The 72,089-nt window shown below is 43.8% G+C and overlaps 5 protein-coding genes across 5 annotated transcripts in view; all 5 read right to left on the bottom strand.

Annotated features, from left to right (window-relative positions):
- The window catches only part of kdm4b (lysine (K)-specific demethylase 4B), a gene marked incomplete at both ends in the record, with an annotated part of 78,885 nt that extends 77,334 nt beyond the window's left edge, over positions 1-1,551 (bottom strand). The window contains one exon of the mRNA XM_080530281.1: positions 1,240-1,551. Within this exon, the coding sequence (XP_080386407.1) occupies positions 1,240-1,551 (312 nt within the window). The remainder of the gene's footprint in view (positions 1-1,239) is intronic.
- A 10,316-nt stretch (positions 1,552-11,867) lies between these two features.
- On the bottom strand, positions 11,868-38,366 carry uhrf1 (ubiquitin-like with PHD and ring finger domains 1; the record flags this gene model as incomplete). Its single annotated transcript, XM_080550218.1, has 17 exons — positions 38,302-38,366; positions 36,001-36,163; positions 34,709-34,990; positions 33,850-33,995; positions 33,103-33,318; positions 32,394-32,509; positions 26,228-26,414; positions 25,437-25,560; positions 25,124-25,231; positions 24,683-24,787; positions 23,602-23,708; positions 22,494-22,656; positions 17,645-17,782; positions 16,186-16,303; positions 13,459-13,616; positions 13,066-13,164; positions 11,868-12,014 (listed from the first exon to the last, which is right to left on the bottom strand). The coding sequence occupies exons 2-17, from the start codon at positions 36,151-36,153 to the stop codon at positions 11,868-11,870; spliced, it is 2,367 nt and encodes a 788-aa protein (XP_080406344.1). The 5' UTR covers positions 36,154-36,163; positions 38,302-38,366.
- A 2,354-nt stretch (positions 38,367-40,720) lies between these two features.
- Positions 40,721-48,148, bottom strand: kcnn1b (potassium intermediate/small conductance calcium-activated channel, subfamily N, member 1b; the record flags this gene model as incomplete). Its single annotated transcript, XM_080530292.1, has 11 exons — positions 40,721-40,740; positions 40,837-41,176; positions 41,496-41,565; positions 42,809-42,936; positions 43,266-43,376; positions 44,248-44,389; positions 44,924-45,342; positions 45,648-45,743; positions 46,119-46,359; positions 46,825-47,006; positions 47,948-48,148. The coding sequence occupies 11 exons, from the start codon at positions 48,146-48,148 to the stop codon at positions 40,721-40,723; spliced, it is 1,950 nt and encodes a 649-aa protein (XP_080386418.1).
- Positions 48,149-54,845: 6,697 nt separating this feature from the next.
- Positions 54,846-63,169, bottom strand: ccdc124 (coiled-coil domain containing 124). The gene is made up of 5 exons (XM_080542289.1): positions 63,087-63,169; positions 61,128-61,313; positions 60,122-60,320; positions 56,396-56,501; positions 54,846-55,329 (listed from the first exon to the last, which is right to left on the bottom strand). The coding sequence occupies exons 2-5, from the start codon at positions 61,284-61,286 to the stop codon at positions 55,122-55,124; spliced, it is 672 nt and encodes a 223-aa protein (XP_080398415.1). The 5' UTR covers positions 61,287-61,313; positions 63,087-63,169; the 3' UTR covers positions 54,846-55,121.
- An 8,439-nt stretch (positions 63,170-71,608) lies between these two features.
- Positions 71,609-72,089, bottom strand: part of slc5a5 (solute carrier family 5 member 5) — a gene marked incomplete at both ends in the record, with an annotated part of 11,678 nt that continues 11,197 nt past the window's right edge. Inside the window, 2 exons of the mRNA XM_080530303.1 lie at positions 71,609-71,734; positions 71,962-72,047. Of these exons, the coding sequence (XP_080386429.1) occupies positions 71,609-71,734; positions 71,962-72,047 (212 nt within the window). The remainder of the gene's footprint in view (positions 71,735-71,961; positions 72,048-72,089) is intronic.

Genomic DNA, 72,089 nt, shown 5'->3' on the forward strand with positions numbered 1-72,089 from the left:
GAAAAAAAGGCTAGGTTTAGAAGAAGGTGATAGAAGAAGTAAAGGCTTTCCAGTGTTTCCTCTACATGCATTTCATCGTGGCGCACCGCCACGATGGAATTTCCTCCGCCACCATGCAGATTTCTCAACCCAAAAAAATAAATAAAAATAGGCCGCTTTTCAGACCTTCACAGCGCTAGACACACCCACAAGCGCTGAAACTGGACCAGTCCGTGTGTGTCGCGAGTATTGAACTTGAGGCTGCGTTCGTAAATTCGCTCTGAGAGCCCCGGAGCGCACACTGGGTTCAACGTCATAAAGGGACCAAGTCATTTGATTGGACAAGAGGCATTCCGTGAGTGCTGATCAGATTTCCAGAGCGTATTTACGAACGCGCCCTGGCTGTCACCCGAACACCGCGAGCTAGCGTAGTGTAGTGTAGTATAGGATGCGTAGTGTAGTGTAGTGTAGGATGGAGAGAGAGAGGAGAAGCCTCTCTATGTGTTACCTATGTCCAGTGTACTAGAACCACTCTAACAGGAGTGTTTGTCCGTGAATAACACCGGCTATGCCCGGGGTAGAAACACAAGACTATAGCTGGATAAGGTCTACTCATTTTAAGCCGTCGACCAGCCCTCTACGACCACGGGAAGTCATGTTAAAAGTGAAGATACTTCTGTTAAACTAAGCTAAGCTAAACATCGCTAATCGCTAACTCCCTCCTGGGCTTAAAGTGACAAGTAATAACGTTGTGAAAAAAAACGTCAGATCAGTGTTTTTGTTTTTATTGACAACGGAATTACATGCTGGAAAAACATGCAGACACAGATAATAAGAGACACACGGGAGAAGTACAGGAAAACATTTTATTTTTTTGGGCCATCCTCGAGTTTTGAGCGCGCGTGCGCGTTTCATGCGCGTGCACGCGAAAAAATCGCGGGTGCGCGCTGCGCGCGCGCGGTCAGCACTACCCGCCACCATTGTAAAAATTCCTGGAGGAAACACTGCTTTCCTTCCATCAATGGCCCCTGGCCTGAGCTGGATTACTCTTCCTGCTACGACTGGTGGATTGATGATTCACTTGCTTAGTCTAATGTATTGGTTGTAAGTCGCTTTGGAATACGGCGTCTGCTAAATGCCAAAATGTAAAATGTAAACAACAGAAGAGAACGATGGTACTGTTAAGCAGTACTTGGGCTTAGGTCAGTTCTAAAACAACAAACAACAACAATACGTTCATCAACATGCCATGGAACGTACCTTCGCCAGGCCTGCGCGGTGACCTCCCTGGGTCTCGATGTACGCCACGTACTTGGCAAAGTCCTTGAACTCCTCCATGGTGGGTCGGAAGGTCATGATCTTACAGCTCGGGTTCATGACTGGAGTGGGGGCGGGGGGAGGGGCGGGGGCGGGGGCAGGGGAGGGAGGAGTGGGGTCAGGGGAAGGGTCCAGAGCTGGGTCCAGGGTGGGATCCAGAGTGGGATCATCCAGGGCAGGAGCTGGGGGGTTCAGATCTGGGTCGAGGTCTGGAACAGGAGGTAGGGCCTGGTCAGGGGGGGTGTCCAGCGACATGGTGGCAGGTAGGGCTGGGGAGAGAGGGAGGGAGAGAGAGAGAGGGAGGGAGGGGGTAGAGGGAGAGGGAGAGAGAGAGCAAGAAATGTAAGATAAGCCTGCAGCTCATTCAGTATCTCACACAGGGTTAGGGTTTGGCTCACAGGAGTCAAAACAGTTCAGCTACACCAGAATATTGGCATACATATGAATATTTTGGGGGGGGGGGTGATTCGGCTTTGCTATGGCGATGCGTTTTGTGATTTAGTTCTCTTGGTGACTTTTGAATGCAAAATAACAGGAGAGCGCTTGGAAAGGTAGCCCTGCAGCAGAGATAGTGTGCAGCTAGTCTAGTTATTAGATTAGGAGATTAAGATTAAAGGTTCAACTTTATTGTCATTGAAAAAGAAACACAAACAACTGAGACAACGAGATGTAGTTGGTGCAGAACAGGGAGAACAGAGCTCTAGGCTCTGGGCACAGGGGTCAGCCATCTTCAGCACCCCTGGAGCAGTTAGGGGTTAAATGCCTTGCTCAAGGGCACAACGGCAGTGGTGGTAGGCACCTTAGATATGATGCCAGCGACCCTCCAGCTCACCAGCTCACACCCGGCTCCCTTCCTGGGGTTGGGGGATCGAAACAACAACAACCTATCGATCGCTGGCCGGCCTCTCGAACCCTTAAAGGGCTCTGCACACAGCGTGCGATTTCTGTTGCGGGTAGGGTTGGGTACCGAAAATCGGTACCGGTAGGTACCGGTTACTTTACATTCGGTATGTACCCGTACCGAATCGCAAAGGAGATTTCGGTACCTCATTTCGGTACTTTACTGGTGACTCGTGACGTCACATCGCCTGTTAAATTTCCACTCAGTGAAAGCAGCGAGTACGGAAGGATAACGAGAAGGTTGCTAATAGCAACTTCCGCTAGCGGGTTGGCATAACGCGACGCTCGACTTATGGGTGCGTTCCGTAAACTTGTTCTGGAATTCTGATCACCACTCGTGGAATGCCTTCTGTCCAATCAAATGACTTGCTCCCCTTATGACGTCGGGCCCAGTGTGCGCTGCGACGCTCTCAGAGCGAGTTTACGAACGCAAGCCTTTGATTGGACAGTGCACTCCAGGATTCGACGCGTCTGTTGATGACGTAGTGCGGATGTGTGGCTGCGTCTCTGCCAGGTGGACAACATGATCGGGGATCTCCTGATATTCGGGTACTGTGTCAGATCATGTATATATCATGTAGATATGTCCTTATCCTACTACTGTGTCTGAAAAATCAATCGTCGTGTCTAGGGATGCACGATATTATCGGCACCGATATTTATCGGCCCGATATTGAGGAATTAATGTTTATCGGTATCGGTATTTATTATAAAATTAGCCGATATTTAAACCGATAATATGAAGCCGGAAATATTTCTGCTTCCGGTTTCCGCACTCTGCTTCCGGGTTCCGCGCTCAGGCACGCAGTTTGTATAGACGAGACGCGAGCGAAACATGCCTTCCCCTGTGTGGACATTCTTCACAATTTCTAAGGCAGATGTTGCGTTTGCAATTTGCAATACATGTTCAACAAAAGTTCGGAGAGGAGGGCAAAGGGCAAAGAGTTACAACACAACGAATCTAATAAGTCACCTGAAGAATCACCATTGCAAGCACGCTGTATGGAAGGAATATCAAGCACTCGTAGCAGAACACGTTAGCCCAGCCACGGAAAAAAAATCCGCGGTGCCTATTGAAAACGCATTTGAAAACAGCAGGAAGTTCACTCGAGACAGCTCAAAGGCTCAAGCCATCAATGAAAAAATAATGGAGTTGATGGCCCTCGACGACCAGCCTTTCTCTGTAGTAGAAGATAAAGGATTTCGCCAGCTAATTTCACATTTAGAGCCCCGGTATGTACTCCCAAGTCGCCGCTATTTTGCAGACGTGTGCCTGCCGGCTCTGTATGATACAGTCGCCACACACATCCATAGTCTGATCGATACTAGCGTAAGCCAGATAAGTTTTACCACGGACATATGGACTTCTGACGTTAGTCCAGTCAGTATGCTTAGTTTAACGGCCCAGTGGCTGGATGAGGACTTCAATATGAAGAAGACACTGCTGCATGCGCAGGAGTTCTCCGGTTCGCATACTGCGACAGCCATCCGCGGCGCTTTTGAAACCATGTTTGGACAGTGGAATATACCTAAGGAGCGGGTGCACGTTGTGCTGAGGGACAATGCGCGCAATATGGTCAGGGCTTGTGATGAATGTGAAGTTGCAAGCTTGGGCTGTATGCGGATGCGAGAGAGCAGAGATGCTTCTTTTTATGAAGAAAAATATTCACCTGATGCCCTCAAAGTAGGCTAGCATAGTGTAAAGTAGCCTCAGAGTGGTAGGCCTACATTGCAACGGTTCTATGAGGTAGGAATTGTATTCAGTTTGTATATTAGGGAACACCAATGGAAAACGTGTCTATTATTTAGGTGAGAATGTGAATGTAGGCTATACAAGACAAGTTGTTTACAAGGAAAACATTCACTTTTAGTTTTTCCATGTCAGTGCAATTTATTTTGAATTCTTATGCAAAACGTTTGATGGGCTTTATCACAACCTACCTCATCCTCATGCACTAAAAGTAGCATAGCCCAGCCCTTTTCAGTTGCTTTATTAAGCATACTAGTGTAGCCTACTATGTGCCTTGTATCATTCTGTTTATCTGCAGACTAAGCAGCCATTTGGCACTAGTTTCTGTACAAGTTCTATACAACTTTTGGTTCTTTAAAAGTCTTTATTTTTGTATTGACTGATGCACAAGGTGCACTTTATTTTTGTATTGACTGATGCACAAGGTGCACTTTATTTTTGACACTTTTTTTGATCTAATTACTCTTAGGTGAGCCTTTTTTGTTTTCATAAAAGGAGGCCAGATCTTGGCTAAAAAAAGCATTGTGCACTGTATAACAGATTCTGTTTGTTAGAGGAAATAATAAATGAACATTTGAAGACTCAGAAGTGTTCTCTTTGTTGTGTTAACAATAGTGATGTAAGTTAGATTTGGTGAGATCACTATGGAATATTAAATCATCAATCTTTGCTCACTACATAGCCTTTCTTACCTTCAGGTGTGCATGAACTACAGGTTATCAACTGTGAAATGATATCTGAATGGTCTTTATTGTCATTGATATAGTACAGGTACCAAACAACGAAATTTGGGAGGGGGAGCTCCCCTGGTGCTAGGAAAGAAAAAAATAAATAATAATAATAATATCGGTATCGGTATCGGTATCGGCCACGAGAAGCGGGTAAATATCGGTATCGGTATCGGTTGGGAAAAATGCATATCGTGCATCCCTAGTCGTGTCATCATGGACCAGAGAGGGGGAGGGGAGTAGTAGTAGCTGAGCGGCAACAGAGTTTGGATTTTGACGAGGTGGAGGGCTCCAGTTCATCAGAGTTATATTTCCTCTTGGTCTTCTTGGTTCCGGGGGCTATGCAGGCCTCTTCACTAGATCCCTTTTCTAAGAATATTCTGATGTCCTTGAGGGGCCGCGGAACAAGTGTGTACTCGTATTCGACATCAGTACCAACGATAGGCACCCCCAGCTTAATGGAGTCCCCAAGGCTCAGGAGTTTTATTTTCATTTATTTTAATTTGAGTGTATATTTAACTAATATATATTGTGCCTCAGCAATAAAAAAGTGAAAAGCTGTTTAATGTTGTCGACCGTGTTATTATATATATATATATATATGTCATTTTTAAAAATCAAAAGTACCGAATTAAGTACCGTTTTGGTACCGGTACCGTTTTGAAAGTATCGGTTAGGTACCGGTACCGGATAAAACCCAAACGGTACCCAACCCTAGTTGCGGGTCAACGTTCCATTTTGAAGTTTGAATGGAAGTCTATGAGAACATCGCATCGCAATGCACACGGCCCCGCACGGCGAAAATTCGATTCCATTCATAACAACAATGGAAATTATGGAACGTTGACGCGCAACAGAAATCGCACGCTGTGTGCAGAGCCCTTTAGGCTACGAATAATCTTGGCTAAGACTGAAGATCGTGATGATTACCATACCAGTAGAACTACATGTAGCAGGTTGTTTCAGAGAGATGACTTACTGCTGGACTGAAGTAGGCTAAGTAAGCAAGTAAAGCTTTATTTATATAGCGCCTTTGGTACATGAAATGCAACTCAAAGGGCCAATCCCAATTCCCTTTTCTACCCCTATGGCTCGTTTTCGAGTGTCACTCGATTCGAAGGCCTTGCCTTCGAATACGTCACAAGCCCTACCCCTTCAAATCTCAGCCCTTTGAATTGGGACAGCCCTTCACGGCGCCTACGTCATCAACAGTGGTTTAGACGCGGTACGGGTGACGCGTTGTGTTGCCGGCGAATTCTCACATCTCGCAATGCCTTCAGCTGTGTTTATTTCTGTTGCGTGTGCTATAAGGATCTTTTTTCGTTTGTTATCAACACACTGTAGTTAGACGTTCCTTTTTTAGTCTCTTCCGTCAGCGATGTATTTTTTGTGGACATCGCAATAATGACAATGAATGACTCCAACCAAAACACAGAGTATTAACCATCTGTCAGCGCACAATGTTCCTCCAAAGATACCTGTGACTCAATCCTCAGCCACCACATACACACGAGTCCATTAGTAGTCATAAAGCGTTGTCCAAAAATCACGTTACCAAGCGCCTTTCTCAGAACAATTCGTCGTCTAGAATCCAAAAATCAATCCATCATAGTGGTGGTCAAAAACGTAGAAAGAGGATCTCTTGGGGACACGGACACATTTGCCCGTGAAGGAGAGATGACAAATAAGCGGAAACATTTCTCAGTAGAGTCGAACGGTGATAGATCATCATCCTTTACGCGTATCCTTAACTGTTACATTTCGCGTGTCATATGCCATCAGACATGGAAATATGTCAATGCGCGGCTGTCATGCACAAATCAGCTTGTAACGTTAGACACACTTATATCGGCATGATAACGTTTTGTTGTTGCTGTGCTTGTTATAAAGAAAAGGTCTATAATGCATTGAAATGAATGATACAACCCATTAATAATATTACATAATAACAACTGCTCGGATTAGATTGCGGGTGGAAATAGGTCAAAATGCGCATCATGTACAAGTCAGCCGAACGTTTGATAGATAACTTTACATATGTACCATCATCCACTGTCAAACGCCACAGGTAATAATTGATTTATGATTGTACATCTCTGAAATGCTCGACTGTCATGCAGCGTTGCGTTACTGTAACGTTAGACACAGCACCGACATAAAAGCGATTTTTGGGTTATGCGTGTTATAAATAAAAGGTCTATAATGCATTGTAATGACATTAAACTAAGACAATAAGATGGTTATCATAATTTTTCAAATCTTTATTAATAAGTAATTACAGAGAAAGTAAAATGACATTTCCGCATTGAATAGAGCGACATAAGATTTCTGTAGATGATTCGCAATGCATCCTGGTATCAAGGGGTAGCGTACCGTTAGCCCTTCGAAGCTAGTCTGGTCCTGAAATCCCTCGAAACGAAGTAATAGTTAGCCCTCCCCCTTACCCCTAGCCCTCGATGAAATATGAATTGGGACAGCCCTCGCCCTAAACGTGAACGCGCAAATCGAGCCATAGGGGTGAAAACGAAGGGCTAGGGGTGAATTGGGATTGGGCCAAAGCCTCTGAAACTACCTGCGTCCACAGCACTCAAATAATTGATATTCCAATAACAGAAACAAACACTCAAGTTCGAGGTGATTTGTCAATAATTAGTTATAATTAATTATTGACCTCGACAGAAATTATGATAGGGGTCTCTCTGAGATTATATCCAAAATACAGTAAATAGTTTAGAAAGTCGATGCATGTGGTGTAAGATTAGAAGAGTTGAATGGAGCATTTATAGGATAATGACAAAGTCATAATGATACACCGGTGGTGGGCACTTTCTTTAATGAACCAGGAAGGGATGCATGCCCACTCACAGTGGGTAGTCGCAGCTTTCCACCAAAAACAAAGACAGAGAGCTTAGCTAGATTGATTCTACCAGCATGCATTAGTACACAACCTGCGTTTACCAGCCTCCTGAGAGGTTAGTTAGCCGGGATGAACCCAGCATGAGGAGGGTCACCACCATGCATGCTACTACAGCCTACAGGGCTCGCGGCCAGAGCTGCCAAGTCTCACGCAGGGCTCGCGGCCCATCTCGCTACTACATTAGGGTAACTTAACTTAGCTGATGAAATATCTACGCAACGATTTCGGAGGTTACAGGAGGTTACAGTTACACAAACAGCGTTTGCATCCCCCACAACGATGGGAACCATTGATTATGTTAAGTACATGCATCTGTGTGGTTCCCAGCTAAGGTTCTATCTCCATAGACGTTACAATTATAAGGTTCTATCTCCATTAGGTACAAATGTTTTTGAACATTTCGAATTTTGTTTTTGTTTTTGAACATTTAAGGGTTCATGTTTTTGTCAACATTGAGTTTTGTTGTTAATCCATTAGGTAGGAAAAAGTCAACAAAACACCCGTCGACGTCCCCCATAGCTTAGCCTCGTTAGCTAACCCTAACCCTGACCATAAAGGATATATCTAAGGATATAGTTTAACTCCTGGGGCCGTAGAGGCCAACATATAACGCTTAACGTTACCTCGTTAGGTGCAGAGTTGTGTTTCTGGTTTGTTTTGGGATGTAAAAGAGAGAAACTGAGTCAAATCCACACGGTCGGTTTGTGTTTGGATGCTAGGCTGTTTGCTAGGCTGCAGAATGGAGGAGCACGGCACCGCCCACTTTACACAATCCCGGCTTGGCGATTGGACGTGCGAGATATTTGGTTCGTCCCGGTGACAGACGGGGGGATGAGCCAATCAGGAGAAGCGGAGGGAGAGCACGTAGACACTACTACGGCGTTCTTATGGAAGCATATAGCTGACTCAATTCAATATAGACAAATATACCGATTCAACGTGAAGACAAGCAACGCGTGTCTTATTCATCATGACTTGAAGATAGAACGTATGGAAGCATATAGCTGACTAAATTCAAATGCTAATGCAATATGAGATTGCAATTGCATGTTCCACTTTTGCATGCATTCTTTCAGACAATATTCAAATTCAAATGCAATTCTAATGATTTGCATTTTCATTTTCATGTACCCGATGTGCACATTCGCTGTCAATATTAAAATGATAATGCAAAGCCATTAGACATTTAATTTCCAAAGTCATGCGCTGCTTTTGTAGCTGACAAAATTCAAAAGTTCATTCTAATGTGAAAATGACTATGCAATCCCAAAATAGCATATTCATTTGCCACTTTTGCCTGCGTTATTTGAGTCAATATTCAAATTGTAATGCAATAATGTGATACGCAATTGCATTTACATGTTCTAGGAAACACATCCGCTTTACAGCTGACAAAATTCAAACTCTCTATGCAATTCAGTGATACGCAATTGCATTTACATGTTCTAGGAAACACATCCGCTTGTGGAAAAGTGGAACATGCAATTGCAATCTCATATTGCATTAGCATTTGAATTTAGTCAGCTATATGCTTCCATACGTTCTATCTTCAAGTCATGATGAATAAGACACGCGTTGCTTGTGTCTTCACGTTGAATCTGTATATTTGTATATATTGTGTATATTTGTATGTGTTTAAAGTATGCGTTTACTTGTTTAAATCTTATAGTAATTCTTATATTATTTAGTTGTTTTGTTTGTTTGTTCTATGCCCCTTGGATTGTATGGTTTATTCTTGTTTTATGATGTCGTTTATATTATTGCTATTGTGTTTTACCATGACCATATACACACTTCAAAAGTACTCACCATGTGTAAGACCAACAGCCTTTAAACGACTTTAATGTGTAAAAAAAACAAAGGCTTTCAAATGGGAAGACAAAATACATTTGCTTTTATTTATAGTTAACAGATGAGAATTGTCACAGCGAAATGGAAACAATACATTCTGCATTTTGTTTGCCTCATATCATTTTTATTTCAAATCCAAATATCTGCAGAGCAAACGTGTTCGTTGTCTACCTCAGGCCTCAGAGCTTGTGCCACTGTGACACTTTGAAAAAGATAAACACAAATATGTAAAATACTTTATATACTTTGAATAACCATTTAAGCGCTGGTTCCCCTGAGGAAACAGCACACACATGCTCAAAATATATATATGCCCAAATAAGCCCCAGAAAAAAGTGCATAAATAAAATGCAAATAGTATACATTTTGAATTTTTTTATTTTATAAAACGTTGAAGATTTACTGGAAAAATGTTGCACTTAAAAACATGTGCAAGCAAGAAGTAATAGTTCTAAAAACTACATATCAAACAACTAAAAACAAAGTACTAAAAATATACAATTTCAGAAAATATACATTTCCAGTCTATGCAAATCTTGTAAATATTTCAGGGATTACTAAACATCCGCAACCACTGGCAATCATTTAACAACACAGCTATGAAACTGAGGAAGCGGGAACAACTGGATTGGGAAAAATTATAAATATGTTGTGTTGATCTATGTTCAGGTCTGCCATTGCATTGTCTAGAATAAAAACAAACTTTAACGGAACTGCCAAAACTGTAAATACCTTTAAAGGGCTGCATCTTAACTTGAAATCCACACAGTTAACTCAATTTCTCACAAAATATAAATGACCAATCACAAGGCATCTTTAGATGTATTCAGACCAATCAGAGGGAACCCCTATGAGTCTATAGCAGTGTGACTTAAGCCTGGTACACAAGGATTTTCTAAATCTTAACAGATTTTTTTATCTGAGAGACCCCACAGATGAAGATAAAAAATCATGGATTGAACGGTTTTGATCATTTTGTGTGTGGTTTGCTCTGATATTCCCAATACAGCACATCACATATAAAGATCTGTCCTACGAGTCTCGTCTTCATGTGTGGGGTCTCTCTCAAATAAAACATCTGTTCAGATTTAGAAAATCTTTTTGTGTGTACCAGGCTTTATGGTGAACACAGGAATAATTAATTCTACACAAATTGGAACAATATCAAAAAACACAAATTTTTCGAGATTAATTCAAAGGTGAAACTTTTACTCCTATCATATTCACGAAAAGTATTTTTAATCAAACGTTCAGGACACCATAAGATTAAATTTTTACGTCGTAAAATCAAATATAAAAAAAAAAGTGGAGAAAAAAAACAAAAACATTGAAAGAGCGTTACTGGAATGTTAATTCAAAACCACTAAAAACACTCTGACCACACCCACCATCCCTAGGCACTTCCTATACAAATATCTTAAAATAAAACGGTGCTTTGCGGAGGTCAACATCCAATTTATAACTCCTCCCCAACGATGGCAAACTCCCGCCATTTAACTCCAGATCTGTGTGCCATTGTGTGTATGTAGCAACATGCTTGAAACTGCTTCACTCAAGCAGGACCCACATGTAAAGTAGCATTCAAGTTATGGCAGGTAAAACTAACCTCTCAACACACACCTGACCACGCCCTGAACTCTACATGAGAACCAGAATCACCTGTAGTAGTTAACTCACTGGTGCCGAGTATCTCAGACAAACACGACAACATTACAAACACCCTGATAAAGGTCTGCAGACCCAAACGTTGGTATCTTTCCTCACAAACGTGAAGTAGCGAGGATGCCAATGTGCTTTGAGAGTATTCTCCTATTTCCTAACGTGTATTCGTTCACTCTGAACACCTGACTGCAGCAGGTTCTCTAAAACAATAGTGACCCCTGCAACGGAAATACATTAGCTACACTATCGTATGTAAAGGAATACAGAAAATAACCGTAAAAATGGACTGGACAGTGCGGGCACTTACCAACTCTATCTGGGAGTGTCCTTTTTTTTCTTTCTTGTGCAATTAAACAATAAACCCCTTTTCCTGCTCTAACGTAGGACGCTGCAATGCTTGCATGTCAGTCGCCGTGAGCAGTATCGAGTGCTTCAAAAGGATTAGACGAACGTATCGATTCAAGTAAAAAAAAAAAAAAAAGGAAGACTGTTGCGGCGGTTACAGACATTTTGATCAAGGCAGTTTCAACTACATCAACTAACAGCTCGTGACAAACGGGACCAGAGAGAGTTGCGCACGGTGGCCATTTCAGTCACCGAACAGACAATTTTTTTAAGTTTTACATTTGTTAAATATATTAAGAAATTGATTCTTTTTTTTTTGCCTCTGTACTGAAGTTATAAATCGCCCCTCCTCATAGTCCATGTCGCGCGCCCCCCCCCCCCCCCCCCTCGCGGGTCGAGCAGCCTGGAGGACGCGGGATCACCGTCCGCTGTGGTACCCGGGGAAGAACTGGTTGAGCAGCGCCTGGAGGGGCTTGTTGACCGTCATGGCGTAGCTCTTGCCCAGGTCGTGTCTGCAGGCCGGGCAGGTGTAGACCTCTGCCTTGAACGACCGCTGCAGGCATTCCTGGAACACACAAAGCAACAGTTCACCTTTCAGTACCTATATATATATATATATATACACACTTCTACAACAGCATGTTTGATACTGGATTCTGATTGGCTAGCAACAGTTCACCTTTCAGTAACACTTTCACATTTACATTTACATGTACATGTTTGGCATCTAGCAGACACCTTATTCCAAAGCAATCAATACATCAATACATTTGACTTAAGCAAGTGAATCATCAGTTCACCAGTTGCAGCAGGAAGAGTAATCTAGCTCAGGCCCGGGGCCACTGATGGAAGGAAAAGCCTTCTCCTATCACCTTCTTCTAAAACCTAGTTGTTGTGGGGGGGTTTTTGTTTGTTTTTTACACTGGAGAAACAGAGAAACAGTACAAGGGGGGCAATAGAAGTTCTTAGGGACACAGTGGAGGGGAAAGCGGGTGTCTTTAGGAGACATAGTGGTGAGGGTCAGAAGATGTCTCAGGAGGAGTTCACCTTTCAGTACCGATATTTCTACAACAGCATGTTTGGATACTGGATTCTGATTGGCTAGCAACAGTGGTAAATACCCCAACAACCTTCAGTTCAATGCGCCTCCCAATCTGATTAAGAACACCTGTGCTGACAATGCAATGGTTGATCTTGTTTATGGGACTATATTCTGTGGCGGAAGGATACATGTATTCTGAAACGAAAAAGTTGAAAAGTTACAACTGTGTATTTATTTTTGATATTATGTGGTGGCTGTTGTAGAAAAGCAATTTACCATTGGAGGGCTTGGCCTCGTGCCACAGCCCTGTACCAGTGGTAAATGAGTCCACAACCCCCTTCCTCTCATGGTAAATTGCTTCCATATACATATTCTTTTTATAGACACTGAAGAACAGGGAGACAGTACAAGGGGGGCAGTAGAAGTCTTAGGGGACACAGCAAACAGGAAAAGCGGGTGTCTCAGGAGACGCAGTGCTGGGAGGTAGTAGATGTCTACCCCTTTCTGTTTTGTCTAACTAAGAGAAGTCCAAATCTGAAAACCGCAAAGAGCAGCAAAAAGATGTTCAACTCACCCTGCAGACGTTGTGTTGGCACTCCGTGGTGAGGGGCTGGTAGGCCACTTCCTGGCAGCAGATACACAGGAACACCTCCTCAACTTTGTTCAAGAATCTCTGTAGAAAACAGAAGAAGTCACTGTTAAGTTCCGCAAACACAAAACGAGTGAGCAGTACTCGCTAAAAATCACTAAAACAGATCAAAACAAATATGGCGTCTCCCAACATTCAAGCAGCCCATCAATTGCTAGGAACCCTAACCCTAGGATCATAGATTAAAAGGATCTGACTTGTATAGCGCCTTATTCCAAAGCTCTTTACAACGGCCTCTCATTCACCCATTCACACACACATTCACACACCAATGGCGGCAAGCTACCATTTAATTGCACAAGGGTTTGTGTGTCTTACCGGTCCGAGGGTCAGGCTCTCCAGGGCTTCGTCCCAGACCTTCTTGTTGGCCTCGTCGCTCTTGATGAGAGCTTTCTGCTCGCGGGTCAGCTTGTACGCCTCCACCTTGCTCTTCTTAGGGGTTCCCTTGGCGGGCGAGGCCTTGTCCTCCGCCTCTGCTGCAACACACACACAGGTGGACCAGGTGTTACAACACACACACAGGTGGACCAGGTGTTACAACAGACACACAGGTGGACCAGGTGTTACAACAGACACACAGGTGGACCAGGTGTTACAACAGACACACAGGTGGACCAGGTGTTACAACAGACACACAGGTGGACCAGGTGTTACAACAGACACACAGGTGGACCAGGTGTTATAGAGGTGTTATAGAGGTGTTATAACAGACACACAGGTGGACCAGGTGTTATAGAGGTGTTACAACAGACACACAGGTGGACCAGGTGTTATAGGCACAGAGGTGGACCAGGTGTTAGAGGCACAGCAACATGAACTGCATCACCCTAACCCAGCCACTCCTCAGAGGAGAATAAGAGGCATCATCCCCAGGGGGGTATTCCATCAACGTCACTAAAGGAAAATCCAGGCTTATTTTGATAAATCCCACGAGATTTCCCCCCCCAAAAAACAGTCTCACGAGACTAGCCTGGATTTTCCTTAAGCCACAGTGAAGGGATACCCCCCAGGTTGTGAAGACATTGTAGTTTGTAGACATTGAAACTTTAAGATTTTGCCATTCAACGAGTGCTTCAAAACAGTAATCTCTGCAACAGAAATACATTAGCTACACTATATGTAAATGGTAAAAAGGTTAGACTGCACTTATATAGCGCTCTTTTGCTGCTCCAAAGCGCTTCACAACTGCCTCTCATTCACCCATTCACACACACATTCACACACCAATGGCGGCAAGCTACCATGCAAGGCGCCGGCCCGCTCACTGGGAGCAATTTTTGGGGTTCAGTGTCTTGCCTAAGGACACTTCGACATGTGGCCAGCCGGGGCTCGAACCGCTGATCTGCCAACCTTGCGATCATTAGACGGCAGCTCTACCTCCTGAGACACAGCCTCTACCTCCTGAGACACAGCCTCTACCTCCTGAGACACAGCCTCTACCTCCTGAGACACAGCCACACCAATGTATATGTATATGCATGTAAAGTATGTATATGTATGTAAAGGAAAGAGAAAATAACTTGATAACTTTAAAAGTGACCTATAGGGCTGTTACAATTATTCGACGTCATCGACGTCATCGATTACGTCAATACGTCGGTTGCCGTAAAATGCGTCGGTTAGTCGTAAAAAACAAAATGGCTGCGACCAGTGCAAACACGGAGGCAGAGCCTGCGGCTAAAAGACTTCGCCCACGATCGTCCAAAGTATGGGAGTACTTTACAAAAAAAGAAACCAATGGCAATGTGGTGGTCTGTAAACTGTGCAAAAACGAATTGGCCTATCACAGCAGTACGACTGCAATGAACGAGCACCTCAAGCGAAAGCATCCTGGAGCGCTTTGTGAAGACAGCCGCAAGCTAGCACCGTAAGTCAGCGTTGTATTTCTGTTCACTTTTCCGGCCGTGTATCAGTGAAAAATGGATAGCTACTAGCTGGCTAGCTACGGTAGCCTTACTAGCCTATTGTTATTGTGGTGCTCGCACCTACTGTACGTTATCTAGCTCGTAGCTCGCATGCTACGTTAGCATCAATTTAGCTAATCATAACATAGCAGCGAGAGTAACGTTAGCTATGTAGCTGGCTAGCTACGGTAGCCTTACTAGCCTATTGTTATTGTGGTGCTCGCACCTACTGTACGTTATCTAGCTCATAGCTCGCATGCTACATTAGGATCAATTTAGCTAATCATAACATAGCAGCGAGAGTAAAGTTAGCTAGCCATGTAGCTACTAGCTAGCTATGTGTTGTGGTGATGGACAGACTTCTAAATGGCCATGTTGGCTAAACATAGCAGTGAGGTGGAAATTAAGGGGCCTACACATGATAAGAAATGTGTGCTTTTTTTATTTTCAGGAAGCAAAGCAGTGTGGAAAACTTTTTCCACAAAAAGAGCACAACTCCATGCACACCCCAGATGGCTGCTCAGCTTTCTAACAGCATCTTACAGATGATCGTCAAGGACATGCGACCTGTTGCTATTGTGGAGGGTCAAGGCTTTCGTGAGATGATCAACACATTTGAAGTTAACTTTTATATTTTATAATATTATATTTTATGTTGAGATTGTTATTGTTAAAGATTGTTACTGAGAGTATACGGTATTCCGGTTAGAATTTCACTTTTTTACAGAATTTACTGCATTCCTTGCACTTTTCCTTTTACTTGAAGTTAACTTTTATATTTTATAATATTATATTTTATGTTGGACTGTAAGAAAGAGAGGATATTTTTGTTGTGTGGAATATTGCCCTGCAGTGCAAGAATAATTGAATAAAATACTGAAATGTTGATAAGAGAAGTTTTTGACATTATTTGGGGAAAATTAAGTGATACATTAATCGAAAAGCAAAAAAATAATCGTTAGACTAATCGCTAAATTAGTCGTTAGACTAACCGACTAACCGACAAAATAATCGTTAGATTAATCGTTAGAAAAATAGTCGTTTGGGACAGCCCTAGTGACCTAAGCTAATATAGATGCTACATGTCTCACCGGCCTGGGTGTGTGTGTGTGTGTGTGTGTGTGTGTGTAAGTGACCTCACCGGCCTGGGACTTCCTCTTCCTCTTGCCCTTGGTGGGCGTCTCCGCCTCCTCCTCCTCCATCTTGTTCTCCTTCTCCTTCTCCTTGGCAGCCTGTGCCTCCAGGTAGCCCTCAGGGTACTGACAAGAGATTCATACACATTAATAATAATAACAACAGGACATAATACACATTATTAATAATAATAAACAACAATAACAACAACAAAAACAGCAACAGCAGCAGCTGCTGCTCGCTTATCGTTAGCCTCATAGCATAAGTCATATTTTGGCCAAACAGGTAGCCCACAGGGTACTGACAAGAGATTAATAATAATAACAAAAACAGCAACAACAACAACAGCAGCAACAGCTGCTTTCATATCGTTAGCCTCATAGCATAATTCAGGGTTCAACAAGTCAAATATAATAACTTTTTAGACCTTTTGGTGACCTCTTTGAATAGACTTTTAGACCTATTCGCAACGCCATGTGATAGCTAGGCCTAGCCTCTCTCTACCTGCATGGTGAGGCCTAGCCTCTCTACCTGCATGGTGAGGCCTAGCCTCTCTACCTGCATGGTGAGGCCTAGCCTCTCTACCTGCATGGTGAGGCCTAGCCTCTCTCTCTACCTGCATGGTGAGGCCTAGCCTCTCTCTCTACCTGCATGGTGAGGCCTAGCCTCTCTCTCTACCTGCATGGTGAGGCCTAGCCTCTCTCTACCTGCATGGTGAGGCCTAGCCTCTCTCTACCTGCATGGTGAGGCCTAGCCTCTCTCTACCTGCATGGTGAGGCCTAACCTCTCTCTACCTGCATGGTGAGGCCTAGCCTCTCTCTACCTGCATGGTGAGGCCTAACCTCTCTCTCTCTCTACCTGCATGGTGAGGCCTAGCCTCTCTCTCTCTACCTGCATGGTGAGGCCTAACCTCTCTCTCTACCTGCATGGTGAGGCCTAACCTCTCTCTACCTGCATGGTGAGGCCTAGCGTCTCTCTCTACCTGCATGGTGAGGCCTAGCCTCTCTCTACCTGCATGGTGAGGCCTAGCGTCTCTCTCTACCTGCATGGTGAGGCCTAGCCTCTCTCTCTACCTGCATGGTGAGGCCTAGCCTCTCTCTCTCTACCTGCATGGTGAGGTTTAACCTCTCTCTCTACCTGCATGGTGAGGCCTAACCTCTCTCTCTACCTGCATGGTGAGGCCTAACCTCTCTCTACCTGCATGGTGAGGCCTAGCGTCTCTCTCTACCTGCATGGTGAGGCCTAGCCTCTCTCTACCTGCATGGTGAGGCCTAGCGTCTCTCTCTACCTGCATGGTGAGGCCTAGCCTCTCTCTCTACCTGCATGGTGAGGCCTAGCCTCTCTCTCTACCTGCATGGTGAGGCCTAGCCTCTCTCTACCTGCATGGTGAGGCCTAGCCTCCCTCTCTACCTGCATGGTGAGGCCTAGCCTCCCTCTCTACCTGCATGGTGAGGCCTAGTCTCTACCTGCATGGTGAGGCCCAGCTTCTTGATGCGGTCCTTGCCGTCGCGGGTCCAGGGCGCGGGCTCCTCGTCGTCCCGCCTCAGCATGTAGCGCCACACCAGGAAGCCAGACTTTCCCTTCTCTGGCCAGTACTTCACCACCTGGCGGGAGAGAGGGAGCGATGTGATTGGTTGACGTTAGAATTATAAGGTTCTATCTCCATTTTTTGTCAAAATTGAGTTTTTTTTACATAATCTGATCCATTAGGTGTTTATTAAATAGAGAGAGACAATACAGCCATTATTTTGGGGGAAATTAAGTGATACATTAACCGAACAGTAAAAAAAATAATCGTTAGACTAATCGTTAGAAAAATAGTCGTTTGGGACAGCCCTACTCTGAACTGCCTTAGACGGAGATGGAACCTTATCATTCTAAACGGAGATAGAACCTTATCATTCTAAACTCACAATTGGTTGAATTTAAACTGCTTAGATAGGACCCACCTTTGTTGACACAAAACAGTTAGATAATTCTCTCTCAGCTACATAACTCTTTTTCATAAGTTAATAATAATAATAATAACTTTATTTGTATAGCTCTTTTCCTGCAAACATTGCAGCTCAAAGTGCTTTAATCATTATATAATCTTAATTTAATTATTTAGTCATTTAAAGGCAATATGGGTTTTTAGTCTTGACTTAAACATATTTGCTGAGGTTGCATCTCTAATGTAAACTGGCAGTGAGACACAATCTGGGTGCATGAAATGAGAATGCAGCCTCACTAAATTCAGTGTTTCCTCTACATGCATTTATTGGTGGCGGGCCGCCACGAATGAATTTCCTCCGCCACGAATTGATTCAGTCCACAAAAAAATTAAAAAAAATTAAAAATAAAAAAATCTGAACATTTTAGCTGATTAAAATATATCTGATCCTAGATCAGCGCTATAATGGATGTTGACTAAAAGTGCACCTAAATCCACGCCCATCTCTCTCTAACCGCTGATCCAAAATCAGATTAATGACATTCAGTTGACGACGTGACACAAGGGCTCCTGATTGGTCTAAATGTGAACTGTGGTATTATTGTTATTGTGTACAGGCCACCGTAGTGACATCAGGGGGGTATTCCATCAACATCGCTAAAGGGAAAATCCAGGTTTAGTCTGATAAATCTCGCGAGAGTTCTTAAAAATATCCAGGCATATTCTGATAGGTCTCGCGAGAGTTATCAAAAATAAGCCAGGATTTTCCTTTAGCAATGTTGATGGAATACCCCCCAGGTCAGGTGGGCAGGTTACGACGAGACAACAAGAGACCGGTATTGTAGAGCTTACAGAGCGAGTTAAAATAAAGACACTTACCGTATTTTCCGCACTATAAGGCGCACTTAAGTCCCAAAAAAAAAAAAAAAAACGACAGTGCGCCTTATAATCCGGTGCGCCTTATATATGGATCAAAATGTAAAAATTACATGACCAATATTTTTTTTTTCATAATAATAAAATTTTTCAGTACGACTGGTAAACTACAAAGCCGCACCGCTTGCAGCATTACGGTAATCAGTAAACGACGGCCGCCATCTTGGAATCTCCGCGAATGCTATGCTATTGTTATGCTATCATGTGCTCTGAATGGATGCCGTACTCACCCAACTGTTCAATTCGGACACTGAAGAAGAATAATTCAAGGGATTCGTGGACGAGGAATGAACTGAAAGTGAGCTTTACGTGTTATACATAACTGAACAATGTTGAGTTATGCACTAACGTTTGATTTAGTGGTATCAGACTGTTTCTTTTACTACGTGTTTACTGAAATAAAGTTTGAATGTTTGACTGAATTGAATTAATGAACATCTCATCATTAAAGTAAAAAAATGTACTAAAGTACCCACTCGATCTAATAAACAACATTATTTGTTTGTACTTATTTGTACTTATTTGTACTTATTTGTTTAGTACAAAAAAATGTACTAAAGTACCCACTCGATCTAATAAACAACAGTTTAACGATCACTAAACACTTATAATTTGTGTATTGGATTCATTATTCTCGTTTGCCGGAGGCTACCGGTAAGGGAGGGTTGATTTGTAAACATACTTTCGTTTTAGCTCGTGTTCAAAAGCAAGAACTGTGTGTTCATCTAGTTATGTGTAGTTATGTGTTTTTAGCATGTCGATGTTCTCCCAGTATGTTGTCATGTTATTAAAATACAGTTTAGACCTTCGTAGCGATGTGTTTTGTTAGCAGTGTTCGTAGCTGTGGCTGCGTTCAGAGTCACAACTGAAAAATTACGTTGCACATTTCACCAGGAGCTGTCACATATTGGTTGTTGGTTATAATTGTATAGCCTATTGGTTGTTTTCTGGTGTTGTTTTATTGTTTTGCTCTGTTTGTAGTCTACTTGATGTATTTTTATCAGCTGTTAAATCACCACAGCGGTTAATCCACTAATAGAGATAATACCAGATTGAAAATGCTTGTAGCTAACTACTCTATATCTCGTGGTCGCAGCTATTGCGAATTGCTATTCACGCGAGTCAGCTGTGAATCACCGCAGGTCCTTGACGCTTGTTGCAAAAATGGATGACGAACGGCTGATACTTGAGGTGGAAAAATATATATTTTTGACAGTGGAGCAGGTAGAACGTTGACGGTGACAACGCTCAGGTGGAGCATGGACAACGGGAAGTTGACACAACACCGATGGAGAGGTGACGCAACGCAGTAGGTGGAGCTTGGGCGTAACGCAACCCCAGTCAAACGTTTGACTGCAGTATTTTCTATTCTATGCGCTTTATAATCCGGTGCGCTTTATAATCCGGTGCGCCTTGTATATGAAAACAATTCTAAAATAGGCCATTCATTGAAGGTGCGCCTTATAATCCGGTGCGCCTTATAGTGCGGAAAATACGGTACATTGAAATACAGAAGGACTCACGTGTATGTTTAATAGAATAACACGACATGGTGTCAGAAGTCCTGTAAGTGAGTGTTAAGAGTTAGATCGGCCGACAAGTGTCATTTGAGCTCGTGACGGTGAGAAGGGAGAAGAAAAGATGGATGCTAATGCTAACGCGAGAGCAGCTGCAGTCCAGAGAACGGCGCCAGTTTCAAGTGCTACGTTAGCAGACATTAGCATGTCAAAAAAAACGATTCTTATGTGCCGTCACTTTAGCAACGACACAGTATTGTCAAGGGGAAAAGAAGGGGAGACGATTTTTTTATTGACAACGGAATTACATGCTGGAAAAACATGCAGCTAAAATTCAGGGAACATTTGGACAATAAGAGACACACGGGAGAAGTACGGGAAAACAGGGCTCATGTGGGTCTCATCAAAGGTAAGAGTTTGTTTTCTTTAACTCAGCTGATACTCAGCTGTTTACCGAATGCTCCATCTGACTGTGATTTTACTTCTGTAATGTGGTGGGTTGACATAATTCACGCACGGAACTATAGGTTGAGACTATTGTTCCGTCCGTAGTACCCAAGTTGTTTAGACTGTTCTATTTACTGCTTAAGTGTGTTGTTGACAATCGTTCAGGTCCTTCATTAAACGTTTAGCTTTGTCATTTGATACGCTGCCTACGACTACCATCTCTCTGCACTACAGTAAACAGTTAATCAGTAACGTTAGCCGCTTTTGTGCTCATGTAGGCCTACTTCGTATTATATTATAGCTGATGATCTTTGTGTGTGTGTATGTGACTGTCAGTCACAAGTTTATATTCTGTATATTCATTTATGTATTTTTTTGGCCATCCTCTAGTTTTGGCTGTGATTAGAAAAAGAAAAAAAAAATGCGCGTGCACGCGAAAAAAATCGCACGCACAGCGCGCGTGCGGTCACGGCCATCCGCCACCATTCTAAAAATTCCTGGAAGAAACACTGAAATCTCTTCTTTTGTACATGTGGTACACAGACAAAACCAGCGTCAGAAGACCCGAGAGCTCTATTGGGCTGATATGCTAGCAGAAGACCTGAGAGCTCTATTGGGCTGATATGCTAGCAGAAGGTCTTTCAAATATTCTGGTGCTGTGCCAGTGAGTAATATATCATACTGATGTATATTCACTTAATAGTCATACTCACTGTAATAACTACTGTAGTCTGTACACAAACCACTAATTTGCACTTTCTGGTTAGACGCTAAATTGCATTTCAGCGCTTTACAACGGCCTCTCATTCACCCATTCTCACACTCATTCACACACCAATGGCGGCCAAGCTACCATGCAAGGCGCCGGCCCGCTCATTGGGAGCGATTTGGGGTTCAGTCAGTGTCTTGCCCAAGGACACTTCGACATGTGGCCAGCCGGGGCTCGAACCGCCGTTCTGCCGACCTTGCGATCATTAGACGGCGGCTCTACCTCCGGCGCCACAGCCTCAACCTCCTGAGACACAGCCTCTACCTCCTGAGACACAGCCTCTACCACCTGAGACACAGCCTCTACCTCCTGAGACACAGCCTCTACCTCCTGAGACACAGCCTCTACCTCCTGAGACACAGCCTCTACCTCCTGAGACACAGCCGCTACCTCCTGAGACACAGCCGCTACCTCCTGAGACACAGCCGCTACCTCCTGAGACACAGCCGCTACCTCCTGAGACACAGCCGCTACCTCCTGAGACACAGCCGCTACCTCCTGAGACACAGCCGCTACCTCCTGAGACACAGCCGCTACCTCCTGAGACACAGCCGCTACCTCCTGAGACACAGCCGCTACCTCCTGAGACACAGCCTCTACCTCCTGAGACATAACCTCTACCTCCTGAGACACAACCTCTACCTCCTGAGACACAGCCACCCCAACAAGGCCCATATCCGTGTCGCTCTCTCTCTCTCTCTCTCTCTCCCCACCTTGTAGATGCCGTCGTAGCGGTTGCCGTCCTCTGGGCTGTACTTGCTGTGCTTGCGGCCCTTGGAGCTGCGCACCACCCTGACAGGCTTGCCCGCCTTCCACTGCTTTGCATCGGCCCCGTCTTTGTCGTTCACAGCGGCGTTGCAGTTGAGAGCCAGAGCCCTGCGACACACAACACAACACTATTTGAGATTCAAAGCAGGCGACACGGTGGATAGCAGGGAAAGTAAGTAAGTAAGTAAGTAAGTAAATAAAACTTTATTTATATAGCACCCTTCCCAGCACGGATGCACAGGGGTGCTTTACATATAAAATAAATTAAAATATAAAAAAGTGCAAATTCAAAACATCAATGATTAAAAACAGAAAGGAGACAGAACATAAACTGGAACAATAAGAAGGCTATTGACTGCCGGCCTGTCTAAACAGATGTGTCTTAAGTTGCCGCTTAAAAATGTGTTCTGAGGGAGCGTCTGTGGTTTCACAGACACGGCTTAAGCCTTAGTCTAGGGGGGTATTCCATCAACGTCTAGGCAAGGAAAATCCAGGCTTATTTTTTATATCAAAAGCCTGTCTCTGCCTGAGACTTATCAAAAAAAAAAAGAATTGCCCTTTAGCGACATTGATGGAATACCCCCCTGGACTAAACCACACTTTCAGGTTTCAAGATACTTTTTTTTTAGTCTGAAGCCTTGTCTGTGAGACCGGTCCATTGTTGTTGTGTGGAGTCAGTACCACCATAGAAGAAGCAGACATGTTGGATTTGTGATGTCATGTACCTTCTCAAGGTGGAAAAGATGAGATGCACATTGCAGGGATCAACTGGGAGGTTTAGTGCAGTGTGGCAGCCTTTCATTTCTTACGTGGAACGTCTAACAATGCCTCTTACTTCTTAAAAATGGCTTTGTATTTTATATACGAGAAGTACTCTGTGAACTGTTATTTATTTATTTTTTGTTTCTGTTTTTGTTTTGTTGTTTTCGCTGTGTGCTTATGTCTGTTGCGTAATGTAATGTCTCTGAAAACTAAATAAAAAACACATTGAGTAAAAAAAAGAAGCAGACCTGCTCACTGCTGCTCAGGTACCCGTTCATGTTGGTGACGTACCTGTTCATGTTGGTGAGCTTCTGGTCACATGACTGCTCCGCCGTCCTCTTGTTCCCCGAGAGGTCGCGACCCCCGGAGCCGGTGTAGGTGAACTCATTACCGTCATCCTGGAACGAACAGGAAAACGTTCACTTTTAATTTTATTTATTTAACCTTTATTTAACCAGAAGGTTCCTTGAGATTAAAATCTCTTGTTCGAGGGAGACCTGGTCAAGACAGCACACCAGTAGTAACAGGTACAAGATTACAACATTGGAGAATAAAACATAATAAAAAACAGACATAAGGGATAACAGATAAATGTTATAAAATCCATCTTAGGAGTAGCAACTGCACTCTACTGTTACACCTTAACTGCTCCTCCTGAGACATCTACTGCCCCCCAGCACTGCTCCTCCTGAGACATCTACTGCCCCCCAGCACTGCTCCTCCTGAGACATCTACTGCCCCCCAGCACTGTGTCTCCTGAGACATCTACTACCCCCCAGCACTGTGTCTCCTGAGACATCTACTACCCCCCAGCACTGTGTCTCCTGAGACATCTACTACCCCCCAGCACTGTGTCTCCTGAGACATCTACTACCCCCCAGCACTGTGTCTCCTGAGACATCTACTACCCCCCAGCACTGTGTCTCCTGAGACATCTACTAACCCCCGGCACTGTGTCCCCTGAGACATCTACTACCCCCCAGCACTGTGTCTCCTGAGACATCTACTACCCCCCCAGCACTGTGTCTCCTGAGACATCTACTACCCCCCAGCACTGCGTCTCCTGAGACATCTACTGCCCCCCAGCACTGTGTCTCCTGAAGACACCTGCTTCCCCCTACACTGTGTCTCCTAAGACTTCTACTGTCTCTAGACTTTCTTTTTATTTCTTCTTCTATCACTGAGACTGCCAATGGCCCCGGGCCTGAGCTGGATTACTCTTCCTTGCTTCTTCACTTGCTTAGTCAAATGTATCGATTGTAAGTCGCTTTGGAATAAGACGTCTGCTAGATGCCAAACATGTAAATGTAAATGATCACACACACACAACACATCCATCACACACAACAACAACAACAACATGTCCACCCACCGCGTCATCCTCGTACCCCCCCGCCAGCACCAGAGAGTACGCTCCGTCGTTGCTCCTCCCATGGATCCCTGCTACGTGCGGCCGGTGGACCCCCGACTCACTGACCTGGGAACAGACAACATCAGACTCACTGACCTGCCACACAGGGAACAGGAAACATCAGGAGACAATCCACCACATTCACTGTCCCTCAGTTGTTCAAACACAACTCCCACAATCCACCTGTTCCTCAGTTAGGTGTCAAACACAACTCCCACATCACGACACACAAAGTTTACAAACACACCACAACATTTGGTAAATTACTAATGTCAGGTTATCAAGAAAAGGCCTGGATTTTTCCTCCGTTAGCAACGTTGGTGGAATACCCCCCGAGGTAAGTATTACACCCCCCTCGCCCCCCTTTGCCCCCCCCCCAAATAATTCCGGGTCGTTCCTCACCTGCACCCTGAACTTCCAGGGCGTGCCCACGGGGACCCCGGGGATCGGGCCGTGGTGATTGGATGGGACGATGGTGCACTGCTTGGTGCGCCCGACACAGGCCATCCCCTATTGGTCAGGAGAAATCTCATTAGAAACAGCAACTTGCAGAAGTAAAAATCAGACTGCTAGCTGTAGGGCTAGGTGTTGCTTCTCGACACGTATATTTACATTCACATACAGGAAATCGACTTGGTGAGGGTTGGTGTATTATAGGACATAAAAACAACAATACATAAGCAAAAACAATCATTAAAAATAATATTTTATTTACCTTTCCCCAGTCCCTCTGGGTGGTCGAGCTTGCGGACGCCATCCTGGATTTCTTCTTGCTTTCCTTCAGCTTCTCCCCCGCCAGCACCACCTCGCTGACATCGTTGCGGCACTCAGGACAATACCTGCAGGGAAGACAAGCACAGATCAGACCACAGACATGCAATAGAGTAACCTACAGAAGTTGGAAGTTAAAATCATTTAGCAGACGCCAAAGTGACTTATAATAACAAATATAATTTGTCTCAGTAAGTGAATCATTTATCCATCAGTCATCACAAGAACAAGTGATCTACGCTCAGGCCAGGGGCAGTCATAATGCGAGGAGGAGTTAATTATGTTTTATTTTATTTATTTTTAAATGAAATACCTCATGTCAAAATAATTTATAGTGAACTGGCTCAAACTAAATGGGACTGAAACATGTTAAACTAGCCTGTCTGTAGCTCCTGATAAACTAACCCTAAGGGGCGGCTGTGTCTCAGGAGGTAGAGGAGCCGCCATCTAATGATCACAAAGGTTGGCAGATCGGCGGTTCGAGCCCCAGCTGGCCACATGTCGAAGTGTCCTTGGGCAAGACACTGAACCCCAAAATTGCTCCCAGTGAGCGGGCCGGACGGCGCCTTGCATGGCAGCTTGCCGCCATTGGTGTGTGAATGGGTGTGTGAATGGGTGAATGAGAGTCAGTTGTAAAGCGCTTTGGATTAAGGCTCTATATAAGTGCAGTCCCCGCCTATAGCTCCTGGTAAACTAGCCCCCCCTCTCCTCCCCCCTGTAGCCCCTGGTACTGACCAGTCCTCGTCGGCGGGGATGGTGGTGAGGGGGGGGTTGAGGCAGTAGATGTGGAAGGCCATGTCACACTCGTCACACAGCAGCTGCTTGTCGGGGTCCTGCTTCACGCCGCACACGTGGCAGTTACACCAGCGGCAGTTCTTGTTGGGGTTGTCCTTGCAGTGCTTACACTCCGGCCCGTTGGACCCTGGACACCAGAGAGGGGGGGAGGGGAGAGGGAGAGAGAGAGAGACAAAGAGGGACAGAGAGGGACAGAGAGAGAGAGAGAGAGATAGAGACACAGAGAGACAGAGACAGAGAGAGACAGAGAGAGACAGAGAGAGAGACAGAGAGAGAGAGAGACAGAGAGAGAGAGAGAGAGAGAGAGACAGAGAGAGAGAGACTTTAGCCATGTGGAAGAGGACAACAAGGTACAACCCAACACCAGGTGTCAAAGGGACACTGTAAGTTCAGTCCATCACAGTAACTAGATGGACAATATTAAAGGTACATTGTCATCTGTAGTTTCATTTACTTGTTAAAAAATACGTTCCAACAGAAGTGAGGTTTGGTCCCGCCAGAGACCTCAAACCAACGTTTCCCACCAAAATAACAGTACACATTTCCGCAGCTCATGAAAAGGGGAACAAGTCAGCAACTGACCAAATGTTTGTACTTTTATTCCGAAAGAATTAAATAATTTCAACCAGAAATGTGTATTTCATTTGTGGGTGGTGACTTAATTTATTTCAAATCACCTTAAAAAGACCATCGATTCAAAACACGTCGTTGTTTTTTTTAAAAACATTGTTGAAAATCATTGGCCGCGTTCGTAAATTCCCTCAGAGTGCCGGAGTGTCTACCTCTTGTCCAATCAAATGACTTGGTTCCATTATGACGTAGGGGTGTAAATCACCAGCTTCATCACGATACGATATTATATCGATTTGTTTGTATGACGATACAATGTTTGACGATATCACAATGTCAGTCACGATACGATTTCGATTCAAGATCGATATGACGATTAAGGCTGCCACGATTAGTCGACTAGTCACGACGACGTCGACTACCAAAATCGTCGCCGACATATTTGGTAATCGCCGTAGTCGCATGTTTTTTTGGAGCTGAAATAAGCGTTTTTTTTTTTTTGTTTTTTTTTTGCCTAGCACCAGGGGAGCCCCCCCTACCAAATTTCGTTGTTTGGTACCTGTACTATATCAATGACAATAAAGACCATTCATTTCATTCGATAAGCATTCGTTTTTCTTCCCTGAAGCTGCCACTGGCTAGCGTCTCCCAGTGTCTTTGATGTACATGCGCAGTGTCGGTCATCCGGGGCACACGTGACTTCCCCGGAAAAACAAACAGAGAAATGTCTTCCTGTCCTCGTACCTCTAAAGTGTGGGAGCATTTCAACCACAACGTTGAAAAAAAGAATGTAAAATGTAAAATTTGCAAAGCTGAACTCGCTTATCATGGCAGCACGTCTATGATGCGCGAGCATCTAAAAAGGAAGCACGTTGTGGCAGATGACGAGGAAGACGATGGCTCGTCTCGGTAAGCTAGTTAGCTTGTTATTGGCTAACGATATCGTTACGTTAAAAGCCTTCTTACATTATTTTACGTTGTCATCAAAGCGATACTTATCAAATAGCAAAAAATGTTGTCTTAACGTTACAGTGCTAAGAAGGCGCGTTCTACTATGAGATGAGTGAAGCAAAGCAAAACTTTTGTACTCTGTACAAGTATTTATTTTTGTTTTTGTATTCTTTTGGTTGCCTAGTGCCTAGCCTACCTCATTTTACTCAGCAGTTTGCACCCTCTACTACTCTTTACATTACCGTACATTACATGCAAGTGATGCCAGAAATAAATCTGCAAAGTTCATTAAAATATCTATTTTTGAGTGAACAATCATTTTAATTGTCTTTATTTTTAGTTAGCACATGCCTACAACAACAACTAACAACTTCAAGCTAAATTTAGAAGCTGATTTAGAAGATGATAGCTAAATAAGAGCGATTGAGTAATTGTGCGATAAGCTGTAATTTATGATCCGATTAGTCGACTAATCGTTAAAATAATCGGTGACTAGTCGACTATGAAAATAATCGTTTGTGGCAGCCCTAATGACGATATGATCGATATGACGCGATATCATATACCAATCTAACACAATTATCAATTGTAATAAGTGGTAATTAACATACAGCTCATTAACACACACACACACACACACACACACACACACACACACACACACACAGGTTCAGAGAGACATCCAGTCACACACGCACACAAACACACACGTGTCACACACGTCCAGCAGGTCTGATATTGGTCTGACTGGATTCGCCTCGAAGAGTAGATGTTAAAAAATATCTTTGGTGTCCAAAACGGTCAATGTATTCGCCCATTAGACTCCCGTTAGACGCACTCTCATTAGACGCACTCACTCACACAAGCCGAACATTTCCGAAGATCACCGGAGATTGCCGAACGCGAGAGGAGGAGGAGCCGAGAAGTGGAGCCGAGCCAGTAGACAGTCACACACGGTGAATGCGAGTCACACATTGCGAACGCGAGTATGTTAACGTCCTTGGTTCAGAGAGATGTTCCAAAATATATATTAAAAGGGATAGACTTACTGTCTCTCATCAAAAATGAAAAACATTCGTATCTTTTTCAAGTCTGTATCGATGTATCGTTACACCCCTATTATGACGTTGAACCCAGTGTGCGCTCCGGCGAATTTACGAACGAGGCCAATGACACACAGTCAAGCCAAAATATTTAAATGCAATGGATTCAGCGAGTTACATTTTGGTCGGTTGCCGACTTGCTCCCCCTTCCACCAGCTGCTGTCACAAGTCACCACAGGAGCCTTGAGAGCTGCCCTCTGCAGACTGGGAGAGCACTGCCATGTTGCAGCTCGTATAAGTAAAACAGTGTTGCTACAGCAACCACCTTTAATAATAACTTTAATTTATATAGCGCCTTTTAAAAACCCAAGGGCGCTTTACAAGGGAATGTCAGACAAAACAGAAAACAAACAAAGCAAAAACTAAAACAATGACTAAGGGCCAAAGGCCTAGTTTGAAGTAGGGTGGGGGCGTTGCCGATCACTATGGGGAAGGAGTTTCAGAGAGTAGGTGCGGCCACGCTGAAGGTACACCCTTTAAACAATCAGTCCAGAGATAAAAGTGGTAGAAAGGTTGGAGGTGACAGCAGCAGGTGTTGTTTACACCTGCAGAGCAGCATGACTATAACGCCCTCAGGTAAACTTACACACCACTATATCCCAACATTTTAACTATAAACCTAAACTTCTCAGGGTTGTCTTGTTGATACCGTCTCCAGCGGTTAGTTTTAGTGTTGTTCCGATACCGATACTAGTATCGGCATGGCCACCGATACGCACAAAAATGCTGGTATCGGTATCGGCGAGTACTTTACAAAAACGTATATATATATATATTTATTTTTTATTTTTTATTTTTTTACTTAAGTTTTACAAAAACTTTACGAGTTTTACAAAGGTTTTGAGCAGTGCCAGACTAAGTGTTAGCAATAATTTTACATCGAGGTTAGTATGCGGCTCAAAAAACATGTTTTTTTGTTTTGTTTTTTCAAACGCCGTGGTATCGGATCGGTACTCGGTATCGGCAAGTACTGCACGGTCAGGTATCGGTATCAAAAAATGGTATCGGAACAACACTAGTTAGTTTTACTGAACGCAACCCCAGAATTTCCTAATTGTTACCCCGGAATGGAGGGGCCAACCCACTACCACTTAGAGGGCAGCTTTAAACATAACTCTGTGTGATGCCAAACACACGTTATATTTCTGAGCACAACACTAGTTGAAGTTTGCATTAGGTAGTGTGTTCCTCTCTAAGCCCCTCCCTCTCATGTGAGGTTGTGATGACTAACGAGTTGATTTTCTATAAACAAAGAAGTCCACTGAGCATTTCTGTAAAGCCAATCAATTTTGGAAAATTAAACAACAAGAATAGGGATTTAGTTCCTGTCGTACCCAAGCCATGGGTCCACTGAACTGAAACTTCATTGCATGCTAGCAGCTAGCCAAACTTGAAGGGAAACAAAGTACTGCTGCTAAATAGTTTTTGCCGATTCTGTTATGGTTGAATGAGCCAAGACAGATTCAGTTCATAGATTAGATTTGTATGAACTGTACATTGACCATCCGGGGCCAAAAATGTGAGGTTTATAAAAATAAAAAATAAAAATAAAGAATTAAGACATTCAGAGATTCCCGTAGCATCTCTTTAAAGTAGGGCTGTTACGATTATTCGACGTCATCGACGTCATCGATTACGTCAATACGTCGGTTGCCGTAAAATGCGTCGGTTAGTCGTAAAAAACAAAATGGCTGCGACCAGTGCAAACACGGAGGCAGAAAAAGACTTCGCCCACGATCGTCCAAAGTATGGGAGTACTTTACAAAAAAAGAAACCAATGGCAATGTGGTGGTCTGTAAACTGTGCAAAAATGAATTGGCCTATCACAGCAGTACGACTGCAATGAACGAGCACCTCAAGCGAAAGCATCCTGGAGCGCTTTGTGAAGACAGCCGCGAGCTAGCACCGTAAGTCAGCGTTGTATTTCTGTTCACTTTTCCGGCCGTGTATCAGTGAAAAATGGATAGCTACTAGTTGGCTAGCTACAGTAGCCTTACTAGCCTATTGTTATTGTGGTGCTCGCACCTACTGTACGTTATCTAGCTCGTAGCTCGCATGCTACGTTAGCATCAATTTAGCTAATCATAACATAGCAGCGAGAGTAACGTTAGCTATGTAGCTGGCTAGCTACGGTAGCCTTACTAGCCTATTGTTATTGTGGTGCTCGCACCTACTGTACGTTATCTAGCTCGTAGCTCGCATGCTACGTTAGCATCAATTTAGCTAATCATAACATAGCAGTGAGAGTAAAGTTAGCTAGCCATGTAGCTACTAGCTAGCTATGTGTTGTGGTGATGGACAGACTTCTAAATGGCCATGTTGGCTAAACATAGCAGTGAGGTGGAAATTAAGGGGCCTACACATGATAAGAAATGTGTGCTTTTTTTATTTTCAGGAAGCAAAGCAGTGTGGAAAACTTTTTCCACAAAAAGAGCACAACTCCATGCACACCCCAGATGGCTGCTCAGCTTTCTAACAGCATCTTACAGATGATCGTCAAGGACATGAGACCTGTTGCTATTGTGGAGGGTCAAGGCTTTCGTGAGATGATCAACACATTTGAAGTTAACTTTTATATTTTATAATATTATATTTTATGTTGAGATTGTTATTGCTAAAGATTGTTACTGAGAGTATACGGTATTCCGGTTCGAATTTCACTTTTTTACAGAATTTACTGCATTCCTTGCACTTTTCCTTTTACTTGAAGTTAACTTTTATATTTTATAATATTATATTTTATGTTGGACTGTAAGAAAGAGAGGATCTTTTTTGTTGTGTGGAATATTGCCCTGCAGTGCAAGAATAATTGAATAAAATACTGAAATGTTGATAAGAAGTTTTTGACATTTATTTGGGAAAAATTAAGTGACACATTAATCGAACAGCAAAAAATAATCGTTAGACTAATCGTTAAATTAGTCGCTAGACTAACCGAATAATCGACAAAATATTCGTTAGATTAATCGTTAAAAAAATAGTCGTTTGGGACAGCCCTACTTTAAAGACACACTAAAATGTACGATATTTCTGGAGGAATCGCTCTCTTTCTTCAGGAGAATCTATATGACAAACACGCACACTTAACGAGTGGATTCACCACACAACTGAAACGACCTGAAAACAAAGTTAAGACCAGCTACCATTACTACTCCACTTATTACTACTCCATGGTGTTTGGTCTTAGGAGACTTAAATTATGTTTTAGTTTCAAATCGTTTTTTTATGTAGCTCTCGTGGAATGTCAACCCTTCAGCATGACAAGTGACAAGTGTATCATAGAGATCAAGCGCTGTGAAGCATGTTTGTGTTGTTGCAGGTCCTGCATGCAGAAACCAGACTGCTCTGACACGTCCACATCAAGACATCTCAAACCAAATTCATGAATTACAAATTCTGAACTTTGAAAGCCATATTTTCACACTGTCCAATGGATGAATCTACTGTCCACTACCCCACAGAATGTGACGACTCAGACCTACTTTTCATTGGGCTGTCATGCGGAGCTCCGGATCCGTCCAAAGCACCAGGCTCCTCGATTTTGTAAATCTCAGTCAGGAACATGATCCTACAGTCATTCAGGGAGTCGCCAGCCTCTCTGAAATAAACACAAGCTTAGATTACATTTACATGTTTGGCATTTAGCAGAAGCCTTATTCCAAAGCGACTTACAATCGATACATTTGACTAAGCAAGTGAATCATCAATCCACCAGTCGTAGCAGGAAGAGTAATCCAGCTCAGGCCCATTGGCAGTCGTCGTGAAAAAGTGGTTAAGCTCTTAGCTTAAGCTACTAGAATGATCTAAAATTCAATATCACCAACACACCGAACAACCACTCCTTTACAATAAAACATTTACAACACCAATAACACAAAAACAATGAAATAAAACAACAACTCTAACTAACACCCTGAGGTAAACTGAGGAGGAGGAGGAGGAGGGTTAGGAGGAGAGGAAGGAGGAGGAGGGTTAGGAGGAGAAGGAGAGGAAGGAGGAGGGTTAGGAGGGGGAGAAGGAGGAGGAGGGTTAGGAGGAGAAGGAGAGGGAGGAGGAGGGAGAGGAGAAGGAAGGAGGAGGAGGAGAAGAAGGAGGAGGAGGGGGGAGAAGGAGGAGGAGGAGGAGAAGAAGGAGGAGGAGGGGGAGGAGGAGGGAGAGGGAGAGGGAGAGGGAGGAGGAGGAGTTACTAACCCCAGCAGGATCTTGGCGTGGATCTCGTGCACGGTGCGCGTCTCCCTCTTCTTCTGTATCTGGGCGTCGTACCAGTAGCCTCTGTCCTTGGGCTCGTCGGGGTTGTAGTTCACCATGACGACCATGCCCTGCTCCAGCTGGTGCCACTGGTACACGGTGCGGGCGCGTGGGCGCACGTCCACCGCCTGCAGCGGCACCACGCCGTTCTCTGGGTAGCTGAGGAGAGGAGAGAGAGAGAAACACACAACATGAACAGACACACTCAGTATTCTGCTCAGACACACTACAGGTGTTCAGCTCCGCACAGCCGCTGTGGTGGCAGTGATGTAGCTGGAGGAAGGTGGGTGAATCAAAGAGCTGTTTGAATGCCGAGGCGCTGAGTACTGAGGCAGTGGGTGGGTGACACACATACACACACAACTTTCTTCCTCTCTCTCTGACACACACACACACACACACACACACACACACACACACCTCTGGTTCTCTTACACATTTCCAGCAGCAAACCAATGGAACAAACGTTTGTGTTTCTGTGCACATAACAGCATGACAGCACTGTGAAACCTCCTCATGCAGTGTTTGGTAGCCCATACTGTGGTACTGAGCTAAAGGCTTATTTTATCATAGAGACTTATGAAAATAAGTCTGGATTTTCCTTTTAGCGACATTGATGGAACACTCCCCTTCCTCCTAGTCTGTACATCAGATCAACAAACTATGAAAACATGAAACATGAGCCCTCACTCTTCGTATTTGACGTGGTAGCGTATGTCCTCGTCTGCAGGCGGGTCTGACTCCGCCTCCTCCTTGGGCGTCTTGGTGACGTTGACGATCTGAGCCTCGAACCAGGCACCCATGTTCAGGTCCCTGGCGTCAACAAACTCGTTTATCTAAAACAAAATAAAGACTATTATTATTATAATACATTAGGCTATTAAAAGGGCTATTATTATATATTAGGCAATTAGCTGCAACGTTTGCAGTGCTATACAAATAAAAAGTTATTGTTATTATTATTAAAGAGGATATTATTGACAACCATGAAATGTTGTGAAACCGAACACTATTGGATTAAACAATACTTACTAAACAATTGAACACTATTTTTCCCCAATTCACTTTAAACCAATTAACGTAAAAACAGTCACACCCAAAACGACAATATATTTTCACAGCTCTGCGAGTCTAAGAGCATAATTAGATCGACGATGACAACCATGAAATGTTGCGCAACTGAACACTATTGGACTAAACAATTGAACACTTTTTTTTAACCAAATTCATGAATTACAAATTCTGAACATTGAAAGACATATTTTCACACTCAGAATCTACTGTCCACTGAATCACAAAATTGGACTACTCAAACCTACTTCTCATTGGACTTTTTTTTACAATTCAACTTTAAACCCAATTGACGTGAAGAAAAAAAACAATATTCACACCCAAAACGACAGTAGCCGATATTTCACAACTCAGCAAGCGCAGAGCATAATTCTCTCACACACACAAACACAGTAAACACTCTGCCTCATATCGGGGATGCTCCCAGCGCCCCACCCCCACCCCCCATGCCTCCCCCACCACTCCATGCCTCCCCCACCTTGTAGCAGCCAAACCCTGGGTCGATGAGGTCTGGCGTGTCTGTAGTCTGGGCCGAGGGTCCGGCTGCCCCCCCCTCCGCCTCCCCTCCGTGGGTGGAGCTCTTGTCAGACTCGCTCTGCGCCGAGCCGCAGCCAGAGTCAGAGTCGGACAGCTCGGCCTCTTTGTCCCCCTTGCCTTTGAGCAGGGGGGCGGCGGGGGGGGGCGGAGCCACCCTCACTAGCAGCTGCACGATGTCATTCAGCCCCACGCTGTAGTCGAAGATGGTGTGGCCATCCTCCATCTAAGGGCCAGAGACAGACAGGACCATAACAATGACTTTAGTAGAGGCGTTATGAGACTTTATACAACAGTTAGTTCCGGCCAAGTAATTTGATTGGACGAGAGGCATTCCATGAATATATATATATATACAGTATAACAGCACTGGGACTTTTAACTATATGTATCACTCCGCCGCACAGATGTTCTACTTACTAAATGACCGTTAATTAGACTACATTGTTTGTGTTCAGGTTACTAGGCAACAGTCCATTTGAAGTTCAGTTGCGGAACTATTTTTTGTTTATTTTTATGATTAAATAAACAAACAAGTCATAATCTGTTGTCGCTCATTACTGTTAACTAATAAAATCGCGCTGTAGAACTGTTGTATAAAAGCAATATCACACTCGAGGTCGTGTGATATTGCTTAAATGAGACGATGGCAGTTGGGTCTAGTAAACGTGAGCTTCCATCTACAGATGGACCAGAGAGAGAGAGGACCATAACAATGACGTTAGTAGAGGAGTTATGAGACTATGAGACACGATGGCAGTTTGGACAGTGGTGTAGTCTAGTGTTTTCTAGTCTAGTGTTTTCTAGTGGGTATACTGTGATTTTTCCCTCCCAGCCTCATATCGTTCATTTTGGAACGGCATTTAAAAATAAATCTGCGCTCCCTATCTAACGTTATATATCTAACATTACATGTTATAAGGCTGATCTGTGCATGATAGTGCTGCATTTTGACAAATTTCATGTCGCATTTCCCCCCGTTGATGGTGTATGACGCTATAGTCAGTCCCAATGGTCCAAAAGTCAAGTGCTTCGTAACCCAGACGGGGTGAATTTTATGAATGAAAGTGAGAGTGAAAGTTCTGTCACAAAACGCGGTTACGTATCCTCGCACATTTTTAAGTGGGTATACGGAAATCTTTGGCCTTTCCTAGTGGGTATACGGCATAGTCCTGCGTATCACCTAGACTACACCACTGGGTTGGGGCTAGTAAACGTGAGCTGCTTCCTGCCTACCTGCTTGCCCCGGTAGAAGAGTCTCTGGAGCTCCGGCTCCACCTTGAACAGCTCTGTGATCTTGAGGCGCAGCTCGTCCACCTTGGTGAGTTTGGACAGGGAGTCGATCCGGTGTGTCTCCCTGCCGTCCATGGTGCGCACTTGAATCCACATGGTAGCTGCCCTGATGTGAGAAAAAAGGGAGCCAAACCAACTTGTTAGTTAACAGAACAGAACAGGGGATGGGACCCAACCCGACCTGAATTGTTTTGGGGGGTTTTTAAAAGCACATGTTGGGTGTTTTCCTTTCTTTTTTCTACACACAACCAACATGCTGGTTTTTACCACAGTGCTGGAGGGAGTCTGAACTGAAGCCACTCCCTCCCTCCTGTTTTTAAAGGTCTAACTGCGACCCCATCTGGGCGCGAAAAGGCGCTAAACACAGGCTGGCCGTTCGTCAACTCGCTGTGGAAATCTGATCAGCACTCATGGAATGCCTCTGCGTCCAATCAGATGACTCGGTCCCTTTATGACGTCGGACGCAGTGTGCGCTCCGGCGCTCTCAGAGGGAATTTACGAACTGGCAAAATGAGTCAAGATACTCCAGGGTATATACAGGAATCTGGAGGTTAATTTCAATACCTTTCTAAGACTTTTTAAAGACCTTGTCAATATTTTTCCAGACCTCACCGCCACTTGGAGCTGTAACCGTTTACATCAGTGACACCTTTAACTTAACAGTTTTAGTTTGCAATAGACCAGACCACTATCATACAACAGAATCTCTGGTTCATCTTTGTTTTTAAATAATAAATTCACAAACTTTTACTAGGACTCAAACTCTTTGGACAGAGTCTAATTCAGAAAAATACCTACAAAATTTAAGACCTCGTAAAATCGTGATAAGACTTTTTAATAATTATTAAGGGTCTTGATTTTCCCAAAATTGATTTATCAACTTAATACTTTTCAAGACACCGCGGATACCATGTCAAGATATGGTGGACACACAACAACCAGCCCTGGTGAAACTAGACCCCTACAGGAGGTAGTTGCCGAGGTCTTGACAGCCTGTAAGTTTACTCCGGGTCAGCTCCGGTGGGGGAGGGAGGGAAGGTGCACAAACATGGTTGTTTGACTGCATTTTTAGCTCAAAACTGGAGCTTTTTAGCTCAACTTGTCATGCATAAGCAGCTCACCATATCAGTACACACAGAAAAGGAGTAGGTAGATAAAATGCATGCATAGATTTTGGAACATTGTTGTTTGACTGCATAGACTTTGTAGGGACACAGAGAGGGTGTGCTGTTCTCCGCGCGCTATTTACTTTACTTGGATGATCGATAGACGATTCATCTACTTAACTGATCAACTCTTAATAGCCGATAGTGATCATTCACCAAGCTAGTGAGCATATGTATGCATGCACCATATGCATGTTAGGTGAAATGCGTCGGGTAGATATATCTGCTGTAAAGTTCATTGCTAGAAGAAAATCAAACAATTCTCCCTGAAGAAATCACAGGCGAAAACCCTGTTTTTTTTTGTTTTTTTAAATCTAAAGCTAAAAAACCTTATGATTAAACACAAACAGTTATATCTATGTCTTTTGTATCCATTAACCTATTGTCTTATTGAATGTTTTATCTATTTACTTCTTAGATTTGCTTTTATTCATTGGCATTTTATTGTTCTTACTACGCTGCTCTTGCTGTATTTTTAAATAATGAATGTAAAGCACTTCGAATTAGTATTAAATTATTGTTGTAATGAAATGTGCTGTACAAATAAACCTGCCTGGGTTGCCATGACTGGCAGCAGCCACATCACACTGGGCAGGCGACATTGACAGTCAATTCAGTTCGTAAATACGCTCTGGAACTCTGATCAGCACTCATAGAATGCCTCTCGTCCAATTAGATCACTCGGTCCCTTTATGACGTCGTACCCAGGGTGCGCTGCGGCTCTCCCAGAGCGAGTTTACGAACGAACCTAGAAACACCACGCTACATGGAGCTAAGGAGGCTAACGTCGTTAGCCAGTAACTGGGAGAGCTTTTTATATACTGTCATTATATTATATTATTCTTATTATATATTACATTATATATATTCGTATTATATATTATATTATATATAGATATTATATTAGAGAAGAAACCAGATTTCTGATTGACTCTTTCTAGAATGAGAGAGTCTCAACTGTGACTTTGCCAAGTTTTTAACCATGCAAGCTGAACTTATTTGTCAAGCGAGAGAAACTTTTAGAAAGTGCAAATGTTACGTTACCTGTTGTTTGTCCAAATGCAAACAGTAAAATTACCTTTGATAGTCCGTAAACAACTTCTAAACTTTAGCGACACGAGCTACTCCTCTCCTGTGTTTGGGTCTCTGAATGATTCTTCAATGGTTGGTTTCCCCGCCCTGCACAAGACTATCTCTCTCGCTATTGGATGTCACTGCTTCGAATGTCGTCTCTGATAGGCTGCCAAGCCTGTCCGTCAAAACACTGACCGGAGCTTAGGCTCAGCGCGCGAAACTGTGGTCTCGCGAGATTATGTAAAATACAACAATCTCCCCAAAAGCCAAATAGCGACTCCCGTTTGTGCCTCAAGTTGCGTGTTTGTAACCTCTTTGTAACAAGGGACACCCAGTCAATGTCTGCGGTCACAACTCGTTTAAAACGTATGTTTAGTTTGTTAAAAACGAACACATTCGTTAAGCTTTTGCTGAGCTTTGAGCGCAGAGAGGAGAGGCTGTCCCCAGCCATGAGGCGTCACAGCGTGATGTTGTTGTACAGCAAGTCTCGTTCAGTTTGGCGGGAGAAAGGCTGGCCAACAATGTAACACTGACAGTATAATATAATATATAATATATCATAATAATATATAATAATAATATATAATAATATAATATATAATAATAATATATATAATATAATATAATATATATAATATAATATATAATAATATAATGACAGTATATACACCGATATTATCAATGTGGGTGTGTGCGTGGGTGTCTGTTATATTGATGCGTGGGCGTGCGTGTGCGCGCGTGTGTGTGAGTGTCCATTGTTCTTCCAACGACAGGTTTCCTGAGTCCTTTCCCAACATTTCCACAACTTGAGTCTTTCGGCACGTCAGGATATTATGATAATATTCATTAATAGATATTATATTGTATTGAATCTGTCACGCGTAAATATTGTATTTTATGTCAGGGGGGGTATTCCATCAAAGTCGAAAAATCCAGGCTTATTTTGTCTTAATTAAGTCTGGCGAGAGTTGTCAAAATAAGACTGTTTTTCCCTTCAGTGACGTTGATGGAATACCACCCAGGTGAGTCATTTATGTTGACGCCAGGCAGGGTTGCTAGATGGGATTGACACTTTCCAGCCTAACTACAGTCTAAAAGCCTCTAAATCCACCAAAAACCAGCCCATCTGGCAACCCTGACACAGGTAGTCCTTATTATGGTCACTGGCCAAAAAGTTCACCTGGCGTGGGAGTTATGATTCATAAGTAGTTCAAACATTGGTGTCGTGTGCAAAGTGTCTATCTCCACCCCATAAATGCCATGCTGCGGACTCTGAGTGTGAAAGTTAATTTATTATTCATGTGTTCAGTGAATTACAACACAAAGCATCAATGAACACAATCGAAAACACAGAGATTATTATTGTCACTGATGGTTTCAGGTAACTGTTAAATAATAACTGCCAAACCAAACCTGTCAGGGGGCATTGAGAAAAACATTTGATATAGTTGAAATTGTCCGCATGATCTCTCTCAACCTCTCTCAAATGTGATCCAAGCGATTTCAATTGAATGCATTTACCTCCACCTGGTGGACAATCACTTTACTCTATCCACCATTGAAAAAAAGTGAAAGATAGGGAATATTATGACACAATATGAGAGATGTATGGAGTGCAGATGGCCAATATAAACTTCACCAGTGTTTCAGCTATCATGATGTGAACACAGACAAACCGTTTGTACCATGTGAGCTTTGTGTCACCCTGGCAACACCATAAACTCACCTGACTATAAACAGTTTTTACCAAGGGCATGAGACAGACTGGCATTAGACAGGTTGGCATTAGACAGACTGGCATTAGACTAGGTTGTCTGAGTTCCAGCAGAATGAGATCTTTTTGAACGGCATTCCACCTCATTACTTTTTACACATTACTTCTTTCTGTATTTTTTATTTATTTTAAAGACAAATTCCCCCCCAAAACAACTGTGTCATTCAGTAACTGTAACTACATTTTTACACTATATTATAATAGATATATAATATTGTTGATATTAAAATCGTTTATATATCTGTCTCAAGTGCCCTTTCAGGGACAAGTGCTCTAAACTACCATAAGTTAAACCATCTAAGCTACTGACTTTCCCATGCTTCGATTGTTTCAGTCCCAATTAAAATACAGGAACTTAACTCGATAAGTAGTTTCAGTAAAACACTAACAGCTGATGGTAAATGTGTGTGCAGGCTATCAGGTGTAGGGGTAAGACTCTGGGGGGGGGGGGGGCTATCAGGTGTAGGGGTATGACTCTGGGGTGGGGGGGGGGGGAGCAGGCTGTCAGGTGCATGGGTAAGACTCTGGGGTGGGGGGGAGCAGGCTGTCAGGTGCAGGGGTATGACTCTGGGGTGGGGGGGGGGGGGGGGGCTATCAGGGGCAGGGGTATGACTCTGGGGTGGGGGGGGGGTGGGTGGGGGGCAGGCTATCAGGGGCAGGGGTACGACCCTGGGGGGGTGGAGGGGGGGCAGGCTGTCAGGTGGAGGGGTAAGACTCTGGGGTGGGGGTGGAGGTGGGGCAGGCTGTCAGGTGGAGGGATATGACTCTGGGGTGGGGGGGGTGGGGGGCAGGCTATCAGGTGCAGGGGTAAGGCTTTGGGGCTGTGGAGGGGGGGCAGGGGAGCGGGGCATCGGCCACTTCCTGCAGCCACACGGCCCTCAGAGCCAAGCGGGGGGGTGCGGGCGTGGCAGGGGGGGGCGTGGCAGGCGAGGCCCTGCAGGAAGTCCCTCTGCTGCTGTGTCACGGCCTGGGCCAGCAGCCGGGGCAGGGCCTGCATGCTGAGCAGCAGGGAGGACAGCTTGGCGTCCAGACAGGAGATGCGCTGGTCCAGCTCCCCGCTGCGCTGCTGCAGGTCCGACACCAGGTCGTACATCAGACTCTGAGTCTGGGGAGGACCAGAGCGTTGGACTCATCAGTGAGCAGTGTGTCAACACATGGAAGAAATTAATGAAAAAAAGATATCACATGTTACAATATCTATATGTACCAAAAAAAACATTTTACAACATCTATACTATGTACAAAAACTAAAACATTTTACAACATCTATATGTACAAAAAGAACACATTTTACAACATCTATAAGTACTTTTTTATTTTTATTTTTTACAACATCCATATGTAGGGGTACATATAAGGGTAAAAATAAATGTACACCATCTACAGTATATGTAAATGTGGCATGCTGATGGTGATGCACCCACCGTGGCGAGATCAACCAGTGTGTTAGCCTGGTCGCTAAGCTTCCTCTGCTCCATCTTCACTCTGCGTAGTCTGGGAGGGAGTTAGGTAGTTAGTTAGTTAGTTAGGTAGGTAGGTAGTTAGTTAGTTAGTTAATTAGTTAATTAGTTAGTTAGTTAGTTAATTAGTTAATTAGTTAGTTAGTTAGGTAGTTAGTTAGTTAGTTAGTTAGTTAGTTAGGTAGTTAATTAGTTAGTTAGTTAGTTAATTAGTTAATTAGTTAGTTAGTTAGGTAGTTAGGTAGGTAGGTAGTTAGTTAGTTAGTTAATTAGTTAATTAGTTAGTTAGTTAGTTAATTAGTTAATTAGTTAGTTAGTTAGGTAGTTAGGTAGTTAGGTAGGTAGGTAGTTAGTTAGTTAGTTAATTAGTTAATTAGTTAATTAGTTAGTTAGTTAGGTAGTTAGGTAGTTAGGTAGGTAGTTAGTTAGTTAGTTAATTAGTTAATTAGTTAGTTAGTTAGTTAGTTAGTTAGTTAGTTAGTTAGGTAGTTAGGTAGTTAGTTAGTTAGTTAGGTAGTTAGTTAGTAGGAGGAAGGAAACATGAGTGAAATAATGATCTGTGCAGCTCTTTGAACAGAGAGTATGCATTGAAAGTGTCGAGGTCTAAGCAATAAGTATACTGTAAATAAAATCGTACTACTACTACTAATAATAATAACTTAAATTGATATAGCGCCTTCCACAAACCCAAGGTCGCTTTACAAGGGAATGGGCCAAACAGAACAGAGGCAGAGAGACAAACACACAAAACAAGAAACAGTGAAACAGCTTCTACAGGTTGAATGCCTGTGATGATCACTCCGACATGTTACAAGTTACAGCCTCAGAAAACTTCAGTCATCATCAGGCTTCATAATTGTTTAAATAACTGTAGATATTTGGGATAATGTTGATGCATAATTCATATATTTCAATGTTTTTCAATAGAATTTTGTTTGTACATTTTCAGATTTTAATTAGGTATTAAGACAAGATAATTCCTATTCATCTTTTGATAATCGGGAGCTTAGAATTATAAGGTTCTATCTCCGTTTAGGGCAGTTCAGAGATATTGAGCGTCAAAGTTTTTACATTCCATTATGTTTTGTGAGATGGAACCTTTGTATTTTATTAATTACTAACTCAAAAATGTCAAGGTGATGATTTTAAAAATAACACCACACAGGCATTAATAAACACCTAATGGATCAGATTATGTAAAAAACTCAATTTTGACAAAAATGGAGATAGAACCTTATAATTCTAACGTCACGAAATGCTTATTGTCGTCCACTTACTGGTGGATAGCTTGCAGGAACTTGCGCTGGTGTTTGCGCACCCTGGCGTGGTCGACCTGCTTCACCAGCTTGGTGTGTTTGTAGATGAGCCACGTCTCCCTGAGGACGTTAGCAGCAGTGTTCTTCACCTAGGGAGACATGTTAGAATAAACACAATAACAATATAGTACTTTAAATTACAGTTTTTTTGTTTTGAATATATTTTTTGAGTGTTGCAGTCCCACTCATATTTTGCATTTTATTGGACAGATACAGTGAAGACAGACAGGAAAGTAAGGAGGAGAAGGGAGAGAGAGAGGGCATGTCAGCAGGGCATGGGCCGGATTCGAACCCATGCCAACATGGGCATATGTGTGCACTGTAGACCGCGGTGCTAGACCACTGGACCACCCCAGGCCACTTAAATGACTGTTTTGATAATAATATAGACTTTGAAATCTGGTGACCGTTTGCTCACCCGTTTATAGAGCTGTGTGTCCATCATGAAGTTGTGGACGTGTTTTTCAGCTCTGGTCAGTTCAGACTTCCTCGCCACCACGGCGACCACCAAGGCTGTGCAGCCCGCTCCCTGGAGAGAAGAGAGAGAGCGGTGGATCTCTGACATTGTTTAGTTTTTTTTAAAAGAAAGAAATGAAAAGCAGCTGTGACGCAGGAATAGTGCCGGCGTCTAATGATTGCAAGGTCGGCAGATCGGCGATTCGAGCCCCGGCTGGCCACATGTCGAGGTGTCCTTGGGCAAGACACTGAACCCCAAATTGCTCCCAGTGAGCGGGCCGGCCGGCGCCTTGCATGGTAGCTTGCCACCATTGGTGTGTGAATGTGTGTGTGGACGGGTGAATGATAGGCCGTTGTAAAGCGCTTTGGATAAAGGCGCTATATAAGTGCAGTCCATTTCCATTATATTAAACATGCAATATGCAGTACATACTGTTTGAGGGTCATTACCTCACGAACAGCATTTCAGCCTAACATGATTCCTCCCAACATATTCCAGACATACTGGAATTGTACAATTGGCTGTAAATCATATCAGTGTACTGTATATCACCTCCACCATATATTTTGTTAGATTTTGTTATGTTTGACTGTCTGTCTTTCATGTGGACCCTAGGAAGAATAGTCCTCACTATGGTAATGACTAATGGGGATCCGTTTTTCTTTTCTGAGTGTGGCAGTCCCACTCATATTTTTTTATTTTATTGAAGACAGACAGGAAGGTAAGGAGAAGAAGGGAGAGAGGGCATGTCAGCAGGGCATGGGCCGGATTCGAACCCATGCCGACATGGGCATAATATGTGTGCACTGTAGACCACTGGACCACCCCAGGCCACCGCCATCTTGTCTGTCTGTCTCTCCACTAGAGAACGTACCATGATTCCACTAGAGAACGTACCATGATTCCACTAGAGAACGTACCATGATTCCACTAGAGAACGTACCATGATTCCAGTCAGCAGACACACTCCCTTGCCACAGTAGGTGTGAGGCACCATGTCTCCGTAGCCGATGGACAGGAAGGTGATGGAGATGAGCCACATGGCTCCCAGGAAATTACTGGCCACTTCCTGGGTGTCGTGATACCTGATTAAACACAAAATAAGAAAATTCAAGGATTCAGCATAATGAGAATACGCAACTTAACAAAGATGCCAGGTAGTCCTTTTGGTGGGTCCTCTGTGGCTCAGTTGGTAGAGCATGGCTATGCTAACATCGCTTGGGTTGTGGGTTCTATCTATCTATCTATTCATCCATCCATCCATCCATCCATCTATCCATCTATCTATCTATCTATCTATCTATCCATCTATCCATCTATCTATCTATCTATCTATCTAAATACAGGTTAGAGTGATGGTAATGGTAAATGGACTGCACTTATATAGCTCCTTTATCCAAAGCGCTTTACAACGGCCTCTCATTCACCCATTCACGGCATGCTACCACGCTCACTGGGAGCAATTTGGGGTTCAGTGTCTTGCCCAAGAACACCTCGACACGTGGCCAGCCGGGGCTCGAACCGCCGATCTGCCAACCTTGCAATCATTAGACGGCAGCTCTACCTCCTGAGACACAGCCGCCTCTATGGAGTGGAGTGTATATGTTCTATATCCGTACCTCTCACACACGCGGACCGTCCACGCCGCGATAATCCAACAGGAGACGCTGAAGACCAGCAGCACGGTGCCGGGGCAGATGGTCATCAGGGTCTTCATGACGAAGCGCGTGTCGAAGCTGATCTTGTTCAGGGCGCCGATGCTCCTGGACGAGGCGTCGGTGAACAGCTTGCTGTGCAGCAGCATGACGCGGCCCATGAGGTAGAGGCGCAGGAACATGGGGATGGACAGGATGATGTCCACGTCTGCGTACGCCACCGAGGGCGTGTAGGTGAAGGCCAGCCGGGCCGTCCAGGTGAAGACGTAGCGGCCCGGGATGGGGTGGACGGAGCAGACCAGGAGCTCCAGCACCACGAAGAAGATCCGCTTGTAGGTCATGGCGATCCGCCAGTCGTCCGCTGCGTTGTCCACCATGAAGAGCTGTGCACACGCAGGAAGGAGGAAGGAGACTTTACTTTTACATTTTTGGCATTTAGCAGACGCCTTATTCCAAAGCGACTTACAATCAATACCACAGACCACAGAGATTTAGTCAAAGGGAGGATCATATTATTATACAATTAAGCTTTTTATTGTTGCATGTTTTTTAGTTTTTGGGTATATCCGCGGCCGGAATCGAACCAGGAACCCTGCGGTTGCATGGTCAACACTTAGTCCTCTACGCCACCTAAGCACCCAGTGTTGCATGTTTTTACACATCTGCTAAACATTGTTGTGACTCTTACCTGGATCTCCCGTGCGTGGTACATCACTATGAGGCCCAGCAGCATAGCAGTGGAGAGGCTGATGAGGCATTTCATTGCGAATGAATATGAGGATTCCTGGAGGGAAGCAGAACTGGTTCAAATACATATTTTATATGTTAAATACTTCAGAATACTTGAGCTGTGCTTCATATAGTTTGTTGGTACAATGGAACAAATGGTGAGGTCCCAAAAGTGACAGAAGCAAAATCTATCCCAAATCAACAACAGATACATTGGAACCATTTAGCAGAAGCATTTATCCCAAAGCGACTTACAATTAGAGATTACAGGGACGGTCTCCTTGGAGTAACTTAGGGCTTACTTAAGGCATACTAGTGGTGGTGTTCCCAGGTGGGATTCGAACCCATGACCTTCTGATCACCAGTCACCAACTCACTATCCACAAGGCCCCAACACTACTACCACTTCCCACTACCACTATTCCCCTACCTTAGTGTAAACTCCCCAGGAGAGTTCCGTCTCGGTCACCATGGCGACGATCCCAAACATCCCAGAGATCAGGGCGTAGTCGCTCAACCGTTTACGCTTCACGAAGAGCGCCCTCCGCTGGCTCAGCCTATAGCCGATGTCCTTGCTCTTCTTCTGTGGTGCGTCACCTCCGCTCCCACTGTTGGCCTTACTGGAGGCCTGGCCGAGGCCTTTGGAGAAGACGTCCTCATCCAAGCTGGAGCTGTGGACAGGGTGTATACAGCTGTGGACAGGGTGTATACAGCTGTGGACAGGGTGTCTATATCTCTTATACAGGGTACATACAGGAATCTGGAGGTTAATTTCAATACCTTTCTAAGACTTTTTAAAGACCTTGTCAAGAGTTTTCCAGACCTCACCGCCGCCACTTGGAGCTGTAACCGTTTACATCAGTGACACCTTTAACTTAACAGTCTTAGTTTGCAATAGACTAGACCACTGTCATACAACACAATGTCCGGTTCATCTTTGTTTTTTAATAAAACTAATAAATTCACGACCTTTTACTAAACGTTTTTAGGACTCAAACTCTTTGGACAGAGTCTAATTCAGAAAAATACCTACAAAATTCAAGACCTCATAAAATCGTGATAAGACTTATTAAGGGTCTTGATTTTCCCAAAATTGATTTATCAACTTTTGATACTTTTCAAGACACCGCGGATACCCTGTGTGGAGAGCCTGGAGGGAGTGGCTGTCAAGGCTGTCCAGAGGTCTGACAACATTCCCGTTGTACGTATCGATGGTCATGACTTTGTCAGGAGGAAGTGGGTGACTCTGAGTGTTCTTGGGGAGACGAGGCTTAGGTCCAGTGTGCCCCAGTTGTTCTTTAGGATGAGGGTTTACCACCTGCGAACAAGAAACAAGAATGACAATTGACAGAAGAGACACACTTTCCTGAACTTCTTCTTCTGAATCCTGCTCTTTTGTAGATCCAGTAGATCTCTACGGCTTCTCTTGCTCACATTCATCGATCAACCGGAGCGACTGTATACCAACCAAGCATAACATGAAGACCAGAAACACCAAACACCTCCGTCCTCTTTACAATGCAACAACCCCCGAGTGTGGGAACCTTTCGTCGCCTTGCAAGGAACACATACTCTGCTTTGACTAATGCTGTCCGGCCTACACCTACTGTAGGATGAACAAATTACACATAGGAATCTAAATTGTGTGGCCTGGGGTGGTCCAGTGATCTAGCACCGCGGTCTACAGTGCACACATTATGCCCATGTCGGCATGGGTTCGAATCCGGCCCCCATGCCCAGCTGACATTCCCTCTCTCCCTTCTTCTCCTTACATTCCTGTCTGTCTTCACTGTATCCGTCTAATAAAAAATGAAAAATATGGGTGGGACTGCCCCACTCAGAAAAATAAAATTGTACCTTCTTCTCTCCATGTCTGACACCTCCGTCCTCTACAATGCAACAACCCCCAAGTGTGGGAACCTTTCGTCGCCTTGCGACGGAACATACTCTGCTTTGACTAATGCTGTCCGGCCTACACCTACTCTAGGATGAACGAATACACAGAAATGTGCATTCCAAATACCACATGGCAGTTTTTTTGTTAATACATCGTTATTTTATAGTTAATTTTTTCATCTTATTCTTTCTCTATCTTAGTGACTGTAAGATGTACATATTTGGGTCCTGTATGGTGTAAGGACTCTGTTATATTACCGTAGGTGCAACTATTGCGTTGTTTATCATTTTATTTTTCCGAAGATGTTGTTGCCATAGTGATAACCAAAAAGATACCTGTGTTGATAGGAATCTAAATGGTACCTGCTTCTCTCCATGTCTGTGCCATTTCTCCCTGAAGTGATGGTTTTGCTCCAGCCACCCGCGGCTACTGGAAGAGGAGTGGACGCTAGTTCTGTTGCTGCCAGCTGCAGATGATTTCCCCGCTTGTGGGCCTCTGCTGGAGGGGTAAGCGGAGCGCTGGTGAGATTCTTGGGCGAAACATTGATTATTGATACCAGACATAGTCTGGCAGTTCTTGCCACAACAATGCTGGCAATGTAGGTCCTGCTGCAGACAGTGTGACAGTGGTTGATCCCCACAAAGTTCCGTCGGATCGCATTCATTGGAACAGTAGATAGACGAAATACTACCTAACATCCACTGATGGTCAGTTTGTGATGGAGGTGGTTGGTGCTGCTGGTCTTGAGATTCAAGAGTTAAAAGCAGGTGCTGGCTCACATCAGTGGACTCAGTGGGATTCAGGGGTATGTTGAGGGAGTGCTCTGGGGTTTCCCTAGTTGCGGCAGGGGGTAGGTTATGGTCGTTGAGCTTTAAACGGTTACAGAGTTGCTGCTTGTGATGTTCCTTTCGCCCGTCTTCCGTTCTACCTTGGGACAGGAAGCTATCCTGTCGGCAGACGGTTGATGACACTAGGGAGTTCTGGGGGTAGGTGGTGTGTGTATGCTGCAGAGAGGAAGGGTTCCCCTTCTTGCAGACACTGGAGAGGCAGTACCTACAGAAGCCCTGCTTTGAACACGGCTGAGAACTAGAGGCCTCGTCTAAGTCCTGGTGTGTGTTCAGAGACTGACAACCGACGTTGGAATCCTGGTTGGGCTGTCCGCTAGCGGCCCTGTGCCATTCTGCTGCTGGTAGTGAGCAACCTCTCTGCAATTCAAGACAACTGCCAACTTGGTTACAAAACCCCAGATGTTCTTGATGACTCAGCTGTGGTAGCGTCGTGCATCGAGTTTTCATCTGGGAAATATTTGGTATTGTGACGCCATTTGTGGTCGCTTGTGGAGGAGCAGTAGTTGCAACACAGTCTGTGCTTTGTTCCCATGTTGGTGTTTGGGGCTGGAGGCCAATCCCAAAGTAGCGATATCTCATGACCTCAGGGATCTTGTCAGGATGTGATTGGCCTCCCAAGTTGCAGTGTTCAGGGTCTCGGTCGTGGCACCCATCGCCTGTCGAATCAAGTCGGTGCGTTGCGTTTGTCGGTTTCACCAAGACCAATCTCATGATGTCACTGGAGTGACAAAGAACAACAACTTTAAGAGAAACCTTTTCAGTCTTTTTGAGAGATCTTTATAAAACCAACATGCTATTGAAATCCTCATTAGGTTTGATGGAATCCACGCTGAAACGTTTTTCAAATCGATTGATTATCAACTGATCTGGTTCTCTATAACATGGAGATCCAGTTGTATCTATCTGTGTTTATATTCATGTGTTATTTCTCAGGGGGTCGTCCAGGGAACAGTGTGTTCACATGAGAGAATCTGTAAGACAACAAAGATATCATTACATAATAACAAAACATTACAGAAGCATCATTTCGTTATACCATCATGACAATGAATCAGGTACAGTACAACTTTCCAGATAAAGCTCTAATCATGTTGAATACCTGGATCATGGGCAAGTCACTGTCATTCTGTACACATTTGTTTTTGCAATGACGTGTGTTGAAATTATTCTGAATGGATGACAAACATAAGACTGTGAAGCCTGTCAAAACCAGATGAGCCGTCCTGGTATAATATATATAATCCCATTAACAGGGAAACCAGCGGGGTTGCCGAGGAGAGCTTACATTAATGTAACAAACCCAAATCTCTAACCCACCAATACGATGTCTGCTATCGTAATTTTTGATTAATGTTTATTGATAAATGGTTTAGTGATAAATGTGGAGTTGCAAGTTTCCAGACAATCAATTGCACAGATTTTTCTCTGCAAAATAATCTACTAAAAGTATTTCTTCAAACTCCATCAACCTCCACCTAACCCGGGAATAAACACCACACCAGAACCAGATCAAAGCCTTACGCTTACTATTGTGCAACTAAGGTGAACCGTTATCGGACACTACTTTCTTCTCACACAAATTGTTAGTTCAGCATAATCTATTCTAAACATTTTTTTTATCAAAATATTTTTTGGTCTGCTCTGTCAAAACCAGAACAAGAGAAATATCTCCAATTAATCTCCACACAACCTGTGATTCTTACCTTAAATCTTTCAAACAAATCTCTCTTCCCCCTTCCTTGAAAAAGCAAAACAACTCTGAGGTGATCTTGGAGGGCAGTTGGACAGGACAGACTGTTAAAGAAGAGGAGCTTGGGAAGTGGTGTTCCAGACAGATACAGACTGCCTCCCTCCTGTTACTCACACTGGAGAGATGTTAGGAGTGCTTTCCTTTGAAAGTAATTATTATTCAAACCGAAGAAAGAAAGGGCAGCTGCCGGCCTTGTTAAAGGGGCTGCCATGCAAATGGCACAAGGAGACAAAGCAACAGGTCGGTGCTGGCTACAGAGAAGCATGTGACATGGGATCTAAGAGATAAGGGGCACATCAACATCACACATACATGGAACTCAAAGTGGAGCCATAAATAGGAGGCCGGATTGTTGGATGGAGGGAGGGAGGGGAGGGGAGGGGGGGAGGGGAGGAGGGAGGGAGTGGAGGGAGGGAGGGGAGCGAGGGAAGTCGCCGCTTTCAATGCAGAACGCAAGGGAGGGAGGGAGGGGAGGGGAAGTCGCCGCTTTCAATGCAGAATGCTAAATGAGGGGTCAGAGAAAGTTGCCATTGACGCTCTGTAGTTCAAAGGCCTACACAGCGCAGCACAGAGGCTCTTATCTTTTCCGCACACAAGGACGGGCCGAACAAAGTGCCTTTTATTTCTGCACTCGAATGAGTCGAGTAAATATATAGTGGTGATGCATCTGAACAGATCCACCAGGACACACAACTGGACCACTGTGACTTCTCCATGTAGAGCTTGTTGTTTGTAACACACACAGACTAGACACTGAACACTGGGGCTTCCATTCCAACGGGAACAGTTTACTAAAAAACGTTGCAGAATTGTGTGTGTGTGTGTGTGTGTGTGTGTGTACTCAGCTTTAGGTTTACAATGTAAGCAAAGGTTAGCCCCTGGCTCTGTGTTGTGGTGGAGACATTTGAATATGTTTACAGACAGAATAAGTCATGTTTGGTACAAACTACAAAGCTTGTGTAATTGTATGAGCTATGCACATACAGTATGTTATGTCTGAAGATGGATCACAACTGTATTGATGTAACTGTGTTGTTGTTGTTGTTGTTGGTGGTGTTGTTGTCATCGTTGTCTTTTATGTCCTATGCACCAACCTCACCAAGTCATTCCCTGTATGTGCAAATGTACTTGGCCAATAATTCTACTAAGTCTGATGTAAATTACCGTACATGAGAGTCTGGTATGATGAGAGGTCATGTGACTAGTGTATTGTTTCAGGAAGAATATTATTCTATATTATATTATAATATTATATCATTTAGGTCAGACAGTAAGTTTACCTCTGGGGGAAATTAAGACTAGCCAGGCTGCAGCATACGGACATTCTCACGGTTTCATCTGAACTTTCAAGAAGCAAGTGAACCAAACTATTCATGTTTGTTATATACTGTTGTCTCACCCTTTCATTTAGATTTACTTTTACATTCTTGTCATTTAGCAGACGCCTTTATCCAAAGCGACTTACAACAAATACATTTCCTTAAATAAGTGAATCATCTATCCATCTGTCATCGCAAGAAAAGTAATCTATGATCAAGCCAGCGGCCATTGGCAGTGATAATGCTAGAAGAAGAAGTAAGATTTTTGTTTTTGTTTTGTTTGTTAATAAACAGTAGAGGAAGTGAGCAGGGGGGTGGGGTTTGAGGCTTCAAACTGGTGGCAAGCAAAGTTACAAAGAGTGCTATGTGCTTGGTCAGCAAGCTGGTGTTTGAATGTTGCTGTGCTGTAAAAAACCTTTGTGGAGGAGGAGGGCACCATCGGTCACAAGCCAAATAAATAATTTCAAAGCTCCATCAAAGCATCTGTGTTATGAAATGAAGGTAAAGCTTTCATCTTTTACTGAACTGACAACTGGCCTCAGTGTAAAAGCACAATGTTGATCACGGTCTTGTTATTATTAATTGGATACAGAAATCGTGACGTTGGAATTATAAGGATCTATCTCAATTTTTGTCGAAATTGAGTTTTTTACATAATCTGATCCATTAGGTGTTTATTAATGCCTGTGTGGTGACATTTTTGAGTTAGTAATTAATAAAATACAAAGGTTCCATCTCACAAAACATAATGGAATGTAAAAACGTATATATCTCTGAACTACCCTAAACGGAGATAGAACCTTATAATTCTAAGCTCACGAAATATCAAAAAGCATGACTTCTGTTCTTTTAAAGAAGTATGACAGTTAAACAAATAACAAGTCAGCAGCTTTAAAAGAGAAATATGATAGACGCAATTTATTGGTCGTTCGTTGTGTTACAACTTTCATTAAAACGGAAAGGAACACTACCTATGAAACGTGTTTAGATACGAGGGTCTAGTGTCACAGATGTGGACACAAACATGGGTGTGGTGATGAACCAACATGTTCACGGTCCTCTCTCTCCATCATCTTCTGATAACAACCCAGCTGAAAACGACCGTCAACGTAACGATATTAAGGCATGCAAACAAACGCTGTAAGTCTATTGTGTGGTGACTGCACATCAAACAGCAATTAACCTAAATACCTATTTGATTGTTGTAATACGTTATTGTGATATTTGGAGTTTAGAGAACTTAATTGTAATTAAATCACATGGGTGAGGAAAATATCTTAAATAAATCAAGAGAAAATCATGATAGAACATATTACAGGCACACTATGACTAATATTGTTTGGATACCTGTATTTCTTTATTTTATTTTTTTGGAGCAATATTCTATATGACACTTTTTAATGTTTTTACTAATGAAGACAATATACAGGATATCCATTAAGTTAAATATCTAAATCGGGAACCAAATAATGTATTCAACTGTAGCACTGTATCAGGAAAATACAATATTTGATATGTGTGTGAAGAGGATTGGCAAAAGCAATTAGGCCGACTATTATACTACTATTATACTGTTATGGAAGCAATGACAAACTGAGTTTGTGTCATAATAAGCCTGTGTCAAGGTCATGGATGAAGGTCAGCGGTTAAGGTCATGGATGAGGGTCAGGGGTCAGGGATGAGTGTCAGTAGTCAAGGTCATGGAGGAGGGCCAGGGGTCAAGGTCATGGATGAGGGTTAGGGGTCAGGGTCATGGATGAGCGTCAGGGGTCAGGGTCATGGATGAGCGTCAGGGGTCAGGGTCATGGATGAGCGTCAGGGGTCAAGGTCATGGATGAGGGTGAGGGGTCAGGGTCATGGATGAGGGTCAGGGGTCAAGGTCATGGATGAGCGTCAGGGTCATGGATGAGCGTCAGGGGTCAGGGTCATGGATGAGCGTCAGGGGTCAGGGTCATGGATGAGCGTCAGGGGTCAAGGTCATGGATGAGGGTGAGGGGTCAGGGTCATGGATGAGGGTCAGGGGTCAAGGTCATGGATGAGGGTCAGGGGTCAAGGTCATGGATGAGGGTCAGGGGTCAGGGTCATGGATGAGGGTCAGGGGTCAAGGTCATGGATGAGGGTCAGGTGCTACAAAAAGGGGGAGAAGGCGTCACACAGCAGGGTCATCAACAGGTCCACACCTGGTCAGGTCATGGTCACTGGTCTATGAGCAGTACGGCCATCGAAGGTAGAAGGAGGTGATTATTACCAGGGGGGGTAGGAGGGACAGAGGGGTAAGGAGGTGGTCACCAGGGGGGGTAGGAGGGACAGAGGGCTAAGGAGGTGGTCACCAGGGGGGACAGAGGGGTAAGGAGGTGGTCACCAGGGGGGACAGAGGGGTAAGGAGGTGGTCACCAGGAGGTGTAGGAGGACAGAGGGCTAAGGAGGTGGTCACCAGGGGGGACAGAGGGGTAAGGAGGTGGTCACCAGGGGGGACAGAGGGGTAAGGAGGTGGTCACCAGGAGGTGTAGGAGGACAGAGGGTTAAGGAGGTGGTCACCAGGAGCTGTAGGAGGGACAGAGGGTTAAGGAGGTGGTTACCAGGAGGTGTAGGAGGGACAGAGGGTTAAGGAGGTGGTCACCAGGAGGTGTAGGGAGGACAGAGGGCTAAGGAGGTGGTCACCAGGGGAGGGAGGAGGACAGAGGGTTAAGGAGGTGGTCACCAGGGGGTGTAGGAGGGACAGAGGGTTAAGGAGGTGGTTACCAGGAGGTGTAGGAGGGACAGAGGGTTAAGGAGGTGGTCACCAGGGGAGGGAGGAGGACAGAGGGTTAAGGAGGTGGTCACCTGAGGCTGTAGGAGGGACAGAGGGCTAAGGACAGGGTTCGACAGTAACACTGTTTTACTTGTCCGGAGCAAGTAAAACATTCGCCGGGGTTTGTTGGCGCGAGCACGACGACACTGCTAGATCCCGGATATTTTACCTGTGTGCAAGAAGAACAACAGACGGCGCAGGCGCCAGAACAGACTAGATGATCGTGGAGTGAAGATATTATCAAAGCGTATGGGTGATCGACAGGCGCGTACGCTTTGATAATATCTTCACTCGCGATCATCTAGTCTAGTCTGGCGCCTGCGCCGTCTGTTGTTCTTCCTGCACACAGGTAAACATATCTGGGATCTAGCAGCGTCGTCGGGCTCGCGCAAACAAACCCGGCGGATGTTTCACTTGGTCCGGGCAAGTAAAACGGCGTTACTGTCGAACCCTGAGAGGGCAGACTCATGGTCTCACATTCAGAAGCAATAGATATAATCGACGCTGTTGTGAAATTAAACCAAAGTTACTTTAATCTCAAATCGTCTGGCATCCCCCACTTCCTCCTTTCAACCTAAGTGCTTAAGAATCATAATCAGGAATGAGGCTTTTTCTTTCCAAAACTTAAAAAAAGAATCTTAATTAATAAACACAATCTGAAACAGGGGGGTCCAAAGGTAGTAGTCCTTGAGAGTCCTTTTTTCGGATATGTTTTTTTAAAAAAATCATAGAATCTTTTTCCATCTTCGTAAAGGTCCCAATCTGCATAGCTAGACAGTTTTTTTTTAAGTTAGGTGTTGTTGTTGTTGCTGCTGGGAGTTGTAGTTTTCACTTGGTGTTGTAGTTGGCAAAGCGCTGGTTGAGAGGGTTCTCCGGGGACTTCATCCACTCCTTCTTCAGCTGCTGCTTCAGCTGCGACAGCCGCATGTTGGGGTTCTCCTTTTTGAGGCGCGGCATGTTGACCTCCTCGAACGCCGTGAACGCCGCCTTCATCCTGCGCTCCGGGTGGCGGTCCATGTCCTCGCCCGCCGTGGTGCTGCGGGACGGAACCAGAGAAGAAGAGAAAAGACGCTCTTAGCAACGCTACAAGACTTCTCTCACTCTCAGGGTTGGGGGTCACAAAACATATAAATCCAATTCACCCCCCCCCCCAATCCCTGCCTCCTCTCACCTCTCAGGATAGCCCCAAAAGCCTGTCTTTCTGTGTCCTGTTGATGTTGTTGTACACCTGTTGTCTGTTACTTGTTCTTATTGTCACTTGTTTGCCTGTTTTAACCAGCTATGACTTTCGCTCTTTTATTATGTTTTATTATGTTTCTTCTTTATTATGTTCTCTATATGTAAAGCACGTTGTGACCCTTGGTCTGGGAAAGGTGCTGTACAAATACATTTTACTTACTTACTTACAACATTAGTAATGATCCCTATAACGCCCTGCTTCATGTTTATTCATTTTAAAAACATGGAAAAGATTGAGATTGAGCTGTGGCCTGGTTACATCTGAATACTATTCTGTGTTCTTCAAGCCCAGCCCGTTATTTTTCAGTCCAAGGCGTGTCTGTGACATCAGACCCAGTGTCTATGACATCAGACCCAGTGTCTGTGACATCAGAGCCAGTGTCTGTGACATCAGAACCAGTGTCTGTGACATCAGACCCAGTGTCTATGACATCAGAACCAGTGTCTATGACATCAGCAGTGTCTATGACATCAGAACCAGTGTCTGTGACATCAGAACCAGTGTCTGTGACATCAGAGCCAGTGTCTGTGACATCAGAACCAGTGTCTGTGACATCAGAGCCAGTGTCTGTGACATCAGACCCAGTGTCTGTGACATCAGAGCCAGTGTCTGTGACATCAGAGCCAGTGTCTGTGACATCAGAACCAGTGTCTGTGACATCAGAACCAGTGTCTGTGACATCAGAGCCAGTGTCTGTGACATCAGAACCAGTGTCTGTGACATCAGAGCCAGTGTCTGTGACATCAGACCCAGTGTCTGTGACATCAGAGCCAGTGTCTGTGACATCAGACCCAGTGTCTGTGACATCAGAGCCAGTGTCTATGACATCAGACCCAGTGTCTATGACATCATGATCCAGTACCTGAGCACGGAGATGGCGTCCTCTATGTTCCGGGCCTCCACGGCGCCCTCCTCCAGGACCATGCGGTTAACGTTCTCCTCCAGGGGCGTCTCCAGGTGCGTCTTCTCTGTGGTCGGGAACAGAAGACAGGGAGAAACTAGTTAGAACACAACAATCTGTCTGAGTTGGCATATCAGCCCAATAGAGCTCTCAGGTCTTTTCCTAGCATATCAGCCCAATAGAGCGCTCAGGTCTTCTGCTAGCATATCAGCCCAATAGAGCTCTCAGGTCTTCTGCTAGCATATCAGCCCAATAGAGCTCTCAGGTCTTTTCCTAGCATATCAGCCCAATAGAGCTCTCAGGTCTTCTGCTAGCATATCAGCCCAATAGAGCTCTCAGGTTTTCTGACGCTGGTTTTCTCTGTGTACCACATGTAGAAAAGAAGAGATTTGGTGAGGCTGCATTCTAATTTTATAGTAAGTAAGTAAGTAAAGCTTTATTTATATAGCGCCTTTCGTACATCCCTATTTTATGCACCCAGATAATGGAATGCACTGCCAGTTTACATTAGGGATGCAACCCGGGCACATATGTTCAAGTCAAGACGAAAAACCCATCTTTTTAATATTGCCTTTAAATGACTAAATCATTAAATTATGATTATATAATGATTGGAGCACTTTGAGCTGCAATGTTTGCAGGAAAAGCGCTACACAAATAAAAGTTATTATTATTATTATTAATAAACTAAACTAAAAACACTGGAACACTGAGATTGGAACACTGAGATTGGAACACTGAGATTGGAACACAGAGATCGGAACACAGAGATCGAAACACTGAGATTGAAACACTGAGATTGAAACACTGAGATTGAAACACAGAGATTGAAACAGAGATTGGAACACCGAGATTGGAACACAAAGATTGGAACACAGAGATTGGAACACAGAGATTGGAACACTGAGATTGAAACACAGAGATTGAAACACAGAGATTGGAACACAGAGATTGAAACACTGAGAGATTGGAACACAGAGAGATTGGAACACAGAGATTGGAACACAGAGAGATTGGAACACATAGAGATTGGAACACAGAGAGATTGGAACACAGAGAGATTGGAACACAGAGAGATTGGAACACAGTGAGGTTGGAACACAGGGAGATTGGAACACAGTGAGATTGGAACACAGAGAGATTGGAACACAGAGAGATTGGAACACAGAGAGATTGAAACACTGAGAGATTGGAACACAGAGAGATTGGAACACAGAGAGATTGGAACACAGAGAGATTGGAACACAGAGAGATTGGAACACAGGGAGATTGGAACACAGTGAGATTGGAACACAGTGAGGTTGGAACACAGGGAGATTGGAACACAGTGAGATTGGAACACAGAGAGATTGGAACACAGAGAGATTGGAACACATGGAGATTGGAACACAGAGAGATTGGAACACAGAGAGATTGGAACACAGGGAGATTGGAACACAGTGAGATTGGAACACAGAGAGATTGGAACACAGTGAGGTTGGAACACAGGGAGATTGGAACACAGAGAGATTGGAACACAGAGAGATTGGAACACAGTGAGGTTGGAACACAGTGAGATTGGAACACAGGGAGATTGGAACACAGAGAGATTGGAACACAGAGATATTGGAACACAGTGAGGTTGGAACACAGAGAGATTGGAACACAGAGAGATTGGAACACAGGGAGATTGGAACACAGAGAGATTGGAACACAGAGAGATTGGAACACAGTGAGGTTGGAACACAGTGAGATTGGAACACAGGGAGATTGGAACACAGAGAGATTGGAACACAGAGAGATTGGAACACAGTGAGGTTGGAACACAGGGAGATTGGAACACAGAGAGATTGGAACACAGAGAGATTGGAACACAGAGACATTGGAACACAGTGAGGTTGGAACACAGAGAGATTGGAACACAGTGAGATTGGAACACAGAGAGATTGGAACACAGTGAGGTTGGAACACAGGGAGATTGGAACACAGAGAGATTGGAACACAGAGAGATTGGAACACAGTGAGGTTGGAACACAGTGAGATTGGAACACAGGGAGATTGGAACACAGAGAGATTGGAACACAGAGAGATTGGAACACAGTGAGGTTGGAACACAGAGAGATTGGAACACAGAGAGATTGGAACACAGGGAGATTGGAACACAGAGAGATTGGAACACAGAGAGATTGGAACACAGTGAGGTTGGAACACAGTGAGATTGGAACACAGGGAGATTGGAACACAGAGAGATTGGAACACAGAGAGATTGGAACACAGTGAGGTTGGAACACAGGGAGATTGGAACACAGAGAGATTGGAACACAGAGAGATTGGAACACAGAGACATTGGAACACAGTGAGGTTGGAACACAGAGAGATTGGAACACAGTGAGATTGGAACACAGAGAGATTGGAACACAGAGAGATTGGAACACAGAGAGATTGGAACACAGAGAGATTGGAACACAGAGATTGGAACACAGAGAGATTGGAACACAGAGAGATTGGAACACAGAGAGATTGGAACACAGAGAGATTGGAACACAGAGAGATTGGAACACAGAGCGATTGGAACACAGAGAGATTGGAACACAGAGAGATTGGAACACAGTGAGATTGGAACACAGAGAGATTGGAACACGGAGAGATTGGAACACAGAGACATTGGAACACAGTGAGGTTGGAACACAGTGAGATTGGAACACAGAGAGATTGGAACACAGAGAGATTGGAACACAGAGAGATTGGAACACAGTGAGATTGGAACACAGGGAGATTGGAACACAGGGAGATTGGAACACAGAGAGATTGGAACACAGAGAGATTGGAACACAGAGAGATTGGAACACAGAGAGATTGGAACACAGTGAGGTTGGAACACAGAGAGGTTGGAACACAGAGAGATTGGAACACAGAGAGATTGGAACACAGAGAGATTGGAACACAGTGAGATTGGAACACAGAGAGATTGGAACACAGAGAGATTGGAACACAGAGAGATTGGAACACAGAGAGATTGGAACACAGAGAGATTGGAACACAGAGAGATTGGAACACAGAGAGATTGGAACACAGAGAGATTGGAACACAGTGAGGTTGGAACACAGGGAGATTGGAACACAGAGAGATTGGAACACAGAGAGATTGGAACACAGAGACATTGGAACACAGTGAGGTTGGAACACAGAGAGATTGGAACACAGTGAGATTGGAACACAGAGAGATTGGAACACAGAGACATTGGAACACAGTGAGGTTGGAACACAGAGAGATTGGAACACAGTGAGATTGGAACACAGAGAGATTGGAACACAGAGAGATTGGAACACAGAGAGATTGGAACACAGAGAGATTGGAACACAGGGAGATTGGAACACAGTGAGATTGGAACACAGAGAGATTGGAACACAGTGAGGTTGGAACACAGGGAGATTGGAACACTGAGAGGTTGGAACACAGAGAGATTGGAACACAGAGAGATTGGAACACAGGGAGATTGGAACACAGTGAGATTGGAACACAGAGAGATTGGAACACAGAGAGATTGGAACACAGAGAGATTGGAACACAGAGAGATTGGAACACAGAGAGATTGGAACACAGAGAGATTGGAACACAGACAGATTGGAACACAGAGAGATTGGAACACAGAGAGATTGGAACACAGAGAGATTGGAACACAGAGAGATTGGAACACAGAGTCGTTGCCTTTTGGTGTCTCCGGTCCCTCCAGCTGCCTCTGTTGCTCCAGCAGCAGCGTGTCCTCTATCTGCGCCCGGGTCAGCTTGCCCAGCCCCGCCGGCGCCTCCTTGGCCTTCCCCTTGGTGGCGGCCGCCTCCTCGTCCAGCAGACGCTGGTTCTCCTTCTTCCTCTCCAGGGCCTCAAGGCGCCGCTTCTCCTTGTCGTCCTGCAGGCAGACAGGGAATCCCAGGGGATGTTATTCTCAAGACAATTCAATTAAATTCAACTTTATTGGCCATGTGCAGTGCACTAGGAACATGATTTGGTATTCAACCATACTAAACAAGCCACAGTACATACAACAACAAGACGACAACACGACAATACTCAAGACAAAATATACAATACCAATATGAGTGGATATTATGAATAAATACAGTACAACTAAGTGCAAGAACATGTAAAGTGCAAGGTACAATGATCAGGAGTTATTGAGAAGGGCTGTGGCTTTGGGGAAAAAACTGTTCAAGTGTCCAGACACCCTAACCCTGACTGATGAAATATCACAACCTACCCACATTCCTATTGATTCTTTTAACTGAAATGTAACTGGTGGTATTTATATTAAACATAGACCTAACTATGGGGTGGCTGTGGCGCATGAGGTAGAGCCGCCGTCTAATGATCGCAAGGTCGGCAGATCGGCGGTTCAAGCCCCGGCTGGCCACATGTCGAAGTGTCCTTGAGCAAGACACTGAACCCCAAATTGCTCCCAGTGAGCGGGCTGGCCGGCGCCTTGCATGGCAGCTTGCCGCCATTGGTGTGTGAATGTGTGTGTGAATGGGTGAATGAGAGGCCGTTGTAAAGCGCTTTGGATAAAGGCGCTATATAAGTGCAGTCCATTAACCATAAACATAGACCTAACTAGACTGCACTCTACCATAATACAACAGAATTTACAGCTTCTGTAGACAGAGGAAAGAGGGAGACAGAAGAAGACAGAAGAAGACAGAAGAAGACAGAAGCGGTCCACCTTTCTCTGCTCCTTCTTCAGGACGTGCTTGTCGTTCTCCTGCCACGCCGCGTCCTCCAGCTCACGCTTCTTGCGGTCGTCCTCCACCGCCTTGGCCTCCGCCTTGCGGGCCTTGGCCGTGACCGCCTTGGAGTTCTCGCCCTGGAACTTCTTCGGCATTCCGAAGGCTGGCCGACTGTTCCGCAGCTGACAGACACACAGAATCAGAGTATGAGTCGTTTTACATTTACATTTTTGGCATTTAGCAGACGCCTTATTCCAAAGCGACTTACAATCAATACATTTGAATACTAAGCATGAGAATCAGCAATCCACCAGTCGTAGCAGGAAGAGTAATCCAGCTCAGGCCCGGGGCCACTGATAGAAGGAGAAACCTTCTCCTATCACCTTCTTCTAAACCTAGTTTTTTATTTGTATTTATTTTTTACACTGGAGAAACAGAGAAACAGTACAAGGGGGGCAATAGTTTTTAGGGACACAGTAGAGGGGAAAGCGGGTGTCTTTAGGAGACGCAGTGCTGAGGGGCAGAAGATGTCTCAGGAGGAGCAGTTAATGCAGTTAGTCATTTAATGACCACACAACCAAGGTCTGTGGAATTTGTTGTCGGTACAGATGGAAAAAAAACTCAATACAGCAACAGTGTCAAATACATCAAACATACACACACGTTACACATGACCATCACAATGGACAATGTACACACATAACCACAAGACAAAATCATAGACAATATTTAATTACAACTATAAAGTGCAGTACATCTGGCATGGTTAGTGCAGTGAGTCAGGTGTTGAGTCCTTATAGCAGAGGGGGGAAAAAAACTGTATGCCACTCTGAAACACACACATACAGTACAGGCCAAAAGTTTGGACACACCTTCTCATTCAATGTGTTTCCTTTATTTGCATGACTATTTACATTGTAGATTCTCACTGAAGACATGAAAACTATGAATGAACACATAGGAATTATGTACTTAACAAAAAAGTGTGAAATAACTCTAAATATGTCTTAGATTTTAGATTCCTCAAAGTAGCCACCCTTTGCTTTTTTGTTGTTAATAAAATAAAAGATGTTTGTTGTTAATAAAATATATAATAATAATATTATATATATATATAATAACATATTATTATTAACACATATTATATTTAATATATAATATATAAGACATATTTAGAGTTATTTCACACTTTATTGTTAAACACATACTTCCTATGTGTTCATTCATAGTTGTGATGCCTTCAGTGAGAATCTACAATGTAAATAGTCATGAAAATAAAGGAAACACATTGAATGAGAAGGTGTGTCCAAACTTTTGGCCTGTACTGTATATATATAATTTATTTTTTTCACTGTAAGTGAAAGTGTAAAAATACCACCTCAAAAGACGCCACTAGATGGCGACATTTTCCCAACATTGATGCATCAGCAGCACGAAAAAACACAAGAGTTGGCAACCCTACATCTATCTATCTATAATCTATCTATCTGCCCCACTTACCCAACTAAGAGTGAGTATCCTGGCTCTTCAATCATACATAGATGGCTATACAGTATTCTTTATACATTGGTCGGACATGGCCATCTGAGTATGGTATCCATCATCTGCTAGCTAACCCTACTAGCACCCTGAGACTGTCAACAACATGTTAACAGCCTTTAGAGCTCAGCTAGGCAACAGAAAGACGTAATGTATGTTATGGATGTAAGTCATGATAGATAAAGCCTTTAACTGTTCCTTTAGCTATCTAGGTGGGTATCCACACATCTTCTCCACACGTTACATCAGCTTCATAACGCTGCTTCCTCCTGCTAGGTGCTTAGCTTAGACAGCTAACACACACAACACAAATGACCAAACCCAGGGAACCTGTTTAGATTGAACAGAGTTTAACATCTCGCCGACTGGCATATATAAATATATATAAATGTTTGATAAAGTAAAGTAGGTCTCACCTGCTGTGCGATATGAGGTGATTATTATTATATTATTATTATCTGGAAGAGGCCAGCCCCCTCTCGTAACAGCGGCGCCCAACGATGACGTATTAGACGAAAACGACGAGTCCCAGTGACGTTTCAAGCATATGTGTAGCCTACATTTTGGTAAATTACATAAATAAATACAAATGTTTAATTAAAGCAAGGATAGTAATATCAGATGATCTATTAAAGAAAGAGGCGTTGGTAGAAACAAACATAAATTAAATATTTAGTCCATGAAACATTTCCTGACTTTTTCCACAAAAGTAAAGAATATATAATATAGACACTATGGAAGTGGGTCATCTTTACGTGTTTTCAGAACCTGCAAGACAAAACCCTCAAACATAAAACAACTTGTTGGAATCGTATTAATTGTATGGAAGCCTATTCCCGCCACACACACAAGATAATAATAATAATGGGAATGAGAATACGACGATTTTCGAGCTCATCCCAAAACTATCTGAGGAGGACCAAACAAACAAAAAAAGGCTTCCATACTGTTCCTGCACAACGAATAATATTCCTACAAGTTGTTTTATGTTTGAGGGTTTTGTCTTGTCGGTTCTGAAAACACGTCAAGATGACCCACTTCCACAGTGTCTATATACAGTATATATTCTTTACTTTTGTGGAAAAAGTCAGGAAATGTTTCATGGACTAAATATTTAATTTCGTTTGTTTCTACCAACGCGTCTTTCTAATAGATCATCTGATATTACTAGCCTTGCTTTAATTAAACTTGTTTATTTATTTATGTCATTTACCAAAATGTACACTGTCCCTTATCTCATGCTTGAGACGTCACTGGGACTCGACGTTTTCGTCTAATACGTCATCGCGTTGGGCGCCGCTGTTACGAGAGGGGGCTGGCCTCTTCCAGATAATAATACTCTCATAATAATAATCACCTCATATCGCACAGCAGGTGAGACCTACTTTACTCTCTCTAACATGATTACACAAAATTAGGCTACTTGACTACGGGAGTGCCTGGATGGGTGCACATTGTGTGCATGCACATCCATGGATGAAATAGATATAATTTTATTTTAATTTTAATTCCCCCCCCCCCCCTTTTTTTTCGTTTTTCATTTCTTGTTATTTTCATCCAAATATCCTTGTATCCTCACTATCCTCCTCATAACTAAAATCTGACAGACCTATTGAGTATTGACTGTGTTTTGTTGGTTCATAATGTGATTGCAAATGTCTAGTAGGAAACTGTTGTAGATATCAGATATCACCTGTTCTTAATGGCTGGTGATGGTGCTGCCTCTTTTGGGCGGCCAATTTCCTGATTCTAAGTTGAATGTCTAGTACTGTCCGAATGTGGACTTATCAGGAACGTCGAGGAGCAATTGTCCTCCTCATTTTATTTTTTATTTTTATTTTTTTGCTTGTTCTTTTTGTTGAGTTAGGGTTTTTCTGTTTTGGGGAATGCCTTCCTAGGGATCCAGGCTACCTTATCCTGATTGCTGAGGTGATTATGATTTATATGTTTACACTAACTAACCTATGACCAGTCTCAATCTAATTTCCATCAATGCTAGAGGTCTCAATATCCCACACAAAAGGACTACTGTCTTAGAATTTTTGCACAAGAAAAACATTGATTTCGCTATGGTTCAGGAATCACACCTTCTCCGCAAAGATGTTGGCCGGTTTGCAAATAAGTTCTATCACCCCATTGCTTTTTCTTCTTCACTTACCAAAACCAAAGGTGTGATTGTAGTCTGTAAGCGCAAACTAAAACTTGACATTATTGGCTCTTGGGCGGACAAGGAGGGACGGTTGGCAATTGCTAAGATACGGATAGATGGGCAGAATATTGCATTGATCTCGGCTTACGCCCCGAACAACTTTGACCCTGGTTTTTATGACCTTTTAACCAAAACCATCTTAGACCTGGCGGGCTTCCGCCTGGTCCTGGGGGCGGATTTCAATGCGGTTTGGGATAACAACATTGATAGAACAGGCGAAACTCAGAGCAGGGACCAACGTCTCGCCTCTGATGCTTTACGCCAGTGGGCAGCCCACACTGGCATGGCTGATATCTGGCGCCTGGTGAACCCTTCCATAAAAGATTATTCTTTTTTCTCTGGCAGACATAGATCCTTCTCAAGGATACATTTTCTATTCGCGTCTAAAGACTTATTCCAAAATGTTCAAAACGCTTTTTATATACCAGTTACATGGTCCGATCACAAAACCTATATGCTGTTCGGGTTTTCATAAGGGTTCAACCCGCCATTTTTGTGGGAGGCAGTGAATTTTGTGGGAGGCAGTGAAGGGCTTTATTAGAAGTAATACCACCCTATATGCATCAACCCCAAAAAAGGAACGTACAGCTAAACTAGAAGCGCTTGAAATGAAATATGCTGCTCTGGATGCGACTCTACAATGCTGCTATAGCGATGCTGCTGCTTTAGAAAAAGTATTAATTAAAAAAGAAATTAACTCCCTTTTAAGACGCCGCTCTGAATTTCTCATGCACAGGACAAGGCAGAATTACTACTTTCACTCTGCCAGACCCAGCCACCTGCTAGCTATGAGACTTCGAGCTAATGAACATTTTGCTGACATTTTCAGCGTTAAAGCCATAGATGGCACTGTTCTGACCGATCCCAAGAGTGTAAATGCAGCTTTTGTCTCTTTTTACAAGCAGCTGTACAGTTCAGAGATTGGCTTTGATAAAGCTGCATGTGAAAGCTTTCTGTCTAATGTCCATATGAAGCACATCACTGACAGTGAAACTGAAAGTTTAAATGCATCTATTACACAAGATGAATTGATGGAAGCAGCGTCAGATATGTGCAAGGGCAAATCGCCAGGTCCAGATGGCATTCCGCCAGAGTTCTACCTTACTTTTTGGTCCTTGCTTAGCCCTCTGCTCACAGAGATGATATTGCATTCAGTTAAAGAAGGCTCTTTCTCAAGAGATGTTAACACTGCTCTAATATCCTTGCTGCTTAAAAAAGACAAAGACCCAGCAGAATGTGCCAATTACAGGCCCTTGTCCCTCCTAAATGTGGATCTTAAACTTTACGCCAAGGTGCTGGCGCGGCGCCTTCAAGGTCACATGATGAAACTAGTCCATTGCGATCAGACGGGTTTTATTAAATCCAGATTAGCCTCAGATAATGTAAGAAGGCTCCTACATATCATAGATGGTGCCCAAAATGTACTTACTCCAGCTGCAGTCCTTTCGCTGGATGCAATGAAGGCCTTCGATCGCTTAGAATGGCCCTTTTTATGGGCAGTCCTAGGAGCAATGGGCTTCGGTACCCCTTTTATTGATATGATTAAGGTGTTATACACTAATCCATCAGCTATGGTAATCACAGGCAAGAACTGCTCCCCCCTCTTCCCTATATCTAGAGGCTCCAGGCAGGGCTGCCCATTGAGCCCACTGCTCTTTGTGCTCTCTCTTGAGCCGTTGGCGAACACCATCCGTCAGTCACCCATGCTATCTCCGATCTCTATCAATGGAACACATCATCACATCTCTTTATATGCCGATGATATATTACGGTAGTCTATACGGATAATGCCATACAATGCATCCCACAAATTCTATCTATTCTCGAGCAATACGGTAAACTATCTGGCCTCAAAATAAACTGGCAGAAATCTGCTCTGCTACCTTTGAATCAAGCGATAACCAATGCCCATGCCCCTCTATCCAGTCCAGTTGTCAATAATTTTACATACTTGGGGATAGAGATTTTCCCTTCAACTCTTACAATAGCTAAACACAACTATGGTAACACATTAGACAAAATCATACTTGATCTGAATAGATGGTCCTCACTGCCTAATTCACTTCGCAGCCGAGTTTCAATAGTTAAGATGAACATTTTACCCAGAGTAATTTTTTTTAGCTCAATGCTACCTCTCCCTCCACCAACTCAGTACTGGAGTAAGCTAAAAACGGCTGTAACAAAAATTATATGGCGAGGCAAACGACCGCGCATTAAGTTCTCTACAATGCAGCGAGACAGGACAGACGGCGGTCTCTCCCTTCCAAATTTTAAACACTATTACTGGGCCTTTACACTTAGACCTCTGCTAACTTGGATACAACCTGAGGCTTTGGTGTCATGGCGGGCCCTGGAGGAGAGTCTGGTGCGTCCTCACTCCCTCCAAGAGCTTCTGTACTCGAACATTCCCATCACTCACTGTCGCCGGAAATTTGGTCCCATAGTGTCCCAACTGATCTCGACATGGAGGGCAGTAGAGAAACTGAGTGGTTGCCCCTTTGCATGGAATCCTTGTTCTCCATTGTTTAATAATGCCAGACTGCTGATTGGTGGCCATCCTATTCAGTTCTCTCGATGGAAAGAGAAAGGTGTCCAAACACTGGGAGACATCTACGGAAATTAGGGTTTACTTACTTTTCAAGAGCTATGCATAAAATTTGGTTTGCCACGTTCTTCTTTTTTCTTTTATTTACAATTGAGAGCTGCTCTGAAAGCCAGTGGAGTCTCTCTGCAAACTCCTCATCCATTGCACGTCCTTTACAGCACTGATGGCTCTAGTGGCCTGGTTTCTAATCTCTATCGTTTTATTTCTAAACACGCTTACACACCCCTGGCTTTGGATACTATATGGAGGGCCGACATCCCAGAACTAGATTCAGCCTTTGATTGGGATAAGGTCTGGTCCAACATACTGTTAGCATCTAGAAATCCTGACCACCAGCAAATTCATTACAACTTCATACATAGAGTTTACCTGACACCCAAGAAACTTTGCTTAATGAAAATTAACACACACCCTACTTGCACCTTGTGCGCTAACAAGGCCTATGGCACCTACATGCACATGGTCTGGGAGTGTCCTCCAGTGGCTAGTTTCTGGGAGATGGTGGCCTCTAACCTCTCTGAGCTATTTGAGACTAATGTGCCTTACTCCCCCATTGCCCTTATCTTAAACAATCTATCCAATGTGGGCCTACCTCTGATCAAGAAGCGAGGCTTACTAGCCGGAATTACAGCAGCTAAAAAGTTAATTGCCACACATTGGAAGCCTCCCCATACACTTTCTCGGAGAGTCTGGGTCCTAACTTACCTAGACATAGTCTACTTAGAGCTATCAACAGCCCGGATGCACGGGGCAAAACAGTCAATACTGGAGATGTGGAACTCAATTTCCATGAGCCTCAAAAGCTTAGTATAACCACTTGATGTAGCGAATAGCCTGGATCCCGGGTGGGGGGGTGGGAGGTCGTCATTTTAATTTTGTTGTGGTTTATTTTTGGTTCTTGTTTTATTTTACTGTGCCGTGTTGTGTCGTTATTGTTTATAATGTACCTGTCTTGTTGTCGAGTTGTTTAAAAAAAAAAATTTGATCACAAAAAAAAGATAATAATAATAGCATGTAATTCATATGAGATAATAGGTCATAATTCTAACATAGTAAGTCATAATAATTGGAAGATAGTAATGTGTAAATCATAATAATGAGATAATACGTCAATTATGAGCAGGGAATGCTGCACAATATACCGGTACCAAAGCCATGACACTTATGATACCAACGTTACCTTACGTACCTTACTATCGTTTCATATGATACTACCGTAATTGTTGGTTGTGTGTGTGTGTGTGTGTGTGTGTGTGCGTGTGTGTGTGTGTGTGTGTGTGTGTGTGTGTGTGTGTGCGTGCTCATGTGCCTCCAACTTCTTATGTGTGTTAATTCAGAGGGCCCTCCATCTCTCTCCGTACTGTATCTTGGAACTGTTCACATTCACATTCAGGTGTTGGATTGTATTTTGTGGTTATTAATGTAACATGACAGTGTATCATTTATCAAACAAAGAATCTCCAAGGCTTTAAGGCTGAGTTTAATGTGTTTGTGCAGTCAATCTGTCTCTCCCAGTCAGTTCTACGTTTTTGGAGTTGGCGAGAACGGGCTTCCAACATGGGGAGTATGCCGACTACGTCACCGTGACGTCACACGGAGCATTATGGAGCCAGTTCGGGAAACACAGAGCAACGAAGTTGAGTTGTCTGGACATGAACCCAGTCATGCTTCCCCTAACGCGGGAGGCACGTACAGCAAACGACTGAAAGAGCTGGAAAACGCCGCGTACCAAACGACCTTAAACTCTGCACGAATGGAGTCAGAACCCGCCGGGGAGGGTGAACGTTCGAATGTAGAATCCTGGGAGGGTGAACGTTCGAATGTAGAATCCTGGGAGGGTGAACGTTCCAATGTAGAACCCGGGGAGGGCGAACGTTCCAACGGCTTGTCCTGCAACGAGTCCTCCGGCACCTTACCACAAACGCACGACCCCCCTGCACCGGAGATAGATGATGACGATCCAGAGGTCGGCGATGCAGATGATCAGGCTGAAGAAGAAGAAAGGACCCTTACAGACCACCTGAATAAACGTCTCCTGTCCTCGTTTCTGGACAAGCTGAACCAGAGGGACGTGGCTCTCCCGGGGGTCCAGCGGCTGGACTGCGCTGTGGCGGAGGGGGAGGATTCAAACAGGCTGGCGGATGAGTGGTGATGGAGAGAGAGAGAGAGAGGGTTTGTTATGGCAGGGCCAGGGGGCAGAGACACTGGGAAATAGAAATAGACCCATGTGGTTCAAGATGTTTGAATGTTTTGTTGGCGGTCTAGCTAAACAATGCGAGTAAACAAAGTTCGGTCCTTTTCGGTCTCTCTCATGGACTGCGAGATGGGTTGCACAACAATAACAATGTTCTGATGATCTCAGTGAGTGAAATAAGCCAAGCTCAACTACACAAGCTGCCCAGAACTTAACTTACTGCCTTCTTCATGTGGTGTACATGCTGATCAGACGTTATGGCTTTATTTAACTCGAGTACAAGTATTGCATGATTAATGCATGCTTAAATGGTAGCAATGCATTCAATGTTTAATTAAAAAACGTATTGAAAACATGAGACTTTGGTAACACCACGAGTAAAAAAAATAACCTCAAGGATGGTGGCAGGAATCACCTAATGAATCGTTTTGTTTTTTTTTTACAGTGGGCTGTAAGCCAGTAAGGTTGCCTTTGAAAACAATGATTCATGTATACATCCTAATGAACGTTATATTGGTAGATATATGTATGTATGTGGTAGTCACTTGGTGCGACAAATAGTGTGTTTGAACTGTTTTCTAAACTCATGAATACATGTGTATAATATTCTTTATTATGTCATATTTCTACCGATTCGGTATTGGGTATCCTGTCAATATGACCTTTGTCCATTGAAGGGTATTGGTGTTCACTAATTCATCAAAGCCATGGCACATAATGCACAAAATAAACAAGCTTAATGCCAAAATGAGTTGCTGTCTTAAGAGCCTGAATTTCAAAGAAATGTTCCTGAGACGAATTTGTAAAAAAATGGATTCCTATCTTCCTGTCTTCTCTCTATCTTTCTTCATCGACCCTGAAAGCATTACACAGTACACAAGGCAAGGCAACTGGTCTTTGGTTTCGCCTCCCTTCTGGTGTTCCAGGAGCATGCGGCAGTGTGACTGAAAGCTGCGGCACTGTGTTTTGTTTTCACTATTACACATCCTTACGGATCCGCTTTTCTCCATCCAGTCCTGTCACACACGAGTAAAGCAGGATAAGGAGAGGAGATGGGGTTAGTCTAGAGATGTACAGCCACACTGCAGGTTCAGTCTTGATGAACATCATCATCATCATCATCATCATCATCACCATCATCATCACCATCGTTGGGACTGCAGGTGTGTGCAGGAGATGAGCTGTGGTGTGAGAACACCGTGATGATGAAGTGCTTTGTAAAAGGTCCTTTCTTTGATCAATGAAGAGCTTGTGAAAATGTCGGGGATGCTTTCATTTCTATGTCTTTGTTTATTTGATTTGATTTGATTTGATCTTTATTTATCTCGAACATTTCAACCATAAAAACACACACATTTGTAATAACAAAAAATAACAAAAACTAAATTTAACAATAAAAAAAATACAAATAAAATACAAATAAAATAAGATATCAATTAAAATAAAATATATCTTCCTAGACATGGAAGTAAGTCAACAATGGTTTTGTTCGAGAAGGGACAGAAAGAAGCAAAGCTTATCTGGTCCTGCCCCTTCCTTACAATATCATATTATTATGCAATAAATTATCTATCAATATCAAAAATAATATACCTATCCACTATAGCAAAAGATAACTAAATTTGCCTATTTGTTTATTATGCACTAGACTTGAAAATGACCCTCCGAAAAATCTGCTATTCAACTATGTGACTACTACCTCAGACAATTTTTGACCTAAAATATGTTATTGAATGTTGTAAAAACGTATCTACAACCAGACTTATGGATGTCGGTGCGGCAAAACACATTATACATTATACCCAGGAGGACACCTTCCAATATTTGTACTAAAACAGTTTTTCTTATAAAATCATAGAGAACACTGTATGTGTCGACGCATCTTGGATGCTACAGTCTGTAGTTGCCCATCCCAACCCTCCCCAGACTCCTAGGTTTTGGTGGGGAGGATAGAAGAGGAGATGAGAGCCTCTTGTTTTTCCTCAGCAGAAGTGCTGTGCACGGTGTTGAGGGTGTTGAGAGGCACTGTCTGTGGATTGTCTGTCCGCCGTTCATCCTGTAAGAGAAAGGGGCACCAAGGTTTTGTTTTCTACTGTACAGTAAGCTGTTACTTCATTTTAGTGTCAAATTTGCTACTGGGGGGCGTGAGACTATTCCAGGAAGTAAATCTAAGGTTGTCATTAGGACGTCTATGAGACTCTTTGGTTTTTAGGGACCATGTCAATGGTGGTCTGAAGAGAAATATACCAAACGTATTAAAGAGTAACATGTGACTGTGCTTACTGTGTACTGTGGCGGGGCGTCAGTGTGTTTCTGTTGTAGGTCCCACCAGAGCAGGCCAGGCCCGATGCTGCTCCTCTTGGTCGGTCCTGGTGAAGAAAATATAAAGAAGATTATAAATCGATGCATTT

This window comes from Nansenia antarctica (assembly GCF_963989245.1).
Source record: "Nansenia antarctica genome assembly, chromosome: 1".
Taxonomy (NCBI): Eukaryota; Metazoa; Chordata; class Actinopteri; order Argentiniformes; family Microstomatidae; genus Nansenia; species Nansenia antarctica.

Coding starts and splice junctions, on each gene's coding strand:
- ccdc124 (XM_080542289.1), bottom strand. CDS start 61,286: ATGCCGAAGAAGTTCCAGGGCGAGAACTCCAAGGCGGTCACGGCCAAG. Junction 60,321..61,127: donor TGAAGAAGGAGCAGAGAAAG/GTGGACCGCTTC, acceptor GTCTGCCTGCAG/GACGACAAGGAGAAGCGGCG. Junction 55,330..56,395: donor GACGCCATCTCCGTGCTCAG/GTACTGGATCAT, acceptor TCCGTCCCGCAG/CACCACGGCGGGCGAGGACA.